Here is a 72,089-nt window from a genome sequence, read left to right as displayed (position 1 = left end):
GGGAGCCGGACGTGGGACTCAATCCCGGTTCTCCTGGATCACACCTCGGGCCGAAGTCTGCGCCGAACCACTGGGCCACCCAGGGCTGCCCAATGGGACTGACTCTTGCTCAAATCCCCCAGGAAGAGTGCTCCACTGATTATGAGGCACAGTATTTCTCAATCCATGGATTGTTTTCCGTTGCATAAAGTACATCAAACCTGTTACTAAATTGTCTTAGTTTTGTCATTTGACAGAGAGTTGCTAAGGATTTTTGGTCCACACATTTGCAGTTAGGTATATACTTCCCATTTCCTCATAGTGACCTGACTGCACAAGAACGGTAGTAGGTGTCAACATCCAGTAGCAACTGAAGCATTTACCCAAAATGACCATGTTTGTTGGTATCCTGTTGACAATAGAACACTCACTTTTTAGTAATGTAAATAAATACAGCAAGCTCACTTTATGGATCAGAATTATAAGATAATTGAAATTGCGTAGATTTGAGCACTGTGAATATCATTGTGTTAACCCATTTTTATGAGCACACTCTACATCCCCAATGCTATGCTAATAGGAAAAGGTACGGGAATGAATAAAATAGGCCTATGACTGCTGTGCAGGTATTTGAAGTTCAGTGAGGCAAACATTTATATTATTTATATTCATATAATTACATCAATCATCAAAGTAATCAAAAAACTTTTAATGGAGAAATATGGACACAATGGAACTTACTGGGGAAGGTGGACAAAGTAACTAACTTGGGAGAATTCTTGGGAAATTTACTGTTTTTCCATAAACTATCTCTTTGATTTTTAATGAGGGCTTGAAAGAGATATTTTTAGATGTCATTCAACATAATCTTGTATGTACAGAAAAATGAAAGAAACCACAATAAAATCCTGCATATCATACATTTCTTGTTTGTGTCCTTATTTAAGGGAGAATTAAGAATAGAAGTGAAACCTGAAAGTTTTCCCATTAACTTAATCATTTCAGCTCTATGTTGCATTTATCTCAGAGATACCTGCAAGTCCTGTAGAGGTATGTTGGAATATCTGTCCCTATATCAAATGGTTCCAAATCTGTGTAATCAGATTTCCTTGGGTACCCTCTCTTTCCCTTGCTGTTGACTCCTTTATATCATTTTCTTCTCTCACTACTTATCTGACTCGTTTATGTAACAACAAAATCCATGTCTAATTTTCTAATTCTAAACATATCAGAGCCTGGAATCCACACCAAACCTTCATTTATTTGTTCCTTCATTTTAAAAACAAATAGCGAGCACTTTCCTCTGTTGGCCATGATGCTAAATGCTGTTTAGGAGAAATGAAGATACCTGGTGACTTCTGAAGAAATTCGGGGAATCTAAGACACTATAATCAACACTACTAAAACTCAGTAAAATATAGACGGGATTTTTAGCAGATGGATAGGCCAGTGTTATTGAAAACATTAATAATTTTTAAATTAATATTTTGTTCGTTAATACAATCTGAATAGAAAGCATCACAAATCATAGTTGTGTAGCTGAATAAATTTTCATGGACATAGTCATGTAACTGAAAGCCAGATGCACATAGAGAGAGAGAGAGAAAGAGAGACAGAGACAGAGACACAGAGAGAGAGAGACAGAGAGAGAGCATTAGTGGCCTCAGAAAAGCCCCTCAATCTTGCTGTCAATCACATCTCGTCCTTATGACAATTTAGATTAGTATTATCTCTTTATGAATTTCATCTGTCAATGGAATTATGTAGTATTTACTTCTATTGCATGTAACATTAGTTTTTTTTCTTCTATTGCTATGATCAATTCATATACATACTTTTTGGTGCACAAATATGTTGAGGCACGGCTATGGACATCTTCAGCTTTAATATATTTATAGAATGATGTTGCAACATCTTAAATCATTTGGCAGACTGAAGATACTTTTTAAATCCATTTTTATCTATATATAAAAAATCGTGTCTATGCATTACAGGGTCACACAAGTCTCAGAGACCTCCTACATGCTAAAGGAAATTTACCTGAAATTTGGTCTAAGAAGTGTGTGTATATGCATATATGCATATATGTATATATATATGAGACAAAACATGATACAAAGGAAAATACTACATACACAATGCCATTTCCCCCAAAATATGATTAAACCATATAGCATTCCTAGAATCAGAGAAAAGAAACAGAGTCCATCCCCATCTCCTGCTCCTAGCCTTACCTCTCTCTGGAGAGTAAAACAATTTGCTGCCTCACATTATGCATGGGAGCCCTGGCTGTAGTTTTAGAATAGCAATAGAGGGGCATAGCAGCTGTAGTGGGAGCTGGGAAGAAACTGTAAGAAAGCAAAAATGCAATTACCCAATTTGGAGTCTGACCAGGGGAATGGAAGTAATTCTTTTTTGCACTTAAGTTTCAGCCACTTTTAATGAACAAATGCTCGTTGTACTTTAGTTTTCATCTTCTTGCAAAAACAAAACACTAACATAACCAATACTTTTCCACATTTAGTTATCCAAAGCAGTCCTCCTTTAATTTAAAATTGAGAGTGTCTGTATGTACAACATACCAAAATTATACTGGCAGGTTTTGACAAGCAGTATGTTGGGTGATTGCATATATTCTAAAAGGACAAAATACAAACAAAACCCTTTCAAACTAAAGTGATTCACACAATTTTTTCTACATAAAAAAAAAAAAAAACTAAAATGCTGAAAGTGGAATTAAGAGCCTCACATATCCTTTTAGGTATCTCATTCCTGAGTTGTGATTTTTGTTCTGATGTTTTACTATTTTCCTTTAATTATAAATAATTTATGAGTTATAAGCCCATAAGGAGCATGGAACAATTGCAAAAAAAACACTTTTATTGAGTAGGCTCTCAACCATAATAGGCTGCTATAATTTTTTTTTTTGCCTCCAATCAGGTTAAAATGGAAGGGAAAACATTTTTTGTGGTAGTTTCTCTGTTGTTAAAAAAGATTTAAATTGTTAGCAAACTGGTTTTAAGAACATTATTATGTACAATATCATTATCTTTAAAATAAAATTAGAAAAATAACTTTGCATTCCATTGGTGGTATTCTAGGATACTGGGACAATGAAATTCAGGTTTGATACTGGCTCAGCCACTTATCAGTTGAGTGATCTTAGAGAAGGTAGCTCTAGAGATGCTAAAACATTTTTTTACAAACTTACATAAATAACTAAGAAAATGAAGTTGATTTTTCTAGCAAGATTGTTTGGCAGGCAGCAACATCAATTCTCATAACTTGTGAGATGATATGATATTCAGGACCTTACTTACTGGCCTCAATTGTGACCAAACCAGTAAGAAAAATGCTCAGATTCTTCCTCTTGTGTCCCTATCCTTTCATCACAAAATCTGTCCAAAATTCTTTCCAAATCTTCTCACCAAATATTGCACTCCAAATTACTAGTTATTGTATCTGTAGTATTATTCTTTAGCAAGAAATCATTATTATGAGTCTGAAGGCACCTTGCAAGGGAATCAAACTGCCGTATGCTCAGTTTCTCTCTTGCGCTAAACCCCAACTCGGTATTTTTCTCCTATCCCAATGGTGGCCAAAAGAATGCAAACAATCCCATCCCTATGCCACCATTATCTCCTTGTCTGACTTGTGTCTCCTAAGATCTCACCAACACTATTAACTTGACTCCAACTACTAACCACTATCATTGATACATTTATCTTTGTTCATAAAATCCCCTTCTGCATCTCACCTTGAATAATCATTGCCCACTCCACAGATTGGAGTTGAAAAGAAAAATCATGTTTGTTAGAGCTCTCTATTTTAGACAAAATGGGAACAACTATACAATTATTCAAGAGCAAACAGATATCCATTAGCAAATATCTAGGAACAAATGTCTCCCTATTTTGTGGTAAGACATTTTTATGACTTTCATAAAGGGGACTATGCACCCAATTGTTCACGCCAGAAATGTATGTCTCTTGCCACTCCCCCTCATTCACTTCCCAGTTCCAATCAATCAACAAATCTTACTTTAACTTCCTAAATACTTCTCAAAACTAATTTACACTGATCCTCACAGTCAATTTCTAATATAAATTTCAGTTACATCTCACTTGAATTACTACAATAGACATGTAATGAGCCTTCTTGCATCCTTTCTCATTGCAGACTGTACAGTCATTCTTCAGAAGGATTCAAAAAGTGGCCCCATGGTGAGTTCTGTGGTATAAATACCCCCGGTATGGCTGATCTCAAGCTAACAATGTGAATGTGGAATCAGAAAGAGATGTACAGATGTGAGCTCTCTGTGAGCCAGTTCTAGCCCAATCTAATTTCAGCCACCACTGTAAATCTCATATCATACTGACTGAAAAGCTCATCTGTGGTTTTGCCCTGTGATTTTGAGTAAATGCGCCCCTGTGCATATTGCCCTATTTACATGTGTAAATATATGTAATCTTCCCTTCACTGCTCCTTTCTCTCTACTCTCCAGATAACAGTGGATTCATTTCAGTTCTTTCACTGGACTGTGCTTCTCCCAGATTTCCCAACATGTGCTCTTCCATTTGAGTGAACAATGAATGCTCTAGTATTGTCTAATAATTTTAGGTCACAAATCAAAATGTATTTCTCTGGACATCTTTTATCTTCCAGAGTAGGTCATACAATTTCTCTCTACTCCTATAGCACCTTGCAATTCACTATAACATTCATGAGAAAGAGTCACTCTTTTATTTATTATATTTATTTTGGTACACTTTTTTGTTACATGATAGCAGCAATGCCATTTCCTTTTCTTTACCCTTATTTCCTTGCCATGCACTGTAGTTCTCATTTAGTAGATATTCAAGAAATATTTGTAAATTACCAAGTGGATATATATAATTTATATATATAAATAATCATAATTAATTATTATTAATTAATTATTAATAATTATAAATACTTATATGATATATATAATTTCCAAAGTAGATTTTTAAATTTTATGTATCCATTTGAAAGAGAAAGAGAGAGCGAGAAACATTCCCACAAGTATGGGGAAGGGGAATAGGGAGAGGGAAAAGGAGAACTGAGCAAGGAGCCTGACATGGGGCTCAATCCCAGGACCCTGAGACCATGACCTGAACAGAGGGTAGAAGTAGCCAACTAATTCACCCAGGTACTCTGCCAAAATAGATTATTTAAAAAAGCCTCAAGAATAACTAAAAATGTGATAAATAATACCAGTCTTATTTAAGATAATAATGGTTTAAAGATGGAAGAGATTCTCATGATTCAGATCCTTGTTAAGCACTTCTTACTCTATAATGGTGATACCTTTAACAAACTCTCCGAAATGTCTCAATCATAGTCTTACATCAGCTTTCTTATTACAATTAAGATAATAATGTATGTATGTGAGATAATAATGTGAGTATGCTGGGTTAGCTGTGAAGTAATATATATGCTTCTCATCACCATCATTCTTGTCTCAATGTGAAGAATACAGCACAACTAAATGGGAAATTTTACTTCATGTATATCATAACATAACGAAAATGCAAATTATAAAATTAACATTATGTAGCAACATATAATATTCAAATGATTATTATATAATTTTATAATTTTATAGAAGTTTAAATACTACAAGGATTTTTATGTGTGAACAATACCCTTTCTTCATCATCATTATATTTTTAACCAATTCATAGATGTTTATTTTAAAATAGTTATTATCTTAACATAGATTGTTAAGGTCAGTTCAGTGCCAAAGCCAGAAACCACTTACAGCCATCAGTCCTTTTCCTCCCAGGAGAGCTATAGTTTCACTTGATCCTTCTTTGACCTAAATCCAATAAAAGAGGGGGAAAAAGTCCCTGTGTTCCCAACATGCTGTTATACCACAATAGCTCTGTAATTTATTTGGCTTTAGACTTTGCAAGCTGACCCTCTGCAGTTCCAACCTTCTAGATTTTATGTATTCAGTTTGAAAAAGGCCATTTTTTTTTTCCAAAGAAGCTAGCTGTTAACAGGAAGAAGAGAAAAACAAGATTTATCTTATCCAGCTCCATCCAAAACAAGGTGCTATGCTTTCTGTGACTTCAATTTGACAAGTAAAGCCCTGGGCAGGCATGTAGCATCACTGCTTGTCACTATAAAGCAACAGAGTGGAAAAGATAGTGTAGGAATAAGCAAGTGTAGCAGGTAACTAATTAAGATTAGGAGTCAACAGTAAAAGATTTTCTAAATCCAAGACACCCAGTGTTGTCATATCTACCATAATACAAAACACACATAGCAGCCATGCAACAAACAAATCTTGGAAAATATAAACCTTTGTTCAGGAAGTTTTAAAATAAAATGGAAGATTAAATGTAAATCTGCAAGTGAGGTAAAAAAAAAATGTGATAACTCTACCTTTAGTGTACAAGTTTGTCATAATCTGATCAGTATTGATTCATTCCAAATGAGATCAAATATTCCTGTTCCCAGTTCCCCATATTTAAAATGATTCTCTCTCTCTTTCTCTCTCTCTCTCTCATTTATCTCTCCTCCTCCCTCTGATAGCATATATACATATCTTCATGTTCATATGGTTCATATATGACAAACAAGGTATTACCTGGAATGACATGTAGTCTAAGCTCTTCACTGTTAATTTTTTCCTTATTTTTTTCTCAGTGGAACTTTCTCTGATGTTTTCTTACAGCTGTTTCTATCAGTTTCCTCTTTTCTTTTCATCCTCTCTTTTCTTGTATTTATCCTGTGGTCTAAAATTATTTGTAAGATTCTCTTCTGTATCAGGATCTTTAAATGGGATATATTGTGTGGGAAAGCATCATACAAGACTAATTATCAGCAATGGTATTTTTGAAATCAGCTGCTAAATTTGTGCTAAGAGATACAGACTAGGAGCATCCAGTATCTTGCTTTTCTTCCTATCTCTCCATGTTTTCTCCCAAATCCAGTCATTTCCTGACCTCTAGCCCTAATCTCCTGTTATGGAAATTGACAGATGTTGAAAAGTAAGTCTTTTATATTACTTGTTGTATTTCCCATTTTTTTCAATAAAGTATAATATTATTACAATAGGCCAGCTGACAAGTGCTCAGAAATGAACATAATATAAACAACATAATCCCTGTCCTCCAGAAAATAATGAGGAGGAAAAACTTACAACTGCTTTACTATGTTTTTTTCTGACTTTCTTATATGTTACTCATCAGTACTTCATGAACTTCCTGGCCACGTTGCTGAGAATTGAAAGTAAAGTTATGCTCCTAACATTTACAAAAACTGAAGTTCAGTGCCAATATATTCGAAATTGAAAAGAAATTACCTGGACAGTGGCAGTGATGTGCAAGAATTCTTTACACATCAATATATACAAGTGACCTGCTAACAAAGAATAGCAGTTCTGAGTAGAATCATCACACTCATTTTCTCTTTTCTGAAATTATAATTTTTTTAAAGATTTTATTTATTTATTTATTTATTTATTTATTTATTTATTTATTCATGAGCGACAGAGAGAGAGAGGCAGAGACACAGGCCAAGTGAGAAGCAGGCTCCATCCCCCGATGTGGGACTCAATCCCGGGTCACCAGGATCACGACCTGGGCCAAAGGCAGGTGCTAAACCACTGAGCCACCCAGGGATCCCCTATATTCCACTTTTGAGTCAGGAAGTTACAGATATTTTAGAGTCCCTTGATGTGACTTTTAAAGTCTTAGAGTCCATTATCACAGGGCAATGTCAACTTGTGTTCATTTATCATGGAGATTCCATTAGTTTGAGTGTATCTTGCTGGTTTGCAACCTGTGAACTAGTGGTAACCATTTGTCACTGTATTTTTGTAATTTCTTTCAATTCCAATAGTCTTGCCAATTTTGTTCTGAAAATTAAACGGTGGAGGCATTAGCACTTTGAATACTGTCTAGGAAATGTAAAAAAAAAAATGACAGTGGATAGTGCTTATAAATTCTAAGTACCACTCACTAGTAACATAAAGAAAACTAACAGAAAGAAAACTAACATAAAATATAAGCACAAACCAGAGTTTTCATAGTGCCAGTGATCTTATTGCTTCTCTCCTCCGTTACTATCTTGACGTTTTTCTTGCCCTTTTCCTGTATTTGGCTATTTCAACTTCCTTTGTCTAATAGAGAAAATTTAGCCTCTACCTTCATAGATTCTGAGGCAGTGCATTATGCATATAACTGAAATACTCTTCCATTAATTTTCCTTATGGGAATGGCAGCAGAATGAGTGACAATTATGTTATAGATCATCTGTTTTACATAATAGACCTCTACCCATAAATCCTATGAATTCAGAGTATACTATAATTCTTTTCTTTCTATTCTTCTAACAACATAAGAAGCCTGAACCATCCAGCTGATGGTATTCTTATCAACAATCATAAAACGTCCAGATGATCAGAGCTCATGATCCTAAAGATCAAGTGACCCATTTTGGAAGTGGGCCATCATATGTGACTCAGAGTCACTAACTCCAACCCTTCATAATAAGATCAGTATTTGGACTCCAACAGAGCATCACTCAGATCATGTTATCCTTCAAAAGAATGCCTATAATTAAACTGTAGATAAATAAAAAGAAATTGGACCATCCATCATATCAGCAAGCTCTGGATAAGAATAGCAGATGGCAGGACATATCACTTTTAACTATAATCTTTACCCTAGCATGTTTTTTTTTTTTCTCTCTCCTCACTTTCCAGCATGTTCTCCAAAGCTATCACAGTTCAATTCCAACTAGTGCCATGATATCATGTGAAACCACATGTAAAGTGAGATCAAGTATTTCTTTGCATATTCATTAGCTGAAAGAATAAAAAAGATACTCAAAAACATTGAGTGTGTTAGAAATTTGAAAAATCTGATCATGGATCTTACTTGTGCCTGTTGAGATTCCTACAGCTTGTTTGTTTCTGTATCATAAACATTTAGTGATATTGGATTTTTGCCAGGAAATAGAAGTGCATTCCCATGTCTAAGAGTATGGTGTTCCGCTAAAGTTATCAAATGGACAAACGAGACTACTTGCTGTAGTTTTTCTGTTAGGATCTGCTGTAGTTCCTCACTACCTTAAGCCAGTCTATTACACAGATTTCAGTAATTGTCATTTCTGAGGTAAGAGAGAAAGGGACATCGAGGAACCTGGGTTTGCTTAAAAAAAAAATCCTTTAAGAGTGAGCAATTTTTCTAGGTACATGGTAAATAGCTTATAAATATTGCTTCCATAATTGAAAGAGTACCACAGTACATGAATCTCTTCATTAGTGATATATGGTGAGTATCACAAACTACTCCCAGTGAATTCCCAGAATATCAGGCCTCTCTGTCCCTGATAATTATTTCCAAGTCCCTGCTATGCAAGTGTCCCTTCAGTGGGTCTGAGATGTGCTTCTAAACTATTATTCTTGTCATTATCATAATCTTTATTATTATTAATTATATTTATTATACTATTATCTTCCATTATATATTATTATTCATTCTAATATATTATGAAATGATATTTTGTATGTACTATAAATAAATGAATTATTAGAAGACTGCCAAATACATGCAAACATGAGCCCTAGTTTTTATCAATAAATTCAACAAACATTGCCATTCTACAATTATAGCTAGAGTTTACAACTAAAATAGCAATTCCTCATACGAAATGACATACTCTGAATAGAAATATCCTTGCTAAAAAAAAAGAAATATCCTTCTTAACATTTCTTATCATCAGTCTTGTTTCTTTTTTTTAAGATTTTTATTTATTATTCATGAGAGACACACAGAGAGAGAGAAGCAGAGACACAGGCAGAGGGAGAAGCAGGCTCCATGCTGGCAGCCCAGCGTGGGACTCGATTCTGGGTCTCCAGGATCAGGCCCTGGGCTGAAGGCAGCGCTAAACTGCTGAGCCACCAGTCTTTCTCATTTTAACGCATGAGTATGCTTTAATTTTTTTTGTGGTAGCTTTAATTTTTAATTCATATTGTGTCATTTGTTTAGGAATAGCATATTACTAAGACGGTTATATGCCCTAGCTAAGTAGTAGACATGTACCAAAGTATTCCAATAAAATAGAGACAAATAGATTTTCTAATATAAAAATAAACTATTTTTATGTTCTATAGTGCTCTAATATAAGTTGTTTTCAAAAACAGCATTAGCTGTTCTGTTGGCAGAGGTGGGGGTTATAAATATGCATCCATGCATTTTCCAAACATAGAATTTATAGATGAAATCTAAAAGGATTATAGACCTAGATCATATAATTATTATAAATGAATTATATTTTAATTTCTACAGATAATCTAATAAAGATGTTCACTCCAATTTTATAGCATTACTAAGTGCCTCCAGACTGTTCTAGTTATTATGAGAAATAGAAGAAGATTAAGGCATTTCTTGCTGTTCTTTATAAGCCACGTATTAATAGAGAATTCATAAACATTTCAATTACTACAGTATAAGGCACACCATGATAGTGCTATAAAGCAGGAACCCAATTCTGTAGGAGGTTAGGAAGAGATTGCTTTCTATTGGATGAAATTAACTTTCTAGAGTGCATTGCTGACAGGAAGTTTATTTATTTTCAGATATGGTTGGAGGGAGGAAATTGAAAAAAAAAATCAAAGTTCCATGATCTTATTCTCACACTTTTTGAGCCTAGAATTACCCGTGTTCATCAAATAGGGAAATAACACTGTGTGTCTAGAACATAGAATAGGAAGATGAGAGTTTGGAAATAGGACTTGGGGCTCTATTGGGAAAGACAAGTATTAAAAAGTGTGTGTGGTACGTGTTTGTGCATATACATATTTTTAAAACTTTATTCTGTACACAATGGGAATTGTAAGTGTAAGCCTCAGCTGAACCAATGAAGATGTGTCAAAGAGGAGCATAACTACAAAATAGTAGCACTATGATTTGATAATTTGTAATCAGTTGGCTGAAGAGAACATTTTCAATAATTCATCTAAGAAGAAGTATGATGCCAAGGACCATGAAGGAAAATGTAACCTAGGGAGACACAGTGGGGTAAAATGTTTGGATGTGCTTAGTTTATGACAGATACGAGAAAACATCTCACAGGAAGTTAGAAAAGGAAGTGTGGAGTTCAGAAGAGAGCTCTTGGCTAGATAAATATAGGAATATGATCATAGAAATGTTAGTTGAAGTTATGAAAAGAAATGAGAGCATTAAGAGAATTAAATAATGTGCTAAGGAAAGGGAGAATGTGAAAGCAGTGCTTTAGTGCTGTGTTTTCTGTGGCTGAGTAAGGGCAGATGAGTCACTCAAGGAAATACAGAGCAAATAAAAAGGTTAGGAACCCCAGGAAATTTAAATAATATAGAAGCCAGGTTATCTGGGGAAAGGAGAAATAAAGTAACAACTATTTAATCTCTGTTTTTACAGCAAAGGAATAGTTCAGCGATTAATATTAGCAATTTACAGAAGATACTACTGAGAAGCAAAGACATTAAGTATATTTCCTGGGCTAGTGAATAATAAAACTGAGATTTTACTCAAATCAAATAACAGCAATAATAACAAAAGGATATCACTGGATAGAACAAAAGAAAAAATGGATCACTGGTGTATTAGTCAGGATAAATTACATTATGCTGCATTAACAAGTTAACCTTGCAACTTCAGTTGTTTAATAGTGCAAAGATTTGCCTGTTTTTCCCTAACTACATGTCTAGCATGTATTGGTGATAGGGTTTGGGATGGCAGGCCCTGATCCACAGAGTCACTTCCAAGTCAGCATAGGCTCTATTAAGCAGGGCAGCACCACTGCTGACAAGATACCATTCAGCGGCACACTTCACGGTCTCTTCTATGGGTTGGCCCAAAGGTGACGCATCTCATTCTGGATATGGCCCATTCTGTAGAACTCACTGGCAAGTTCTGATGAACAGAAGGGGGGCTAGGAAATACGGAAGAGCAAATGTTCTTTTTTTTTTTTTTTTTTTTTACAGATTTTATTTATTTATTCAAGATAGACATAGAGAGAGAGAGGCAGAGACACAGGCAGAGGGAGAAGCAGGCTCCATGCAGGAGCCTGACACGGGACTCGATCCCGGGTCCCCAGGATCGCGCCATGGGCCGAAGGCAGGCGCTAAACCGCTGAGCCACCCAGGGATCCCCGGAAGAGCAAATGTTCCATGTGAGTTCTGCTGCTTACCTAGATTGCAAAGAAACAGTGAGAATTGTGACCCAATCAGGATCAAAGAATATTTGAAATTAACTGTGTTTACAGATTCAGGACAAATAATTTAGAGAAAAGATTTTGAGGATACAAAAAAAAAAAAAAAAAAGAGGGACATATTGGTGAAAAAAGATCACAAATAAGACTGCCTTTTGTGTGTGTGTGTAAAACAGAAATTAATGTTTTTAATCACAATATTCAGTCTCTATAAATTATCTTTAGAATTATCTTTAAATCGAAAGTTTCAGGTATTGAAGAGTATCCTTAGCCCATAATAGACACCCAACAGTTTTTTGGTTTTTCTTTTAATATTTTATTTATTTATTCATGAGATGCAGAGACAGGCAGAGACACAGGCAGAGGGGGAAGCAGGCTCCATGCAGGGAGCCGGATGTGGGACTCGATCCGAGGACCCCAGGATCATGCCCTGAGCCAAAGGCAGCTGCTCAACTGCTGAGCCACCCAGGCGTCCCCCAACAGTTATTTTTCAAATTAATGAACCATCTTGTTAAGTTCAAAAGAGTTTTAATGACCTGTTTTCCAGTACTATTGTACACAAGAAATCAGAACGTCTTCAGAACTTGGAAAGATTTTTCAAAGCTTACCAAGAAAAGAAAGAAACAATTTTATGGGTGTTATCATTTATTCCAATGTATCTCAAACCATATTAAAAAAAAAAAAGTACCTAGTGAAATAAGGATCTCTAGGACAACATATACAGTGGCACATGTACTAAAATTTTATACTCTCTCCAACACAAAAGGGATAATTGAAATTCTTTAGAGCATTAATGAACTTTGTTAGTCTTCTAAATAAAAACATACTGTTCATCTTTCATTTAATTAACTTAAAATTATTTTCTGAAAAATAACACCACTTATTTCATCTTAATTTCTATTCCTAAAGGTAATAACTAATAATAATTTTTTGTATCATTCCTGAAAAATGTATGTAATATTTTAGGATACATAAATTGGATCTATCTAAACAGATAGATTCATGCTATTTTTACTTAAGAATATAATTTACATGATTTTCTGTAGCTTCCCTACAAATGTCTTTAAAAATAAAGAAATATGAGTTTAAAATGAGAAATAAAAATGTTTTTCAAATATGGATATACTATATTGATTTTTAAGTCCAACTAATATTAGTTAAGAGCACATGCATTTTTCATATGTTGTGAGATCATCATTTACACAATAATTTAACATTATATACTATGTTTTTGGTAAATATTACCAACCTGTAATATAATGTATGCTTACTAACTTATCTTACTCTTAGTATTAAAGTATTGAATAAATGCAGTATAAATGCATTCACTTAAAATTATCAAGCTATTTATTTCTATTTCAGAAAACTTACACGACAAAGAATAAAATTATTTTGGGGAGTTTACTGAAACTTAAGTAAAATATTTATTATTTTGGGGCGCCTGGGTGGCTCAGTTGGTCAAGTGTCTGACTCATGATTTTGGCTCAGGTCATGATCTCAGGATCCTGATATCAGCCCCTAGTCTGGGTTCCGCATTCAGCCAGGAGTCTACTTGAGATTCTCTCCCAATCTGTCTACCATTCCCTACCTTGCACACACACACACACACTCTCCAAATAAGTAAATAAATAAATCTTTTAAAAATTGTGATTTTCCATACAGGAGTAAATACATACTCATTACTTTAAACTGTTTGCCAACTTTTTTGGTTATACTCCACACCCTTTCACTGAATCACTATCCAAGAAATCTTGATAGCTCATTAAATGATATATATTCAGTAAAGTACCACATTGATGCAATAAACAAAAATAGAGAATGTTTGGTATATGAATCAATATATCACTGTAGAGTATCAACAACTAATAAAATTCACATTAAATATGAGTAACTGAAGAAGCCATACCTCACTCATGCTTGTAGTCATAATGTCTAAATTCATCTCTAAGATCTCTTTGACACTTAAAAGTTTAATGAAAAATTTACAAGGGAATTAATAATTCATTGAGTAAATTACTATTTAATGAACAGTCATATAAATCAATCCTTCATCTATGAATAATAACTTATTTTTGAAGCACTGTGGTTGGGCACTATAGGAATATAGATGACTATACATATTTTCTAATATTATTAATTACATGTTCCCTTTTAGACACTTGTAAAAATATATTTGCATATAAGGATGACTTGTGACATTGGATATATACATGTCCCCCTAAATTATAAGTAAGACTACTTTTCTATACATCATGCATTGTATGCTTTTGAAAAGATTTAGAAGTAATAAAGAATGGAAGATAATTATATTCCTATTGCCACTGGGAAAAATATATTATTAGTGTATGTATCTACAGACATAATGTAGCATTCATATCTAAGAATCATGAGATAACAGTTTTAGGACAGAGTTCAGAAGAATGCTTAATTTTAGAGTGATTGATTTTTAAAATAAAACATTTAAAATTGGGAGAATGTATAAAAAACGTGAAGATATTTAGAAATCTCATTATTAAAAATAAACGATTAACTTCTAGTTGAAAATACTGGTATAAGACAAAGAGAAAATTACCCATATGAAAGTTAATTTAATTTTTATTTAACGTTTAACATTTTTCACATGTCATTGATGAGGTCTATGTTAATATTTCTTCTTTAAAACTTTCAAATATGTACAAGAAATTCACTGGAAATATATTCTAAGTTTTCAATCCGAAACAGTTTCTTTCTTTTTTAATAGAATGCAATAAGATTTTAAAATACATTGCTCTGTTGTGGTAGTGTAAGCTGTTGAAACATACACCTGCCTGTCAAGAATACCCTCATTAATTGATAGGACAACTGCTTTTTGTATTTTAGGTAAGATACAAAAGAAGATAATTTAACAATACTGGCAATTATGTAAAATTAGTAGTTTCCAACTAAACCAAATGTTGCAATATTTCTATATTAATGTTATTAATTATAAATATATAAATTATAAATATATTTGAAGTTTTCTTATTTTGACTTTTTGTAGAGAAAGTGAAGACATCATGCTTATTCTTCTCATTTCAGAGAAATAGACCTACTAGCAATAATCTAACAAGAGGAAGCCTATTAGACCATTTGCAGTTTTAGAAATATCTTTTTGGAAAGATCCTGGAAAAATCTCAGGAGAGTTATCTTCATATATGCCAGAAAACTTCTTAGCAACATTCCCTTTGAATTCTGTGAAAAGCCTCAGAAACGAGGTAATATCTAGGTGAGTCTTTCTATGACACTCTTCACTATTGCCATTGGCCACTTCCTTAAATGCAAGTATCTTCCAATCAACTCTAGTCACATGTTTTCCTCCCTACATTTCTACTTGTCACTATGCCCCAATTTTTTGTATGTCTATCTTCATCCCAACTCTTCTGTGTGATCACACATTGTCTTAAATATTCAACCACTTCACAGAATCCTCCTTTCACCTCCAGACCCTAACTTGAGTTGCTTTACCTTTCTTCCAGCACACCTCTTCCTTTGAAGGGAAGGCCACTCATCCACAGACTTACCTTACAGATCCCCAAGTTAGTGGGTTGAATTGTGTCCCCTTCACCCCCAAAGATATAGCAACTCACAATCACATAATATGACCTTTTTGGAATTAGGGTCTTTGCGATCGTGTTTAAGGTTAAGATTATAAAATGAGATGACCCTGGATTAGAATAAACCCTAAATCAAACAGCAGGTGTCCTTAGAAGAAACAGAAAAGACGAAGACCCAGAGACACAATGATGAAGCCCATGTGAAAATGGAGAGAGAAACTGGAGCCATGCTACAAGCCAAGAACACCAAGAGTCACCAAAAGCTGGAAGACAAAGGATCTCCTACAGTGTGGGCCTGCTGACTTAAATTTTGGACTTCTGGTGTTCAGAAATACAAAAATACATTTCTTTCATTCTGAAGTTTGCCACATTGCCAATTTGTGCCAGTTTATTACAGTAGGTAAGGGAAACTATTACAAAAGGGTAAAACCAGTGTTACTCTAATAATTTTAAAAATAATTTTAAAATATACAATAAGCACCTATTATGAATAGAGTAATTTTTGTGAGTTACATATGATATCTTGGGCCTTCACCTTTGACTTCACTATGACCTTCATATTTTCAGCTTTATGCTACTCATCTATTTCACTCTGTAATCCAAGATGAATCTCTGTAGCCACTTTTTTTGATAGTGTCCTTAATATGTCATCCCTTTCTTCTTTGTTTTTAAGCTACAAACCTCCTGCCTTGGATCAACTACCTGAGTCTCTGCTTTTACTCTCAAGGTCTCTGGAGGGATTCACAAAGTGGTGCAGGAGAAAAACAAAACAAATTCATTTTCCTTAACTGCAATGGTTTGTTTAGTGCTTAATAATAAGTGTACCATTAATCAGATATTCATCTCTCTTTCTGGGCTATACTTTTTTAGCCTATATTTTAGCTTTTTACTTTACAATGAAATTCATTCAATCCCTGTGCTCACTCATATCTCTAGATAAACCTCTACGTTTGCTCTTTGTTTTCCTTCTGCAGTTTCTAAAGACTAGATGTATAAACTATAGGTCAAGATTAATTCTCCCACCTATGTTTTGATCCAATCTCCTATCATCTTTGACATGAAATTACGCATTATTTCATCCTCTCTCTTCCCTGAATTTGCAACATCTACTATTACTTTTTCCAAAAGTTTCTATCCTTTTGTTTAGACTTGTTTTCTTTAGCTTCTCCATGAGAACACAAAAACAAGAAAACAAAAACTTTTGATTCCTGCTTCCCTTTTAGCTCCCCTCTCTAAAACCACTGTACAGCTGATTTCACCACTTTGTCCTTTTATTCCTAAATTTTACTTGTGCTTTTTATTACATTAGAATTATCCTGAAAAAAGGTTTCATTGATATCATTTAAGAAATTCGGGAAACTTTTTAAATTTTAAATATCTCTCTTTGCTTAAAGGCCTAACTCATATTTGACTATCTTTTCCCATTTCTTTCATCACATCTTTGCAAATATCAGAGTATTCACTAAAGGTCCCCCCATCTATTCTCAGCTTACAGATGCCTATATTGTCCAGGGTTCCTTAATCTTCTTTTCTCATTCCATCTGGAATATATTTATGCACTGTCACTAATAATACAGTGGCTCCTAAAATATTACCCCGTTCATTCCTTAAGCTCAAGAATAATACATTCAATTCTTATATCCAACATATAAAAATCCTCAGTGGTCTCTGCTGAATGCCAAAAAATTACCATCAACTCAACAATACACAGCTATAAACATATCATATTTGCCCCTGCTATTAATTTTTTTAAAGATTTTATTTATTTATTCATGAGAGGCACAGAGAGAGGCAGAGACATAGGCAGAGGGAGAAACAGGCTCCCTGCGGGGAGCCTGATGCAGGACTTGACCCTGGGACCTCGGGATCACAATCTGAGCCAAAGGCAGATGCTCAACCACTGAACCACCCAGGTGCTCCTTTCCCTTCTATTAAAATTGGATATTCTGTAAATCTTATTTCAAAGAACAGTGTGAGCATCCCCTGGAATATCCAGACAGACATCTGGAGTGGATCTTGTATCTTCATAGTTCATCCACACTCTGAATCAAACATTACCCATATTCTTTCAGGTTTCACCTCCTAAATATTTTCTAAATCTGTTCTTTTATCTTTATCCACATTTTGGCTTTAATGACAGACTTTGTAATATTTTTTTTCATTATTCAATAACCTCCTATTTTGTTTCTTCACTTCTCTTTTCCTCTCAAAATCTAACATGCATATTACTAACAGATGGATCCTCTTCTAGTGTAATCTTGACTCTAATAATAATCTTTCTAATGACCTTTGAAAAATTTCCTGTGTCTACGCAGTATGTTCAAATTCAATAAGAGGGCAGGCAAGACTCCTCTGTGTGATGTGATCGCTAGCTTCTCTGGTGGTCTTAGCCCATACCACATGCTTCCTGGCATCTTATAATCTAGTTAGGAATATATATTTGTACTGCCCATGCATGCCATGCTTTTGCAATAAATAGGACTCTTCCTCTGTAGGTTGTCTTTTATTTCTCATTTTTTACCAGTTGACATATCACGATTTTCACCTAGTTGATATTTTTAAGACACTTAAAAATATAACTCAACACTATTTTGCAACACACCTTACACAAAAATCCTCATGTTCACTTATTGTTAGTAAGATCTTAGTCTTTAAATGGGATAGACCTTTTTATCATGTTCAATTCTGATTGATATGTAAGAGACTAGAGAATCTGAGATTTACAGCTTTCTTTTCTTCAGGATTTTGAAAATATTATTCCATTATCTTCTGGCCATTATAAGCACAGTTATGAAACCTACTGTCAGTAAAATGGTTGCCTCTCTGTGTTGTGTCTTTTCTCAGATTCTATTTTTTAAATGGAAATTTTTACTTCACATAAAAGCAGTAAGAATTGGATAATGAACCCCATACATGCCTCACCCCACTTTAAGAATTATAAACATCTTTCCAAATATTTTTTTTTTTAAATCTATGTTCCTTCTCTTTGTTTTTATCTGCTTGATTGGTTTTTGTTTTTCTTATTTGGAGTACTTTCCAACACATTCTTGACAGGTTTTCTTTATATTACAAGTTAATACTTCAATATATATTACAATTGCATGACTTTTGGGTTTTGTTTTTATAATAATCTCAATGACATTATCAAACCTAACAAAAAATAATACTTTAACATATTTTAATGCTGAGTCCATATTCAATTTTTAGTTTACTAAAATGTCTTTCTATAGTTGATTCATCCAAATAGGGGAATTCAAACAAGACCCACAAAGTGTATTTGTATGTATCTTATAACTTCTTAATCTGTATCAATTGTCTTTTCTTTTCCATATCATATTTGTTGAAGACATTGAGTCAATATTGCAGATACTTCATGGATATATGTGATTGCTTCATAAAAGAATCCTCAAACTTGTTACTTTTCTCATTAAAAAAATAAAGTTGCAAGTAGCTAGAGACTCTCTTAAATAAAATAATTTATTTATAAAAGTAATTCACAGGTGATTGAATCACTGCATCATATTACTATACACTAAATATACATGGTACAATTTTGAGGATGCTAGGATTGATAAATGATCACCAAGTAAAGATGTCGTCAGTGTGATTCAACCATTATAATATTTCTTCTTTATCTATCACTTAATTGTTGTAGCATCCACTTGTGATGGCTAACTAGCTCTATCAATCCTTTAAAAGATGTATTTTTCTGCATTTAATATGAAGAAGAATGTTTTCCCCACTTGCCACTAGTTTGCAAGAAAGAGAATATAGACTTTATTTCCCCTTGTTGATTTTGAGTGTAAGACATAGGTTCTCTTGAACACCAAATGGATTTTCTATATTTGATATATTTCAGTGAGTCACTATTCATTTTCATGCTCCAAGTGTACCATTCTTTGATAGTGAGAATCTCCTCAAGGTTTTTTTTTTTTTTTTTTAACATAATCCTAATAGCTTCTTTCTATCTGGTACAATACGAGTCCTTGACTCCATGTGGACTTTCCAGCCTGATATCTGAATTTTTCCTTTTTTTTTTTCTTCTAATTTCATGTCCTTTAGGGAGAAATGGCATTTACAAACCACAATCTGGGTGCTTAGGATACAACTTTTTAAATTATTATTATTAGAATACCATTCTCCAGGCATTTCAGTGGGGAGCTAAGAAATACATTTATTTCTAAAAGATAAAATAATTTGAATTTCAAGATTATAGTGATTTACTTAAACTTTGAACACTTTTAACTCTGGTTTTGTTTGTTATGCTAAAAACCACAGCTCTTAAAACATGTTTTCTTGTTTTTGTTTTATGCTATAATATACATAGGATAGTTTCAAATGGAGATAACAATACTAAAATAAGACTCATAAATGATATTTAACATTTATTTGTATATCTATTTGTACTCTGTGCTAATAAGATTTATAGACACTATAAACATGTTTTATTTTTTCTTAAAAGATTTTATTTATTCATGAGAGACACAGAATGAGAGAGGGGCAGAGACACAGGCAGAGGGAGAAGCAGGCTCCATGCAGGAAGCCCAATATGGGACTCAATCCTAGGTCCCCAGGATCATGCCCTGGGCTGACAGCAGGTGCTAAACTGTTGAGCCACCCAGGGATCCCTTATAAACATGTTTTAAAATCATTTGTTATAATTGGTTTTGTTACCAACTTGATATAGATCTACTTTCAGTCCATCTTCAAGTTTTAGAATTTTTTTCTTTTTCCTGTAATATTTCTATTGAAAATATGTGAAACACATACATTCTTTCAAAGTCTAAACAATAAAAACAAGGTACATGTATAGGTCTTGCTTTCCTCTTTGCTCCTTCATTCTATCCTTTTTATTCTCTCCTCAGTGCATAACCACTTCATTATATTATGGGGGTTTATTGGGATTTTTTGGTTCTTTATCAAATATTTTTTTTTTCAAGGTTACCCTTTGTTGATGGCTTTCTGGTTTCATGTAATATCACTTGTTTATTTTTGCTTTTATTACTTTCATTTCTGGTGTCAGATTTAAAAAAATCATCATCCATACCTATATAAAGAACCTTGTGACCCATTTTCTTCTAGGAGTTTTACAGCTTCAGATCTTACTGTTCAGTTTTCCCAATACCATTTATTGAAAAGACCATTTTTTCATCATTGTATATTCTTGACATTTTTGTCCTAAATTAATTGACAATATAGATGTGGGCTTATTATGGGCTCTCTATTCCATTCCATTGATCTATATATACTAAGTATTTAACCCCTTTTAAGTTAATTTTTGTGAGTGCTGTGAGACAGGGGTCCAATTTAATGTTTCTGCATGTAGTTATCAAGTTTTGTCAACATCATCTATTTAAGGTACTATCCTTTCTCCATTTGAGTATTCTTGGATCCTTTGTGAAATATTAGTTAGTCATATATATCCAGGTGTATTTCTGTTTCCTCTATTATGTTTCAGTGGTCTCTGTGTCTATTTTTATGCCAATATCATACTGTTTTAATTACAATCACTCTGTACTGGAGTACTGGAGTTTTAAATTAGGGAGTGTGCTGCCTACACTTTGATTCTTCCTTCTCAAAATTGCTTTGACTATATCAGGGATTTTTGTGGTTCCATAGAAATTTTAGGATTATTTGTCCTAGCTCTGTGACAATGCCATTAAAATTTTGATAGGACTTACACCAAATCTGCAGATTGCTTTGGGTAGTATGGACATTTTAGCAATATCAATGCTTCCAGTCTAAGAGCACAGACTATCTTTCCATTTATTTGTGTCTTTACCAATTTCCATACTTAACGTCTTGTAGTCTTTGGTATTAAGGACTTTAATTTTCTTGACTAAATTGACTCTTAGATTCTTTAATTTTCTTGATGCAATTGTAAATAGGGTTGTATCCTTAATTTATCTTTCTGATAATTCACTATCATTGTATAGAAATGCAACAAATTTTTATGTATTGATTTTGTAACTTGCAACATTATTGAATTTATTAGTCTAGCAGTCTTTTAATGGAATCTTTAGGGTTTTCTGTATACAATATTGTGTCATCTGCAAATAGTGATACTTTTACCTTTATAATTTGGATGCTTTTTCCCCCTACATGCTGTGGCTGACTTTAAATACTATGTTGAATAAATGTGGCAAGAGTGAGCATCCTTATTTTGTTTCTAATCTTACAAAAAAGCTTTCAGTTTTTCATAATCGAGTATGATAGCTGTGAGGGTGTCATATATGGTCTTTATGTTTAGATGTATTCTCTCTATAACTGCTTTGTGGAGGGTTTTTATCACAAATTGATGATGAATTTTGTCAGATTTTTTTCTGCATTCATTGAGGTGATCATATGATTTTTCCTTCATTTTGTTAATATGATGTATCCCAATTACTGATTTGCAGATGAACCAGCCTTGTATCACAAGAATAAACTCCACTTGATCATGGTATATTTTCCTTGTAATATATTGTTGAATTCAGGGTGCCAATTTATTGTTGAGATTTTTGCACTTACGTTCATTAGGGATATTGGCCTGTAATTGTCCTTTCTTTTGGTGCCCTGATCTGGTTTTGTCCTACCCTGGTATCAGGGTAATGCTGGCCTTGTAAAATCAGTTTAGAAGAGTTGCTTTCTCTTCTACTCTTTGGAAGAGTTTAAGAAGGATTGATATTAATTATTTGAATGTTTGGTAGAATTTACCAGTGAAGCTATTTTGTTCTGGACTTTTGTTTATTGGGGAGTTTTTGATTGCTGATTCAGTCTCTTTAAAAGTAATCAATCTTTTCAGATTTTCTATTCCTTCATAATTCAGTCTTGCTAGATTATATGTTTCTAGGAAAATTTATCAATTTCTTCTAGATTGTCCAATTTGTTGGCATATAATTGATCATATTTACTAGTCTCTTCTGATCCTTTGTATTCTGTGGTATGAGTTGTAGCTTCTCTTTCTCTACTTTTCACTTCTTAAATTCTCTCTCTCTTTCTCTCTCTGAGTCTAGGTAAAGATTTGTCCATTTTATGTATCTTTTCAAAGAACCAGTTCTTATTTTCATTGACCTTTTCTATTTTCTTTGTACTCTCTTTCATTTGTTTCTCTTGTAATCCTTGTTATTTACTTCTTTTCGTTAACTTCGGGCTTTTTCTTCTTTTTATAGTTCATTGAGTAAAGTTAGATGATTTAAGTGTTTCTTGTTTCTTTAGGTAGGCATTTATCACTATGAACTTCTCTATTAGAACTGCTATTGCTGCATCCCATAAATTTTGATGTATTTCCATTTTCACTTGTCTCAAGATATATATTTTTTTAATTTCTTTTGATTTTTTCCTTTGACCCATTGGTTGTTCAAGTTACAAGCTATTTAATCTCCATTAACTTTCCAGTTTTCCTCTTGTAATTGATTTTTAGTTTCATACACTTGTAGTCAGAAAACATGCCTGATATCATCTCATGCCTCTTAAATTTATTAAGACTTTTTTGTTTCCAACTATACAATCTGTCCTAGAGAATGTTCCATATGAACTTGAAAAAAAATGTGTATTCTGTTACTTTTGAATGAAATGTTTTACATATATATATATACACCTTTTAAGCCCATCTGATCTAGCATGTTGTTTAATATCCTAGTTTTCTCATTGAAATTCTGAGAATCTATCCATTAATGTAAGTGGGGTATTTAAGTCCTCTACTCTTATTTACCACTACAAATTTATTTCTAGAATTTTTCTATAGTATTTTTCTTTTTTTAAGATTTTATTATATTTATTTAAGATCAAGAGAGAACTAGCAATGAGGACAGGAAGGAGAGAGAGAAAGAGAAAAGCAGACTCTCATTGAGTAGGGAGCTTGATGCAGGGCTTGATCCCAGGACCTGAGTGAAGGCACACGCTTAACAACTGAGCCACCCAGGAATCTCTTCTAAAGTATTTTTCTCAAATATGTGTTTTTCCTTTTAAAACAATTTATTGTTTTATCTAATCGAGTTTAATATTTTACCTCTTAAGATTTTTACACTCATTTTACACTCATTTTTACACTCATTGATTTGGAGATGGAAGTAATGTCTCTTAATAGAATACTCTTTCAATGCAAGGGAGCCCAGATACCTCCCTCAACTCTATTCCTGTGTCTTCATTTTGGCCTTGAGGATAAGTGTACAATTTCACTCATTTGTGTCATCTCTTGTGACGCTATGTGGTAGGCTGAAACTGACTTCCCAAAAGAGGACCTGATTCCTACCTATGAATGTTACTTTATATGGCAAAAAAGGTTTTCTCAGGTCCAATTAAATTAAGGATCTTGAGACAGAGACATTATTCTGGATATATGAGTGGGCCATAAATACAATCACATATATTTTCATAGAAAGGAGATGGGGTGAGATTTTAGACACACAGAGAATGTGATGTGAAGACATAGCTGAGAAAGATTTGAAGGTGTTGGTCTTCAACACTGGAGTAATGCAGCCACAAGACAAGGAAGGACAGCAGCCACCAGAAGCAGCAGAAGGTAAGGAAGAGATTCTTCCCAAATCCTCTGGAAGGAGCATGGCCACACTGACACTTTGATTTTCGCTCAGTTATAATGATTTCAGACTTCTGGCCTTTAGAACTGTGAAAGAGTAAATGTGTATTGTTTTAAGCCACAAAGTTTATGGTAATTTATCACAGCAGCCATTGGAAGCTAATGCACTCCATGTCACAGAAATTTCACTCAGTCTCTTTCAGAATTTATGAGGTAAAAGTCAATTACCAACACATTTTTCTGCCCAAGTTCTAGGAGTCACTTGACAATATCTCCACTCTGATCAGAAACACTCCACCTTTCATTATGTCCAGAAACACAAAACTTCTGCAGCTTAGCAATTAGTTATTTGGGAGCAAGAGGACAGACTTCCCTCTGACAAGCACTGCCATTTTGTTCGGAGGAATTTCTTGAATGACCATAAATGTGTTGACAATGGTTGGAGGAATGAAAGAATTCTGACAATCCCTTCTGAAGGCTCCTCTGTGAGTCTTCCTTACTTCAATTCTTACATCATTGACTTATTTCATTTACTCAGACCCAATATTCAGGTGAGATTCTGTGTATTTCTGGTACCCTATAGCCTTTCAAAAACAAATGTCCTGACCCACTTAGGAAATTACATGAATTCATACTACCTCAAAATATACTTATGTTACAAATAATGTTTGAGAGGAGCAAGCAGATTTCAATTAGAAGATCCACTAATGTAGATAAACATCCTACTACTTTAGACTTGCATTTTGTAACTTTGTTTTTAAAACTATGTTATGCATTTTTAAAAATGAGAAACTTATAAAATACACTTAAACTCCAGAAAAATCTATTCATTTCATTTTAGTGCTATTGGTTTATCAGTTAAAGTTCTTGGTTTGATTTTCTATCTTCTTCTAGATAAGGATACTCATTTCTCTTCATTTGCAAAACAGACTATGATTTATAACTCCCTATTTCCAGCTGCTATATTTTTTATCTAAACACAAATGTGCATCATAGAGTGAATACTTACTCAAGTATATTTTGTATTACAGATAGGCATTTATATACTTAGTAAAGCTCATTCATTTTTAAGCTTTTTTCCACTCTTACATGATATACATTTTAAGTGTTCAGTGTTAGAAGGATTTTTACACTAAAATGCAATCTTTTATGTTATATATCTACCAGGCTCTGCTTAATTAAAGGCTCATTGTCGAGTGCAGTGATGAAATAACAGCAAGCTTCAAGAACATGTCTTGTTTTTTTTTTTTTTTTAAGAACATGTCTTTTTAAGAATTCCATTGATTTCCCTCACTTCATCTCATCAATAGTAGATATATTACTTTCTGAAAAGCAATGATAAAATACTCATAATATTGGGTAACAGCTGTAATGTTAAAATCACTTCTAATCATTAGCATCTGGAAATGGATTGAAGTAAGATTCATTTTGCTCTTTAACTCATAAGAGCAATCTGAAGAAACACTTTAAAATATAATTGTCTTGAGTCTTTTACTAGAAAATAATTCCCTTTCATTACCAATGCCATAAGTCATTGTCCCTATAGTTGGAGGAGAACAATATAGCATCATTATTATGCTTAATTTTCCCCCTGGATATAAGTTTGGTATTGAATGTAAATACATAATTAGGGACTTATAATTTAGAATCAGGATGTGTACTCTTAAAAAACAAGTTTAACGGAATCAAGTAAATTTATTGCCAAAAAAAAGTTGATAATTCAAAAATCACCAGTGTACAATTAACAATAATAACCTGCAACAGCTGCGGCACATGTGGTATCTACACATCAGATCCTGGGGAAAAGATGAGGACAAAGCTAATCCACATTAGATAAAGAGGTATCTGCTTTACCTTTCTATCCTAAATACAACTAGGAAAAAAGACAACGAATAAATACAAATTCACAGCAGTGCTGCAAAGAAAAAAAGGGTGCTATCAAAGGGACTGCCAAAAATATTATTTTTATACTAAAAAGTGTGATTAGTGGTATATGCTAGATTTGGGTGTTAGAGTGGGAACAAGCAAACAAACAAAACCTATGTTGATCTTGAGCACTAACTATTGATGTCAATGTTTGTTTCCAGTCTGGAGCTAAGAATATCAACTCTCTGATGTGGGACACCTTTCAAACAGGTTGTGAGGCTAGAAAAAATCAAACAGGACCTAGAGATGACTTTTGGACCTCAACAAAAAGCTTTCTCTTCCTAGCCCTCCTTCTGAGTACCCATGCAACTACATGGCCAAGACTCCCAACAATTCTTAAATAAATCATCACTTACTTACTTACTTACTTACTTACTTACTACTTACTTTGATGATATGCACTCTAGCAACTAATATTGTGGAGTCTAACATAGTCAGAAAATTAAGAATCACCAAACAATCACAGAATGCCTTTAGCTTGAAAATTTGCAAAGTTTTCCCAACTACAAAATAGTTAACCAAATAAATAATAAAGTTTGAAAACAAGGAAAAAATACATATACAAAAACATTATGAAGATATTTAACCACAATCAAAGAAGAGACTTGGATACAAATTTTTGATAAAAATTAAAAGGTTTTTCAATGTAAAAATAAGCATTCTAAAAATTCATTACTTAAAACTTATTGTAGAAAAACAGCTGGTTTGTCTTTGGGCACCAAGTTTTATGCAAGGATATTGTAAAAGGAAAGTGTCATAGATTATAAAAGCAGAAGGCCTCAAATTTAACTCACAGTAGTCGAAAATGCAGATACAAAGAAAAAAGTAGACATCATTATAATAATGGCATAAAAATGAGATTTGTGGGGAACAAAGCAAAAATCATAAAATATATATCTAGAAACAAAATGATAAAATGTAAGATCCTTATAATAAAGAAAATTATTATAATTTCTCAAGAGAACAAACACCAAACAGGTTATCTGTTAAATGAAAACCTGTCATATCAACCACTGATTTCTCTGTGGAAAAATCTTAGATAATGAAACAAAATATTCATTTCTCTGAAGCAAAAAAAAAAAAAAGAAAAAAAGAAAAAAAGATTTCAAACATAGATTCTGTCCATGTAAATACATGCAAATACTCAAGTTTAAGGACAAAATAAAGAGATTTTCCTAAATATAAAAACTCGAAGTATCGATAAAATAGAAAGTATTCAGGTGAGAAAACACTGACAAATAAACCAATGTAACTGACAGTAAAAATTAAAAATAAAATTTGATAAAACTGTAAACATTACTTTTTCAACAGAGAGAGTATCTCGGAGTATCTCTCTGTTGAAAACATGTTTAGATGATTTCATAGTATATGGAGGATTACAGGAAAAACTAGATACAGTCAATGTCTCTGATGAGTGGAAAGAGATTATAAGAATTAATTTCTCATGTTTAAAAAAGGAAGGAAGGAAGAAATTTTTAGAGGTGATGGCTAGTTTTAGGATATTGTATATAGTGACAGTCTCACAAGTGAGACTCTCACAGTCTCACAATTCATCAAGATGTATGCATTAAATATGTATAACTTTTCGTGTATCAATCATACCTCAATAAAATCTTAAAAAGATTTGTTTTCATCATTGGTAGAAAAAAAACCAGTTAAATATGTCTCTTAAGGTATATGGCTCTTCTTTCTTTCCTTTTTATCTTCCTAGAATTCCAATGAAAATGAAAAATTGCTTAAATCAACAAAATTATTGCTTTTTTCAAGCCCGAGAATACAGAGCATGGAAGAGCCACAATAATTTTGGACACATTTCTGCAAGATGGAGTGTGGAAAGAGTCATACTGAAGAATGAAGAAGCACATCCTCAGACCAAAACCTTAACAACAGAAGACTAGAGCAGAGTGTGAGTGGTTCTTCTCACCATGACTCTGAAAAATTTCCAAGCTCATTGAAAATACAGAAAGCAAATGGGTGTGGGTACAGTGTTCAGAATGTACATGGAACCCATTGGCAGCTTTTCCAACTTTGGCCCTACCTGCATAAAAGACAGGAATCAGAATATTGGGCCCAAGTTAAAATCAGGTATATTTTCTAAAGAAATCAAGTAGTATGAATATTAGGGATTTTAGTGAAGATTGGTGCTTCTGAACTGACTGGATGGAGGGCACTCTCATGGGCTGCTTTCCATCTAAACTAAATGCCCTAAAATGAGAATTGCAAGTTCATATAATCTACCTAACTCTGGGTTAGCTCATTGGAAAAAAACCTGAGTGATAACAAAGGAAACTCATATCAACGACAAATATAAATTGACTTTCCAAAATGTAAATTGATAGCCAAGCATAAAATGGAAGTGATAAATGAATAAGGTAATTCCATAAGCAACAAAAGTCATGTGTTGGAAGAATCAATTAGTTCATAGAGAGGAACAAATATTTAGCAAAGTAATAAAGAAGAATGTTTCAGAGCAGAAGAGAGAATAATTAGAAATAAGACGGCTGATAAAATTTCTTACACTTTAAAAAAGGTACAAAAAAATAATTTGGATAATCTGTGTGAGAAGGTGTAATATTTGGTTATTATTTAAGAAAAGATATGAAATGGGGATCCCTGGGTGGCGCAGCGGTTTGGCGCCTGCCTTTGGCCCAGGGCGCGATCCTGGAGACCCGGGATCGAATCCCACATCAGGCTCCCGGTGCATGGAGCCTGCTTCTCCCTCTGCCTGTGTCTCTGCCTCTCTCTCTCTCTCTCTCTGTGACTATCATAAATAAATAAAAAATTAAAAAAATTAAAAAAAAAGAAAAGATATGAAATGAAATCAATTATAATCTCTGCGACAAAAGCAAACCTATAGAAAATTATTTTTATAGACAAAAATGTTTAATGCAAATATGAAGAAAATGAAAACATGCTGTAATTTTGAGCAACTGATGAAATTAAAGAAGATCTTTTAAACATGAAATTTTAGGGATTCCTGGGTGGCTCAGTAGTTGAGCAGCTGCCTTTGGCTCAGGGCATGATCCTGGAATTCCAGAATAGAGTCCTGCATCAGGCTCCTCACAGGGACTACGTCTCTATCTCTCTCTCCATATCTCTAATGAATAAATAAATAAAATCTTTAAAAATAAATAAACGTGAAATTTTATGATGTTCTCCTTTGACTAGTAATTTTTCATGCAATAGAATCACATTTCTATTTCTATATTTCTATTTCTATTTTTTAAATGGGGTGGGGTTTATTTCATTCTATTTTTATGAAATAGTATCTATTATGATACTATAGATGGTATTATTATGTATAATAAACGCTCTTGCATTGCTCATGGTTGCAAATTATCGACAAGCATAAAATATTTAATAATAATTTGAAAAATTACTGAAAAGACTTTGCAAATATAATAAAAAATAGTTAAAACTTAAAAATTAAAATATGTACTCTATTTATACAAACAATAGTTACAGTAAAAATTATACATAGTGGGGAGCTTGGGTGGCTCAGTTGGTTAGGTGGTCAACTTGATTTTGGGTCAGGTCATGATCTCAGGGTCCTGGGATCAAGTCTCACATCAGGCTCCTCACTCAGTGGGGTGTCTGCTTGAGGACTCTCTCTTTCCCTTTCCTTCTGTCCTTCCCCTGCTTTAGCACACATTCTCTCTCTAAAATAAATAAATAAATCATAAAAAATATATACTTAGTAGTCAAACTTTGGAATCCTTTTCATTTCAATCAAACGAAAATAAGGCTGCCATGACCATTACATTCAACGCTGTTCGGAAGGCCTGAGCTATCATAATAAATAAAAAACATAACAATGGAAGGTATAATCGGTAAAATGAAAGATAAGCAAAAATTATTTTTAAATGATAAATTTCTATGTAGTAAATATAAAACAAGCCACACAAGAAAATCTCTATTAGAACTAATACAATAATCAGCTAATATAGCACTTTTTCATTTGGGAAAGAAGCAGTATTTTTCGTCTGCACAGACTGATCTTATATTGCCTATCAAATATTTTATTTATTTTATTTTTAAAATTAAAAAAATATTGTGAGCTCATAAAAAAGCAGGCTTTGGAAAAAACAATTTCCAGTGTCAAGGTTCACAGTGCTGTTTAATGGAACAATGGAACTCTGTGCTATGATGGACCTGTACTAATTCTGCACTATTCAATATAGCATCCACTAGCCACATGTGGTTATGAAATGCTTGAAATGTGATTCCTACAAAAGAGGAACAGAATATTTAATTGTATTAAATGTGATTAGTTTAAATTAAAAAATATTTTATTTATTTATTCATGAGAGCTACAGAGAGAGAGAGAGAGGTCGAGACATAGGCAGAGGGAGAAGCAGGCTCCACGCAGGTGGCCCGATGCAGGACTTGATCCAGGGATTCCAGGATCATGCCTTGGGCCAAAGACAAGCAATAAACTGCTGAGCCACCCAGGCATCACGATTAGTTTAAATTTAAATTCAAATAGGCATATGTGACTGTGGCTACCATAATAGTATAGGTTTATATAATTTTTAAAATGTATATTTCCCAATAAATATTGCATTATAAGTATTGAAAAAAAAAAGGTTTTTGCACAACATACTGACCAATACCCATATTGTTTCCTATAAGTACAGTAATTTAGATTTTGCTGTGATAAGAGAAAAACCTCTTTATAATTTTTGTTAATAGAAATACAGATAATGGCACATGAAAATGTTGAAACCGTTCATTTTGCCTAGTTTTTCATAGTTTATTTAAGAAAAAACAAAATCAAAAACATCCCAAACAAGATCAGTTAGTTTTGAAAAATCAATGGAGAAAATGTGCAAAAGTTATTAAAGAAGGTAAAGAGATGGACAAGCACATTTTCAATGGCAAAGCCAGAAAATAAGAAACTTCACTTCGAATTTTGAAAGGTCATTTTCTGACTATGGATCCTTCAATAAACAACCATATTTCCTCCTCAGACATATTCTATTTAGGCATAAGTATAAGAAACAGATCAGTCCTCACTTGGGCTAAAACAAAGAACCATGCTTGAATGACAAAGTAAAATTATAACCATGAGCATACCTTTTTCCACAAATAAAAAACCACATGAGATTGAGTATTCATCATTTGAACAGATGTGGACTCTTTCACAGGATGTCAGAAAGTGACCTAACATCTCAAGGGCAAAATTATCTGTCTTAAGAAGGCAAATTCACTGTGAATGGGAGGAGTGACATCTGAATCAAAATATGAAAGTGGCGTCTAAGTAAATAATTTTGCATTTATAAATATCAAGAAAGTTTGAAAGCAGAAACAGGTAAAAGTTTCAATTCTTTACTCATGCATTTTCTTTTAAATGCCTTTCTCATCTGCAAATACACACACACACAAAATTGAAGCTACATAATACCAAAACTTTGGAATGGGAATCTATACATAGCCATAGGGCATAAGCTATACAAATGTGATTATTAAATATTAAATATTTTTCAAGTATTCTTACACTCCAATATGCATGCTTAATAATGGAAAGGGGTTTACAAAAAAAAAAAAATCATCACCGGCTACACATATATGAAGAAAATCATACAAAGACTGTGACAGGAATTAAGACTAAATGATTAAGCCACTATCTATATTGTTAAATGAATCACAGTTGCTCATGATATTGTTTAATCAATAAAATAAACAGAATCTTACTACTGGCTGACTAAAATTTACAATGAGGTCTTATATATAAATGTCTGAAGGAGGACTGTAAACTTACATGGTTTAGTCCTAAAACTTGAGACTTTCCATTAAAGTGCATTGGTTTCCAAAAGCTATGAATGCAACATTGATAGCATTTGTAATTTTTTTATTATCTTACAAAACACAGAAATATGCAGGCATTATATAACCTTAATAATCTATGAACAGAGAGTGTACCATTATAGTTGAGAGAGACAAAAATAAATATTAGAAAATGTGGGAGACTATTAAAAGTTACTAGTTCTGAAAGGCAAAAAGTATATATATAGTAACACCAGAGGGGTGCCTGAGTGGCTCAAGTCAGGTAAGTCTCCAACTCTTGGTTTAAGCTCAGGTCGTGATCTCCTGGGTTGTGAGATCAAGCCCTGCATTGGGTTCCACGCTCAGCTCCCTCTCCCTCTGACCTTTCCTCACTCTAAAATAAATAAATAGATCTTTAAAAAAATAGTAACACCGGAGACCCAAATGTTAACATGATGATGACCTATGGTTCAGTTTAGAAAACTATTTTAATAGGCAATATTGTTATTATTTCACCTTCATGTAGCTGATGAATTCCATAATAATAACAGATAAATATTTTGAGGCAAATAAACATGAGGAACATTGAATGAAAATTATTGTTTAAATTAAGTTGGTAACTCCCAATTCTTAGAAAGGTTGGGGGCTCTGCCATTTTTTTACTAAACTTTACTTTTGAAATACCTAAGCAATCCAAGCATGCCTGCCTATGTCTTTCATAATGTTATCTACCTGCATCCCGGTTTCTATGCAAATCCTACCAAATTTCTGGATCCAATTTTACTTCATGTTGCCCATATCCCTATTATTTTACTAAATATCTATTTCATTTAATTGTACTTCATATTTACCTATATATATATATATATATATTTGCCAATCATTTAATACTTCTTAGTTCTTCAACTGTGCTGTATGTCACTGAAAAAATAATGATATCACAATTATCAGACTAATCAGATTGCAGCTCTAATTCTGCAACCTATAAATTCTGTATTTACAGCAAGTGAAGATTTTCAGTTTCTTGCTTACCATGAGATAAAGATCTTTGTCAAGATGGTTTACTCTATTGACATAACTGTAAAATTCTAAGTGTCTTGTTTCATATACTGCAAACTTCTGAAGAATGAAGAATTTAGATGTGGATGGGGCATTATAATTTGCCTAATTCAACCCCTTTTGTTATAACAATGGCAGAAGTAAAAACTGAATTCATATTACTGACTTACTTATTTGTCCATCAAACACTTGTCGAACACTTTCCATATTACACATTGTGCTAACTTCCAGGAAAATCAAGATGAGTAAGTCTTTAAGAATATACAGAATATATATATACAGCAATGTGGGCAGCCTGGGTGGCTCAGTGGTTTGGTGCCCAGGTGTGATCCTAGAGACCCGGGATCAAGTCCCACGTCGGGCTACCTGCATGGAGTCTGCTTCTCCCTCTGCCTGTGTCTCTGCCTCTCTCTCTCTCTCTGTGTGTGTCTCTCATTAATAAATAAATAAAATCTTTAAAAAAAAGAATATACAGCAATGTGAGAGAAAAGGAAAAATAAGTATTTAATTGTTATGAGCTATGAACAGGGAATTGTTGAAATATAAAAGGGACCCTGAAGAAGTCAGGAAAATATTTCTGGAAATGATACCTCAGATGAATTATAAAGGGTTTGCAAAAAGTAAAGACATTAAAGAAAGGAAATCCAAATTTCTGAGAACCCCCTCCTGCCCTGATTCTACTATGTTCATAGACTCATGTAAGAGAAAATGAGGCTTTAACAATTATTAACTCAATTAAAATTAAGACCTCCAAAGATTAAATAGTTGTATTCATAAGCAATATATCTACATAGAACTCTGAAAAGATAAACATCAAAGAAATTCTCCAAAGGGTGTAAAATTCCAAAAATAGTTCTAGTAAATTCTTTTAGAAACATGTCATGCTGTTGTTTGGGCTGAAACATATTAAGGAAGACCAGTGGAGTAATGAATCTTGTAGAAAGGACTCTGAAAACAGTAGCATTTTAACCAGTCAATAAATCAAATCCCAGGCAAGTGTAATACAGAAAAGAGAATGCGAGTGTTTTAGACACAGGCAGGCAAATGAGTCTAGGGTCTTGATCTGATCAAGGTCAATGGCTTGTAAAGTTAAAGGCAGAACCCTTCAGATTAGAACAAGTAGCTAACATTTACTTAGTTATACTTAAGGAACTCAATGTTGAAAAATGGGTCAAAAGCAGAGAAGAACAATGCTAATGACAAGGCTTTAACCTTTGGTCTTAGAACAGAGGCTACTTCCTCTTAGATTTGATTCTCTTCACTTTGATAGATGTGAATGATTAAAAATCATAGAGATTTTCATCTATGAAGGTCAGAATCCTAGGAAGTCAATGGAAACATTATAGCTAGATCTGCTATATCAGTTCTGACAAGGTTATACAAAACAAACAAACACACACACACCCACACACACCAAACACCACCACCACCACCACCACAACAACAAAATTTATTCTACTTAGATTATGAATTCAAGAACTATCATTGACCTTCTGGCTTCAATAATAAATTTTATACTGGATATGAATGCTCTTGATTCATTTGTTACTACTTCCTTTTCTTCCTCCACCCACAAAACAATATTAGTGAAAAACAAAACCCAAGAGCTCCTTTACCGCCAACAAAAACTAAACAACATGCAGTTTGTGATTCCGTCTGTGCCTTCTGCTTTCTATCCAAAACAATCAGTTTCCACCAATAAAACCAAAGAAAGATAGGAAGTTCAATAGTAACTCATACTTTGAAAGAAGGGCCATAGTGGCATCACTGAAATAATAGTGGAACAAAAATTGTTTTTGCCTGTGAATACAATAGAAATGTCCTCTGTGGAACAGGTGTATTTGTTCTATAGAAAGGCAGTCAGGTAAAGTGGGATAAGCACTGGATTATAAATTGGGAAGTTTGGTCTTCTATCCTAGCACTGCCACTAAGTACTGGGATCCAATTTTCCAATCTGAAAAACAGAGTGGTTCAATTAAATGGCCACTAATGTTCCATTCAGTTATAGTGCTTTATGGAACAAAATTTTTGTTTAAAGACAGTGGAGGGGCAGCCTGGGTGGTTCAGCGGTTGGGTGCCGTCTTCAGCCTAGGCGTGATCCTGGAGACCCGGGATCGGGTCCCATGTAGGACTCCCTGCATGAAGCCTGCTTCTCCCTCTACCTGTGTCTCTGCCTCTGTGTGTGTGTGTGTCTCATGAATAAATAAACAAAATCTTAAAAAAAAAAAAAGAGAGAGACAGTGGAATAGGGACGCCTGGGTGGCTCAGTGGTTGAGCAGTGGTTGCCTCAGTGGTTGTCTTTGGCTCAGGGTGTGATCCTGGAGTCCTGGGATGGAGTCTTGCTTACATCGAGCTCTCTGTATGGAGCCTGCTTCTCCCTCTGCCTGTGTCACTGCCTCTCTGTGTATCTCTCATGAATAAATAAGTAAATAAAATCTTAAAAAAAAATAAAATGGTTATTGATTAATTATAGAAACCAGACAAATGAAATTTAGTGGGTATAACTGGCATTTGCTTAGAATAAAAAAATAGAAGAGAAAAATATTCATCTAGGAGAAGAGATTTTTCTTATAAAGATTTTGTTATAGTGAATGTCTCACTGTGTTTCAGTTAGGGGAAAAGGATGATCCAAGTGAAGGCAGTAAACTTAATCATAAAGATGAAATCAATGTGGGTCTAGGAAAAATAAATGAATCACCTATATGTGGAAAATCAGTTGGGCCTCAGAGTCTCTGTAGCAATATTCACTACCAATGACAGTGGAGTAATTCCAACAGAAATTTGAGAAAAAGAATGGACCAAGAATGTTACAAATATGTAAATGATGTTTTAGTTCTGGTGGTAAAACATAGACATTTGCATCATGTTAGAATCCAGGAAATGGAGTACATATAAAAAATATTAAAATCTTATGTGAAGATCAATCCGTAGGATAGATTATGATTCAAAATTAAGCAAAATAGAGAAAATATGGTAAAAAGATTTCGGTTAAGTATTAAATATATTAAATAAATATATTTAGAAAGGAGCAAAGACTAAAAATCTGAGAAAACAATATAAATACTATAAGCCTTTATATTTCAAAATTAACACTGTAAAATCAGAAGATAGAATATTGGAAAGAAGTCAGTGTTAGCATGCATATACTAATTTCCTCACTTCCTATACCAAGATCTTGATTTTATAGAATCTAATTTAAAATACAAGACTTTAAATACAGTGATATTGATCTTTTTTTTCCTAATATCTTTTTTTACAAAATTTTATTTTCTGGTTTGTAAAGAATATTTCTCATCTCTTATGAAAAAGTATTTACCATAAGTCCCTTAAGACTCAGTATAGTTTTGGGGCGTGTTGGTGGCTCAGTTGGTTAAGCATCTGAATCCTGGTTTCAGCTCAGGTCATGACCTCAGGGTCCTGAGATGAAGCCTTTCACTGGGCTCCCTGCTCAGCAGGGGGGAGACTGTCTCCCTCTGCCCCTCCCCCTGCTCGTACACACTCTCTCTCTCTCTCTCTGTGTCTCTCAAATAAATAAATAAATATTTTAAAAAAGATTCAGTATTGTTTCCTTCTCCTTGGGTGAAAATCAACTTAGATATAATAATATCTATAATAAATTAATTTATTTTTGTTCTTATTTTTTTCTTTACAACTTATCAAATTCCTAGAGAAGTGTCTAAAATGATATTTAGCAAATGTTAGTAATGTTTTTTTCTAGTGTTGTCAGAACTCTAGTCTGTCTTAAGGGTTAACTTGCTTCATGCTAATTTACTCCTGGCCTGCTGACTTAAGGCCCTTGATCTGTAACAGAACTAATTTACTTTCTTTGAGATTCACAGACCACTGGCTTTGGGGAATGAAGGACCAGAACTTTCCCAGGCCAGCAAGTCTGTTTGAAGCTGCCTCAGCTTTCTGATTAGTCCAACAATCTTTTAGCAAAATATTTTCCTTTTATAAGGTCACACATGACTTACTGACCTCGCCTTGCACACCTTAGACCTTGCCCTGAGCCCTCCTTTACAGAAAGAGTACTCTTGCACAAACCCCAGGTACCAAGGAACTAGAGTTTCTTGCATAGCCTCTGAGCACCAGATAACTCTTTAGATGGCATCATTGGTTTACAGAACATCAAGAAATGTCACAAACCACTGCACTCCCTTAAGTAATTAAACCCCTTTAAAAGTCTCTGGGACAGCCAGAAACCTCAGAGTTGGCTTTTGGACTAAAGTCTACCTTTTCTCCAGGTGGTTGGCCTGAATAAAGCTCCCATTCCTTTCCAATTAAAAGACGTCTCTTGGGTATTGGTTTTTCCAGCAACAGGCAGCAAAATTTGGGTTTGGTAACATTTTTTTAAAATTAGTTTTATAGGAGCACTTGTGTAGCTCAGTGGTTGAGTGTCTGCCTTTGGCTCAGGTCATGATCCGGGGGTCCTGGGATTGAATCCCACATCACGCTCCCCACAGGAGCCTGTTTCTCCATCAGCCTGTGTCTCTGTCTCTGTGTCTCTCAAGAATAAAATAAAAATTTTAAAAAATTAGTTTTATATACTTATGTTTTAATCTTATGTTTCATATAAAGCAAATATCACTTTTGAAAGATAGGACTTGGGATCCCTGGGTGGCACAGCGGTTTGGCGCCTGCCTTTGGCCCAGGGCATGATCCTGGAGACCCAGGATCGAATCCCACGTCGGGCTCCCGGTGCATGGAGCCTGCTTCTCCCTCTGCCTGTGCCTCTGCCTCTCTCTCTCTCTCTCTCTCTGTGACTATCATAAATAAATAAAAATTAAAAAAAATAAGTAAAAGATAGGACTTCATAAAAATAAAATAATATTCTAAGACATGATAGCACAAGGTAGTTGTTTAATATAGTTGTGATCACTTGTATCTCCAATGTAAATGTGTTTCTCATGGTAACCATTCAGAGCTTAGGAATATAGAATATTTCTTGCTATTAGTAAGTGAAACTTTATTACAATTTGACAAAAATTCCATTTATATAACTGCAAACAAAACAAGAAAAACTAAATAGTTGATCATACATAGCTAACTAAGATAAATGTAATTAATTGTAAATAGTTAATTATATCACTGTGAATTTCATTTCATCTGGAATCCCAGAAGAATGCTAAATTTTAACCTTCTCTCTCAGTTGTTCTAGTAGGTCAATCAGTATGCTTAAAAAAAAAAGGATATTTAATATCATGTACTACAATTCACACACACACACACACCCCTCCCTACCTTTGAAGCATATGGACTAGTGTAAGTGTGGAAAATAAATAGCTATAATACACAGAAGAGAATTATGTAATCAACTCTTATGGACAATCCCTCTTAAAAGAAGTACCTCATTTAATCACTTTGGGAGAGGAGAAGTTTCTTTCTCCAAAAATTCATAGGATGCTTTTCTTAGTCACAATAGATGTTTGGATATTAGGCCCTTTTCTGAAAATATTACTATGGTAATGAAGTCGATTATACAGCATGGGCTGAATCTAACACAGCCCACCTCAGGAGCAAATGATTACACCACATGGTTGATAATGGGAGTGTGGGTCTTCCAAAGAATGCTGGGGCGATGTATTTCCATAAAGGAAGCAGACACTGGCAGTAAGTAACTGCGTGACTTATAATCTATGGGATCAGCTTCTTCTTAAAAGACTATCAATGAAATAAAATACAAAGTTTGATCTTCACCACTTAGTGTCCTCAGTGAACCAAAATGAAACAAACAAACAAATAAAACCTAACAGCTCTTTCTTTGGGTCTCTTAACCTCCCTGATGCTTGGGGAAGGGTTAACCAAAAGGGATATCCTACAGAAACTGATAGAAAAGCCACTAAATCATTTAACCTGTCTCTAAGAAAAATAGCAAGTGTGAATTAAGTTTTTAACTAGCTAATATAAAAATCTGAATATCATGAACATTTATCATAACAATTATAGTCTTATAATTTTTCTTTAATCTATAGGACTTATAGCTTTTCATTCTCTTCTCCACTCACTCTTCTGAGTAGTTTCTCAAGTAAGTAAATCTTATTATAATTGTTCCTTGCCTAAATTCCTTCAGTGTTGGGGTACCTGAGTGGCTCTGTCATTTAAGCATCAGACTTTTGATTTCAGGGCATGATCTTAGAGTTGTGAGATCCAGCCCCAGGTGAGGCTCCATGCTGGGTGTGGAGCCTGCTTAGAATTCTCTCTCCCCATTTCCCTGTGCTCCTCCCTTCCCACTCACATACACTCTCTCTCTCTCAAAAACACAAACAAAACAAAACAAAAAACACAAAAACACAAAACCTCCTTCAGTATTTTGCACATCTGTTAGTCTTAGACAAGCCAAATCTCCTTAGAGAGGTGTTAGTTATTTTGACAGATAATTAATTAAGATCTGAAACATCATATTTTCAACAGTCACCTGTTGCCATCTTAGGTTCATAGAGATAGGCAGAAGGCATTTCATGTAACACAATATTCCTTAAGCCTTGCTAAAACTCTTGCCTAATCCATAGACCAGCTGGTTTGAATCACTTGAGCTGACAAGTACTAATATTGAATCAGCAACAAGTAGTTCTAAAACACACACACACACACACACACACACGCACACATAAATTAATGCAACTGTCTACTATGGCTTCTCCACTTTAGGTTCTACAGCCAATCTCTCCATTGTGGCCTATTATTTCTCCAATTTTAAGGAATGGCAAATGTAAAGAGAGTTTAAGCAAGGTATAGAACTCCAGCTTAAATATTACCTTTAGCTAAGACAAAAGAAATAAGGGTACGTAGAGTGAGTAGCAGGGAGTCCAGTATGGGAAGATTAACCGGAAGAAACATGGTAAACAAGGCTAAGGTCTGTTATGCAGATTTAAGTCATTGCTTTCTCCATGATCTCCCTCCCGTGAATGGTCTAAAGTATTATCTCCATGATCTCCCTCCCATGAATGGTCTAAAGTATTATAAATCTTACCTTTCTAATGGCTACGCAGATAATTCAGAAATGTATTTAACTTCTGTCCTTCCTGGTAGAGCGAGAAGGAGGAAGACCTTTGTAAATTTATGTCTTGGCAAATTTTAGGCAAATAGAGGGAGGTCAGAGATCTTTACTTGTGTCCCTCTTCTCAAAATTTTGAGCCTGTGGCTCAAAATATTCCTTATGTTAGTGTGGCATATTTGGGGTTTTCATGCATTGAACTCCTACAGTTATATTTTGAGATGGCATATTTTGCTATCCTGTACTATCCACAGTAACGTCAGAAAAATTTTTAAAAATGACCACAATATTGAAGTAGATTATCTCAGTAGGTATCCATATCTAGTCTGATTTAATAACCAGAGTTGATAAGATAAACAAATAGATCTAAAACAAACAAAGCCAATTCATGTGCCCCAGAAATTCCTGATTTCTTATATTTACCCACATTATTGTACTTCAGATTATGTATTTATTAGTAATAAACAGTTAACAAATCACATAAAGTAACTGGCTATGAAAAGAAAATTGAGAACTAACTTTTATTTCACAATCTGTACTTTAAATACTTCTTTGAGAATAAGTTGTAAACTTGCGAAGTAATATGTGGAGTAAGAAGAATTTTATTTTAAAAAATGAGTTTAAAATCAGAAAATTCTGTTCTTAAGTCAAATCTTAACCACTAATTACCTCTAAGATCTTGGGCAATTTATTTAGACTAAAAGCCTAATATCTATCTCAAAGAGTTGTATTGATATATAGTGACCATGCATGCAAAAGACTAAGTAAGGAGATGAGTATTTAGTTTATATCCTAACCATTTGTTATCTTTTGCCATAATATTTATTAATTAAGGAATTATTCTTCACAAAATAAATTGATTGGATAAATCTTACCTTTCTAATGGCTGCACAGATAATTCAGAAATGCATCCTCAAGAAAAATGATGTGTTCTAAAAATTTTTTCCCAATTTTTACCACAATATGGAGTGAGTTATTGGATATCCATTATTCTTTAAATACTTAATTAATAATATTTAAGACGGGGCACCAGAGTGGCTCAGTGGTTGAGCATCTGCCTTTGGCTCAGGTTGTGATCCCAGGACCCTGGGGATCAAGTGCCACATCAGGCTCCCTACAGGGAGCTTGCTTCTCCTTCTGCCTATGTCTATGCCTGTCTCTCTGTGTCTCTCATGAATAAATAAATAAAATCTTTAAAAAAATAAAATAATATTTAAGATGCTCAAACCTGGCCTTAAAACTTCAGGAAGTCCCTCCCATGAGTTAATTATGCTATATAAATCTTGCTCCTTTAAAAAAAAACAATACATTTTTAATACTAAGTTTCTCAGTAGTCTAGAAGTTAGTAACACAAATGAAAATTTACTACCTCAAGCAGTAGTATAATGAATATATAGAAGTATATTTAATATATACCTCTATACAAATAGAAGTATAATTAATATATAAAAATTATAAAGGCTTCCTAAGTAGTACATATTACAGTACTAAGTGATGAGAAAAAAAAGAAAATATATTTAGATAATTTTCAGCTTTAATTTTGGTGATCATCATATGCTTAAAAGTAAAAATCATATGTATAATTGGAACAAGAGGGTGTCTCTTTACGTATAAATAACAGAAGTACTTCTTATAGCTATGTCAACTTAGCTTGTATCAGACAAATTTACCAACCCCAAACTAGAAAACAGATAATTAAAAACAACAAACAAAGTTACTTCAAGGCTGCCAAGATATGAAAGAAGTAGATCCTGGACAAAAGGGAAGTAAAGAAGTGAGTCTAGATTTCCTAGGTGCTTCTTCCTATTGGCGTTTAACAATCCACATATGTTGGTGCAAAAGCCAAGATACTGAACCAATATTTTTGCAATCTTTCAAAGGTAAAATAACAGAATTAAATTTGAGACCCACCAAGGGGAAGGAGAACTTGTAAATATTTCAGTTTTTCATTTGTGATACTTGAAGAAACATTCTCTAAGAGTAATGGCAAGCTTAGAAAGAGATTAGCTCTCACAAAGTTTGAAACCACACCAAAGATGAGGTCAATTACTGATTGAATTATGATTATATATGCTTAGCCTACATTGAGACCCAAGGGTTAGACTGAAGAAAGCTATTAATAATTTTACTAGGCATGGAAGCAATATTGGAGTTCATGACTTGTAGAGGTGGAGCATTTCTGATTAATATACTATACTGTCACTCACACTGGAATTCAAGGTCAATGAGATGTAAGTCAGCTATCCAAAAGTGTCATACTCAGCTTTAAGTAAGCTTACTTTTATACTATACTAAAGCATATGGACCTAATTGAATGGTCTATGAAAAAACAAAGTAAAATATCTATGAAGAAACAGGATCCAGTATATTACCTTATTTCTAGAATTTTTCTTCCACAATGTTCAGAATTCAACTTTTAAAAAACGGCCTAATAAGAGACAAGAATGAATATGATGATGATGAATATGATGATGATGATGATGATGATGATAATGATGATGATAAAAAAAAAATACATTTCCATTTCCAGAGGAAAGCCACAGTTTGGAGTTTTGAGACAGATTTTAAGACATGTGAAATTAGATTTTTCAAGAAAATATAGATATACTGGAAGTTTTTATAAGGGACCTGAATTCTAGGAAATGGTCATGAAAAATTAAAAGAATGAAAGCCATCCCATAGGCGAAATTGAGAAGTAAAGAGCTAGATTTAAAACCAGATAAGATAGCAGAAGACAAGATTAAACATTTGAAGAATACAACAAATGAAAATATCCAAAGGAAAGAAAACAGAAAGCAAAGGATACTATGAACATGTCTACATATGTGTAAGTGGAGTCCCACAAGAAATAAAATAGAATGATGCAGAAAATATATTTGAAATTTAATATGAAGATTTCCAAACTGATCCAATGCCATCAAGTCAAAGATTTAAGGAGCTTTTCAAACTCAACTAAAACACATATATAAAGAAAGTGATTTATAGTCAAATAGCTAAAATGTCAAAGGGAAAAAAGAATATTTAAACAATCTAGATATCTTCAAAAATGATAGGACTAATAGTGGCCTGATGACAGAAGGGAGCAAAAATGACCATGAAATTATTTATTTTCAAGTGCTGAGGTAGAAACAAAAATCGACCAACAAAGAATTCTACATCTAGTACGAATAACCTGAAAAATTTAAGGCAAAATGGAGAAAAAATTTTAGTCAAAAAAAATTGAGAAGTTTCATCAAAAGTAATTTTTTACTAAAGGTATTTTTCAAGCAAAAGTGTAATACTATTGGTAAACTGGACTTATGAAAATAAAAAAAAAAAACCTTCCACTCTGCAAAATATGGTATCAAGAGAATTAAAAGACACGTCAATAAGTGGGAGAAAATATTTACAAAAAAAACCCTCATCTAATAAAGGACAGTTATACAAAATAGGCGAAGAACATTTAAAACTCAACAATAAGAAAACAAACAACCCAATTTAAAAAATGAGCCAAAGATCTAACAGACATCTTACTGAAGAAGATCTACAGTTGGAAAATAGGCACATGAAAAGATGCTTCACATCATATGTCACCAGGGAAATGCAAATTCAACCAACAATGAATAACAGTACACATCCATTAGAATGGCTAAAATCCACTGACAACACCAAATCCTGGCGGAGTATGAAGCAAAAGGAACTCTCATGCATCGCTTGTAGGAATGCAAGATAGTACAGCCAGTCAGGAAGACAGTCCAGCAGTTTCTTACAAAATTAAGCATATCCTTACTATATGATCCAGCAATCACATTCCTTGGTATTGTACTGTCCTTTGTTAACAATTATACCTCACTAAAACTGTTAAAAATACTAAATTAATATGCAAGAAAAAAAAAAAACTTTCTCCAGAAAGTCTTTTTTTGCCCTATGTCATTGTTCTCCAAAAAATTAGAATAAATAAAATGTGAGTGTGTGTACATGTGTGTGTAGTGAAAAAGACAGAATGGGAAAGAGAGATTTAGAGGTATAAGATTAATTGTGCAGGTACAAGTCCAAAATTTACAGGGTAGTCTAGCAGTCTAGACACAATTCTTCTAAGGGAAGAATTGCAGGTCAGGTCCATAGGTAGCCTGATGATAGAAAACTCCCTTCTTTGGGGAAGTCTACCTTTGTCTTAAGGCTTTCAACTGATTATGTGAAACCCACCCATATCATCAAGGGCAATATGCTTTATTCAATGTCAACTTATTTAAATGCTAATCCCATACCAAGCAAAACAAAACAAAAACTCTTCACAGAAACCTCTAGAATAGTGTTTGGCCTAATATCTGACTACCACAACCCAGCAAAATTGATGTGAAATTAACCATTGGGATGCCAGGGTGGCTCAGTGGTTAAGCATGCGCCTTCTGGCTCAGGGAGTGATCCCAGGGTCTGGAATCAAGTCCCACATCAGGCTCCCTGCTTCTCCCTCTGCCGTGTCTCTGCCTCTCTCTCTCTGTCTCTCATGAATAAATAAATAAAATCTTTAAAATTTATTTTTTAAATTAAATTAAATTAACCATCATACCCAATTTCCCAGAATATAATAATTTTCATGTTTGTCATTCCTTGTCATCCTACACTTTTTTTATTATGGTATTTCCCACATGTAAATGACTATCTTCACTGCTAGAGTATAAACCACATAAGAGAATGTAATTAATCTACCTCACCATTGCTACCTCGATGAGCAGGAAACCCACAGCACTTGGTAGACATTTAATATTTATGTCTAAAGTGAAAGAATGGAAGACTGTATATAAGAGATACTATGAAGGTAGATTTGACAAGGTGTGGTCATTGAGGCATGTCACATTAATACAAAGATTAATTCCAGTTATCAAGCCATGTGACTCCAAGGTACTAATAACAATTAGGATAAAAAGCTGATGGAGGGGTGGACATGTTAAAATTGAGGTTTTAGTGGGATACTGGAAATGAAAAATTCTGGGAGATTTGAAAGTATTGAAGGTAATCACTCAGAAGAAGATGGGACAAGATACGTAAGAATAAGAGTTACAACAGAGGATGAGATTTCCAAGGAAGCCACACAAAGAAAAATAAAAGGCTGCCCAATAAAACTTCTACTATTGTAGAAAGTGTATATTGTGCTTATTTTGATTTTTATCACTTTTATTAATGATGCAGCAGATACACTTCTAAGTCAGACTCATAAAAAGCGAGATACAGCGGGAAGTGAATGAAGAATTGCAACTCCTCAGAGTCTAAGTAATTTTATTCAAGTGTCAGGGTCTCCGTATCACGAGGTGGTTTGGGATTAGTGTCTGTGCTCTCAGCGAGCTGTCTCTTTTGACACATTGGAAATTGATAAGACAGAGATGGACAGCACTTGGACAAATGCTCATAGTTCCTGGATGAATTTAAAGAAAAATCACTTAAAGAGACTGAGAAATTATAACATACGTAGGCAGGCTGGGCGAGCATAGATTTGCAGAAAGGTACAGTTTTCAAGGGAAGTTTGCAATGCCACAGAGAGGTGAGGGAAGAGAAGGACTGGACAAGAAAATGTGCCATTCCTTCTCTTTTTAAGTTTTAACATCTACAGTTTAATAAAAAGCTGATATTAAGTACCTTAAATTTAGAAAAGGTATCTGCTAAGATATTAATTATCCTTCTTCTCTGTTCTCTGAACTGGGATAATTAATATTCACTAGCCTTTTTACTGTCTGACATTTTGACTTTTAGACCTCCAGGGCATCATCATCCTGGTCGTTCTTTCAAATAGCTATTATAACGATAACTGTCAACGATTTAGAATTATTTTAATGACATAATACCCTCTTTGCTGCCAATCATTTATAATAAACAAGAAATGAGATTTCATTTTTTCCAGGCTATCAGGATAAATTTATTCTAAACTTTGGCATTTATATCACCCAGAAAATAAAACAAATGAAGAATGCCCACGTCATGCTGAGATCTTTTCTTTTCTAACCTTGGTAAGTGCAGTTTAATATATCCATAAGACATTATTTAAAAATTTGTATTTTGTGTTTATCTCAGGATCTCAGAGACAGTTTGCAATATCAGACAGTGTATGTCAAGCTTTTATCTTTGGAAAAACATTTTGCTTAAATTGATCATTTAAAGGCTCAAGGGTTTATAGGCTCAAGACATATGTGAGAAAAGGGCTGACGGTGAAAGGAAATGTAGCTGGATTGGTCTTCATCCATTTGTTCACAGTTAAGAAATAGTTGGTCTAAAGGTTAGCTGAAAGTATGAAGAGAAACTATAGAATAAAATGCTCTACAGATCAGAGGGCAACATTTGTCACTGTCTAAATGACTGGCCTTCTCTGCTAATAGGCAGCCCATATAATAAGTAATCGGAAATGACACAAGGGAGAGTAAAATCCTAGTAGGTGATAGAGAAGAAGGATCTATGGAACTCAAGAGGAAATCTGAAGATCTTTTCTATTATCTACATTAAATCTCTTGGAGGAGAACAGAAAATCTTATAAAATACCCAAATTGGAATTAGTCTATAACTTCACAGTATTTTTGCCTCTGTTTACATTCCAATTTGAATACCTACAGTCTGATATCTATCTGCACAATTATCCAGGCAGTATTTTATCCAAGGTTTCCGGTGCCCACTTTTGTTTCCAATTCCTCTGGCCTATACTCAGTCCTGGGCTTGTTAACCCCTTGGAAGCACTGAACTCCTCTGACTGCACCCTGCATATATATTTTGTTTTCCTGCACATCATTTTTCTTGAAATCCTTTTCTCATTTGTCTTGCATAATAATGCACTCGTCCTATATCTGCAGTCATTTATGTCAGCACACTTCACTGGCTTTTCTTACTCCTCAAGTTAAAAAGAAAGAAGAAAAAGAGGAAGAAGAAAACCAAGGAAGAAAAAGGCAATCCTCCAGGTATTATCTTCAGCCCTCTTTTCTTGCTTCACACGGTCACTTTCAACTATTTAAATCACAGGATAGCTTTCAAGATCAACTCTCTGACATGACTCTTAAATCTCCAACCTATAACCCATAAACCACTCACACTAAATCTTTCTCTACTACTCCTTTCAGAGGAACTTGTGGTTCTCTTTCCAGATTTTTCACTCTAATAGCAGCTCCATTTACCATATTGAATTCTTACTCTGTCAAAACACGATACAAAATTCTCTATTTAAGTTTCTGCTACTTCCATAGGAAAACATAGTATTCTCAGTTTGTCTCTTCATAAAGTGTGTTACTCTACCTAGCATTTGCTACCCTCTATTGTATTTTTTCTTTTAATTTTCTACCACATTACACTGTGAATGCCCTAAGACAGAAGGGCCTAAGTCTTATTCATTTTTACCTCTTCCATAAGATTTAGTACTGTGCTTTTTGAATATGGAGAGCCCTTAATAAATGCTAGTTGTTTTTCTTTGACAATGAAATCTTATGTCTCCCTAAAACATTATGAGAAGCTATAAATAAACTATGATGTAGTGTCTCTAAACAAGGAAGTGCAAGAATAAATTAGCTTTATTTTTCTTTCCAAAGAAGTATATTATATCTATTTTTAGGCTTCCTTGTGATATCTATATTCAGCGTTTTCCCTGGAACTACTTTATTGCAGATGTTCTTCCTGTTACAGAATAGACTTATTTTAAACAATGTAAGTAAGAAGTGAATTTTGCTCTTTCTTTTGAAAATTAAATATAGTTTTAAATATACTAAAATAATTTATAATTTAGGCCTAAATTGAAGATATATCATTAATTTTAATATAAAATATATGCTTGATATATTGGGTCTTTTGTTAGTATTTTAATCAAAGCGCACACAAACTCTTCTCTATAATATATATATATATTAATTCCTTCAGTTTGTTTGTTTTCTAATGTGGGGCTTGAACTCATGAGCCTGAGACCTGAACTGTTATCAGGAGTCAGATGCTTAACTGGACCACCTAGGCACCCTTGTATTAGAGAGAGTCTTAAATATTTTGTAAGAAAATCCCCAATATTGATCAGTATATTTATAAAAGTTTCCAATGTGCTATATTCTCATATAATTATTCTAGAAGGCCCATAATAGAAGTAGGTTTTGAAACAGATGGGCCCTGGTGACCAACTTATGTGCTTTAGCAGCTTAACTGTTATTGTGTGTGTGTGTGTGTGTGTGTGTGTATTAGCAAATAATTTTTGATACTGCATACTAGAAAAACGAATAAAACATATATATGTATCATTTGGTGCTCAGATATGTAATTTTGTATTAGTCCTTAAATGTTTCTTTTACTTCCATTGGATGTGAAGCTTTGTGAGAAAAATAACATTCTTCACTGCCTTGCATATCAATAGCATGCTATATCATTGTTTGATTCTTTTTTTAAAAGGCTGGTGAGATCCAGATAATTGGCCAAAAATCTAGATGAATAATCTTTGCTCTTTTTTCTCTCATCTCACATTCAACCCATCACAAAATAATTTTGGCTTGCTTTCAAAATGTATCTAAAATCTGACCACTTTTTTTCCATCTCCATTGCTACAACCCTCATCTCACCTTAATCATTTTATACCTAGAAGATTAGAGGAACATTCAAAAGAGTCTTTCTGCTTCTCTCTTTCATTTCACAAACAATTCTTATAATTTACAGCCAGAATAATTCCTTTAAGGCCCAAGTGAACGAGGTCAAACTTATTTTAGTACCTTTCACTAGCTCCCCACTTCACCTTTTTTAAAATATTCTATTTATTTGTTCATGAGAGACACAGAGAGAGATAGAGAGAGGCAGAGACACAGGCAGAGAGAGAAGCAGACTCCATACAGGAAGCCCGATGCAAGACTCAATCCTGGGTCTCCAGGACCAGGCCTTAGGCCAAAGGCAGGTGCTAAACCACTGAGCCACCCAGGCATCCCCTCACTTAAAGTTTAATAGGTCTTAGAATGATCTTCATAGTTGCTTACAAGTTTCTACATTCTGTGCAACACCCTGCACCTCCTTTCCGCTCTATTTTCTACAACTATTCCCTCCCCTACTCCACTCCATCCTTATTGCCCCCTTGCTAATGCAAAAGCATGTGAACACACCTGGCCTCTTGTTCCACCTGGTATCTCTGCTATACAACACAAATGTTTACTTGGACTATTTTTTTCATAGACTTTATAAGCTTCTATAATAATACATAACTTAATAACTTAATAGTTACATTTTTCATTGGCATCTCCAACTAAAACATAAGGTCTAGAAGGGCATATGCAACTTTTAATATTAAATTTATAAATTATATTTATACATTAATATTCCATAAATAATGTAAAAAACATATATTTGCATTATATATTGCTATAGTTTTACAGAAATTTATAGTTATATACCAAAACACTAGACTAGAGCTCAGCAAATATTAGCTTCTCTAAGTCACTTTAGTATGAATGAATTCTGAAATGAATGAATGATTCTAAAACACAAAGTCCCAGAGTTATATTTAGGCTTAATGTAGTTATTTGAATATTCAACTAGAAATCACAATCCTTAAAATTTGAGAATATCTTTCATTCCTACATATTTACTGCATTTATAGGCCAGTTCAATTACTACAGCAGTAACCTTTGAACTAAAAAAATGACATAAAGTTCCTGATTTGTCCTAAGAATTACAAAGTTTTCTCTTGTAACATAAATGAAAATGAAGAAGAGCCAGGGTAGAGTATTATGTACAGACTGATCAAGGAAGGAAGTTATTCAGAGATTCAGAAAGGTAGAAGGTAGTTTTATCATACTGGGCTGGATTTCAAGAACAGACTGAAATCCTGGAAAAAAGACTTGGGGGGGCAGGGAATAAGAAAAAAAAATGCTATGTAGGACATAGGATATAACTACTAATAATGCAAGCTATAAATTATAATTATCTTCTGCATTGCAGTCATCCAATCCCAGTACATAGGAAAGTTAGATAAATGGGAGCCTAGAAATAAGAGTAAAAGCAGGAAGACCATTATAGTAAATGGGAAGAATAGACTAAGGATTTCAACTTGTAAATCCCACCATTATCAGCCCATGAGCACTGTGCAACATGAACATATCACAGTAGAGGCGAAAAATGGCTAACACTTAGTTTGGACTCCTCCATTCCAACAGCATCCATTTCAATACAGTGCCTGTTTTGAACCATGTAGTTTTCATAGCCTATACCCTAGCACTAATTTACTGGTACAAAATAATTAAAGGTATTTTATGATTTCACTTAGATCCATTTCATTAAAAAAGACATTATTTTTGGATGTTTAATGTCTTCACAAGCACACTCCTTCCTGCTGGTCAACATATCACGTAAAAACCTATATAAAGAGTCAGTAATTATGTCTACTTATATTCAGAGCAATGAAAATGTCAGCATGTTAAGCATCCTCATAAGATTACAACCTTCCCTTTACTCCAGAACACGTACAACAGTTAATTTAATACCTGGCATAATGGAAAACTTCAGCAAATCTAACAACTCCCTAATGGCTTCTTGCCACAGCTGCTTGATGGGGGAAGAGAGTGTATCAAATTTTTATTCCTATTTAAGCTCTAGAGAAACAGGCCTGTTTATTTATAGGAAAACAATGCTATAACAGTAGCACTTAAAATATATTGCCTGCCATTTTTAATATTTATTATTTCATAGTGACTGATAAAAACAGAAAGAAATAAAATTTTAAAGGCAGAAAGAGATATGGCTTTGCCAAATTCTTTCTGAGACTCAGGTTAAAAAAGCTATCAATGACAGGTCCTTTGGAGAGAAAATATTATTTAGTCAAATTTTAGATAATGACAAATAATATAACAGATAAAAGGCAACTACTATTTAATTTATTTGCTTTCACACTGAAAATTGAAACTATCATGTAGATGACATAATCACTTCTTTCTACATAACATATATATGTATGATATATATGTATTTTATATATATGTAGATAGATAGATGATAGATGGATAGACGATAGATAGATAGATAGATAGATAGATAGATAGATAGATAGATAGAGATAAATTGAAAGCTAAGTAACCAAATAGATGGAAAGATCTAACTCTTTGCAATAGACCATACACAACTGTCAAGGGGTAATTCTGGGGAAAGAGATTTTAAGAGCAGATTGTGTGCACTGATAACCCTCCTTTTTCCTTGAAGGATATCATCAGACATGAATACATTCCTTTCTTGCTATTATTTCCTCTTATATTTCTGAGTTGGTTTCTCCCTTGAAATCATTTCCCCCACCTTTCCTCAGGGGTAAATAGTACCTCAACTAAAGAAAGTAACCTAATCTAACAAAACCCCTAAACATTTATATTTTGAATCCTTTTCTTTAAAAAAAAGATTTTATTCGTTTGAGAGAGTGAGCGAGAAACCACAAGCAGGGGGAGCAGCAGAAGGAGAAGCAGGCTCCGCACTGAGCAGGGAGCCCCATGAGGCTGGATCTCAGGGTCCCGAGATCATGGCCTGAGCTGAAGGAAGCTGCTTACCCAACTGGGCCACCCAGGTGCCCCTATTTTGAATCCTTTTATAGCCTATACTTGGAAATAAAAAAGATAATTACTGGCTGTAAAATGCACCTTGTTATTACTATTTAATAAAAATTCTATGAAATTAAAAAAAAAAAACTTGAGGGAAAAGGTCAAAGAACAACTGGTTTTAAAAACTGGATGATTGGATGAATAAGTAATAGAAATGGGGCTAAGATATCAGCCAAAAAAATTTCCCTATGAAAGATTTCATAAATGACTAAGAACTCATCTAATACTTGGTTTTTCATTCTCAAGGATTATGTAAACAAAGTCTTTTATAAGTCTTTTGAAAATCATAATCCTGTCTAGAACCTAAACAATTTTAAGAAATGTGTGGCTGTTTCAAGGAAATGTGGAAGAATCAGACAAATGCTCATGAAATCATATTTCAAATGATAACACCCATATCCCTTACCAAAACACAAAGTGCTCTGTGACCAGCGCCCATCCAGCTATCTCCTTGCCCTCACTTATTTATTTTAGTGCAAGTGATGTGGAACAGGTCATAACTCCTGCATGCAATATTCTCCTTTACATCTCTTTGACTTTTTACTAGTGCCCGGAAAAATAAGAATTTTTCCCACCCTATTTCTTTCACAAACAAGAAAACAAAATCTTATTTATTTTCAAAGAATCAAATCAAATATATCCTCTAAAATTATTTTCCTGGACCCCTGAAATGGGTTGAGTTCCCCTCATGTACCATACAATCTAAACAAACCATTATAAAATATCATAGCTTAAACATACTGTGTGGAAATTATCTGTTTTCTGTGGTTTGCTTCTTCTACTAGGTTATAAATTCCTTAATTAGAAAAACCTGGCTTTATTTATCTCTGTCTTTCTAGTGCCTAGCATAATGATTGACACTCCAAAGGTGCTAAAGTGTCTATCATAAAATAATGAGATCATCCTCAGTGCTTGGTAATTGGTAATAGGTCAAACCGCCTTAGTATCTGTGGAATTAGCACATACCACATTCACGTAACTTTTATTGCCGTATGTTGCTGTAATTGTTCCATTTTATTATTAGTTACTGTTGTTAATCTTTTACTGATTTATACTAAACATTATCATAGGTATGTTTGTATAGAAAAAACATAGAATATATGGGATTTGATACTATCCATGGTTCCAGGCATCCACTTCAGGTCTTGGAACATATTCCCAGTGGAAGAGGCAGGGGGCTATTCTACTCTATATTTTAGTGTCAATGGTCTGAACAGCAGTCAGTTTTCCTTAAAACACAAAAGCCAACAAATTATGTTACTGGATAACATCGTGGCCTAAAGTCTAATTTGTAGTTATTTAATTGAATAGGAAAAGTGTAAAACAAGCACATAGAGACTTTAGATGTTGATGAAAACATTTAAATATAAACATTTTAAGCACATTCATATGCAAATATTAGCCTTAATCATTAACACTGAATATAAAATATAAAAATATACATTACAGTTTTATGATACTCAGATACCAACAGTAGCCTTGATCATAACATTGGTAAGCAAATAGCTGATTTCTTAGCACAATTAACAGAACCTACATTCTTATAATCAAGAATTCATGAAATATTAATATTTTTGACATCATCTAAAGAATTATCTTAATTAGGTTTTACTTTCTAAAATGTATGTATGTGCATTTGATGTCAAATTCTGAGTTAAAATAATAACATTGAACCATATTTTCTTTACCTCTGGAATTCTAAACAAAACACTTAAAATAACTCATTAAAGATTGCTTGCTTCTCTAGAAAAAAATTTTCCATAGTGTTGAATATATAAGCAGGTTTATCATCAGTAACTATAAGTCAATACTTAGAATCTTCTTCTTTTTTTCTTTTTTAGAGAGATCTCTGCACTCAGCATGGAGTCCAATGAGCGGCTCCCTCAAACAACCCTGAGATCTTGACCTGAGTGGAAACCAAGAATCAGATGCTTAACCAACTGAGCCACCCAGGTGGTCCTGGTAATGTGAATGACTTTAAGGGGTATTATTTCTTTTTTTTTAAGATTTTATTTATTCATGAGAGATACAGAGAGAGAGAGGCAGAGACACAGGCAGAGAGAGAGAGAAGCAGAGAGAGAGAAGCAGGCTCCATGCAGGGAGCCCGATGTGGGACTCGATCCCGGTCTTCAGGATCACGCCCTGGGCGGAAGGCAGGTGCCAAACCGCTGAGCCACCCAGGTGTCTCATTAAGGGATATTATTTCATCTCTTGATCAATCTATTGGCTAGGTGTTTCATTGAACTTATATTATTATTATTAATTATTATTATTATTAATAAAGATAATACAATAGAAGTCATTAGTACCCAGAAACCATTCTGTTGCAGTGAAGTGGCTAAACATAAATTGTATAGGAAAACCTTTGAAGGCCTATTAACAAGGTGAAAGTATACCTAATACACTCTGAGATATCCTGGTAATGACTAGATAAAGTTAGAGGATTTTTTCCTGTTTTATTAATAGTTATTATTAATACTTACCTGCTTTTCTACACACAAGTAGTCCTTGATACCAGACAATTTCAGGAAACAGTAAGAAATAGTAAAATTTGTGTGTATAATGATTCTATGACCACAAGAAGTTTCAAAGAAGACAGATGACCAGATATTGCAATGAAAAAAAAAAATTTCTAAAATTTACCCACTTTTGATTAATGTTTTCTCCAGTACTTCAGTCACTGTTAAAAATATAGAAGAGGAAAAGACTAACCAAAAATAGATGATCATACTAAAAATTAGTGGTGAAAACCTTAATGAACATCAGAATCACCTGAAGGTGATCAACCCACACCCCCCCTCACCCGCCCGAGCTGAGTTTCTAATCTGAACATTTGGGTTAGAGATAAAGAATTTGAGTTTCCCCATGCTGAGAGGATAGCAACAGATATTTGAGGTTCAACCGTATCTGTACATTATTGGCATCAGGGGAATATTTCCAATATACTCATGCTCAGGCTCACCATTTTCTCTGAGATTGATCGTTGGAGGCAAGACAATACCATACTGCGGAAGCTCTCCAGGTGTTTCCAATAAGTCTAGAGGAAATGTGCAGTTTTCAGGAATGATGTGAAACAGTTGGGCACTGACATATACACTGAATACCCAAAGCTTTAAAACACTAAAGGAGGATATTTAATAACAATTATTTATATCACATTTTCCACTTTACAACATGCTCACCTATGCTTTATCTTGTTTAATTTTGATGTTTACAATAATTCAATACATAAGAAATAATTTCCACTCTTCGGAAAAATAATCAAAAGGTCAGAAACCTTTTTGAAAAAGTGCAATAGGTCGCAACTTTCATATGCAGGCAGCACAACTGAAATCCAAGCATTTGGGCTATAAGTTAGGTTGTTATTGCTGTATACCATATGATTCTTACATCTATAGGACACTGAAGAGAGATCAATGTAGGCAGAGCACATGCACTATTAGGTAGTAGTGAAAAATTATACAGGATATTATACAGGAGGAAAATAGATTATCAATGGGGTAGTGAAAATTATAAAGTAATCTTGAAAAAAAATCAAGTCAAGAATCTGAAGTGTATAGTAATGAATGAAAACAGGATAAAACACTGTCACAGAAATACATGCAAATCATACACGTAATTATATTCTAACATCTTATTATCTGGAATCTCTATGTAAAAAATCTTATGAATCAATCCACTGTAAAAAGCTGTAAAAGAAAATATAATTCCTCATTTTCTCTAATTATAACAATCAACCTCATTACAAACCTCAACCACAGAGTAAGAGGCTATTGGGCAAGATCGGTGATAGAAGAGAGACAATTAACTCCATGTATCCCTGCTCCCGAAAGAAATGGTTTCCACAATGTGGCCATTTTGCTACCTCTAGTCATGCAGTTTTGCTCTCTCAGTCCTCAGACCGATTTCTTGGGTGGTCAAAATGCTTTGGTATTTATCCAGCTGTCTTCAAGAGATAAGGAAAGCTTAGAGTTCTCTTACTCCTCTGCCATCTTAACTCCAAACACACTGCAAATTTTAATTCCAAGACTCTTCATCATCTGCTTCTCATTTCTCTGTTTGGTCTTAAGGAAAGAGTATGGTCCTCTTAGCTGTGGGATGAAATATGCCCTGATCTCACATGGGGGTGGTGGTGCTATCTCCAGCTATCTCCACTGGGCTTTACATGACCTGGCCCATTCGTGAGCACTAAGAGCTATTGTTGAATGCCACTGGGTTAACCTCCCTCTATCAAGGGAATCTTGATAGTATTCTCTGCTGCATGCCCTAGCAAGTGTATCTCCTGGACACTGCCCTCTAACCTTTCTAGCTGCCCTCTAGCCTTCGATAAAATATCATGTCATTCCATGGTGGAATCACCTTATGACAAGTTATGGGCCAGATTCAGGGATGGGAGGAAACTCCTCAAGAATTACAAATTACTCTTTTTGTCCAAGTGGTAAGTGATAGTGGGGTGGCATGTCACAAGTTCATCCCTGAACATTGTACATGCTAATGAACAGGAGTCAAGTCAATGGATAGAATCTGAATGGTGAGAGGTAAGAATGAAATAAGCAGCCCAAATGGTGCCATAATTATTCCTTGTTCTCCAACAAGATAGGAAACAGAGAATAGCCTTGGCCACTATCAGGAAGGGGAATATTAGAAGACTGAGGGGCATTTATTTGATGTATTTGTGCATTGCGGTTGAGTCATTAAAGGACAAATTTTGCCCATGGAGACTGATCTCCCTCTCCTGGGAAAACTGAGAAGCTGAGTTGTTGCCTAAGAACAGATGAGCCTTCTCTATAGTATGACCCTGAACTACCGCATTCTGATTTACCAGAAGGAAAAGTGAACTATTGGAAGATCCAGAGTCCCTTCTTTGAGAAAATAGTGCTCAAGTGTCTCTCTTATCAGGTTCTCTTGAGTGGGGAGACCTGTTACACATTCAGTTTTCCAGATTTGGAAAAGGAGTTAAGTGGGAAGGGAAGTATCTGTATCATCACATTTACTATGCTGCCACAGGGCACCTGAAATCTCTTGTTATTTTGCCAGCAATAAACAGGCCAAGACATGAGACTGGTCTTTCTTTCAGAGATGAATTGATGATATCCTGATAGCCTGAAACCAGTGCTAATGACTTTAGAGCAGAGGCTGATTCACACTGAGGGCCCAGAGATGACTTATTAATTCTAGGTCTTTGGCAATCATATCTCTCTCAGGCTGGGTTGCTACACATGTTCATTCATTTATAAAGGGACAAAGAAAAGCATCCAAGCAAGACAATTTAATTCCACACATATTCTTTCATGCATCATATAAACAAAACAAAACAAAGCAGCCCTACCTTATCCTGATGGTCAAGGCTAATAACCTTGCCAAGATGTTGACTCTTCTTCTTGCATGCTGGTCTCTGGAGACAAGGAGTCAAAATTTCCCTGGTGATCTCCATAGTTTACTTTCATGGGACCTTTCCTATGACTCCTGGCACAAGTATGACACAAGACCTCCATTCCTATAGAATGTAGAAGAATGGGGACAGGAAGAAACAAATTTTGCACTCCCAGTGGGCCACTGGGAGTTTTAGAAGTGCTTCTGGTTCTACTCTTTCCAGAGTGAGGTCTTCTCTCTATTGGGAATAGAACATTATGTGGGAGTGAGGAATATCTTTGACTTGGTGGATATGGCTGAAGGATGGCAGTCTTAGATGTGTTGCCTCTGAGTTGGTGTTTCAGTTGTACCTTTAGAAGGATATACCAGTATTCTATGAAATGCTAACTACTTCTAAATTGTGTGATTTATCTATAACCAATGGATCCCACAGTCATGGGCTAATTCCCAGACTTCAACATGAAATGGTCACCCATTCATATACTATTTTGTGTAGGATTTCAGGTCTGTGGATGAGGTATTCCATAAACCACTGGATAGTCTAGGTGACTAGGGTTCTACAAGAAGAAAAGTCAAATCCATATCAAGGATAGGTATGTATTCCTATGAGGAAAGATTGCTTAATTTCACTTCTAAGACAGAAAGATCCTGATGTAATTACTTGCTGCCAAGTGGCCATTTGGTCTCCTTGAAATTATACTGTCATATTAGCATGGCTGCATTGGTCTCTGTTGTTGACTGATTAGATCTTCAGAAACTGCAAAAGCTAACTAGTTTTTATAAGTGATAATTAATGTTGATGGGCTCATATACAGCCTCCATCACTGCAACCCTAACCAATTTATTCATGCACCATTTTGCCAGTTTCATTGTGACCTCAACAAAGTTAATACCAAGTAACCAAGACATTTTAAATTCAGTTGTTCAATGTCTCTTCTACAGTGAATGCTTTATTCCTATGTGTTAAAATGTGATATAATATTCCACATTTTTTGTCCACTCTCATGTCTATCCGTCCTCATGTGTGATGCTTCAGTTGGCCATACCTTTAGTTTATAGTATATATTCTCATCTTGGGCTACTTCTCTCTCCATACAAGGTAGATGATCATTTTCGCTGGTCATGTACTCAATCTATGGGAAATTTTCCCTCATTACTGTCTTTTAAGGTCACTTCTAACTGAGGCTATTATGGAATAATAGTTCATTTTCAGCTGACACCCACATACAGAGCCAAATCATCTATAATCCAAGCTTATACCATTTATTCATCTTTTATCTGGCAACAACTCCCATATGGTCATAGGTACAAACCAGGGGAGGGACACTGGGGCAACTCTGGTGGGCAACATAAGGGTCTTGGCTTCCTTGTGCCTCTGTGGCTTACTTATGCCTCTGGTCCTGGTCAAGCTTGATGTTATACTATTTAATGATAAACTGTAAATAGGTCTGTCCAATTTCATGATCTGATGTGCCCGAGAGACCCTCATTCATAGTGGGCAGGTCATTTGCTACTTATGAGCAAGTATCCTGTCTCTTCCAGGAACCAATAATATACCTAGAGCCAGTTGTCAAAAGGGGTAAAATTCTCCACATCACTCCAGAATCTCAGAAGCCCACATTGTAATTCTCCCTTCAAAATCCATTGTGAGCTCCACATTGCATTGTTTCCTAGCACTGGCATTTCTGATCATACGTTTTTATGGCCACGTGGTAGGGTTGTTTTCATCAAAACCTAGATCTGCTGCAAACAGATCTTTTACTTTAGAAGAGAGGGATCAGGAAGACTGTTAGGGTGATCATGCAAATCTGACCCTTAAGAAGGAGAAGGAGGAGGAGGAGGAGAAGAAGGAGGAGAAGGAAGAAAGAAGAAAGAAGAAAAAAGAAAGAAAAAAGAAGAAAAAAGAAAAAAGAAGAAAAAGAAGAAGAAGAAAGAGAAGGAGTAGGAGAAGGAGAAAGGAAGGAAGGAAGGAAGGAAGGAAGGAAGGAAGGAAGGAAGGAAGGAAGGAAGGAAGGAAGGAAGGAAGGAAGGAAGGATGATTGTGTGGAAGAGTCTTACATCACAATGCAGTTCTAAGAATTTTGGAGCCATGCCAAAGGGTAGACCTGTTGGATGTGTCTGATATCTCACATGAATGAACCTGCATTAGTATCCCTTTCTATGCTTAGTCATTGTCTAGGAGCAGCCTATGAATGTGTGATCTGGGTAAAAAAGTCAATGGTAGATACAGAGTATCAGCAGATGGGGTATTGTTCAATTATGCTATCAAAAGGAGGAACTAGGAGAGGCACATTTTCATGGCCTCCACAGACATAAACAACCTTCTGATTCTGTATTTTTGCCAAACAGAATGTGGAGAACAGAATCACTGAATCAGATTTACGCCTCTAGATGCGACATTCCATCGTACTACAACTGCTCTGCTATCAGCTCCCATCCTAGAATAAAGACATTGTGCAAAGCAGACTCTTTCAAAGATCTCATACAGAAAATAAGTCAAAATCCCTCTGCTCTAAGATTTCTCTTAAGCCTTTGAACCTACCTCCATTTTCCAGGAGACGGCACAGTATATCCCACTGGTTTGACTTTTCTCCTTTCCCACAGTCTTTTGGAGCTAGAAGCTACTAGGCTTTTATTCTCTTCTCTTATGACAGGGACTTTTAATATTTCATATCCTGAGTTATTATTACCACAGCTTTAGTTTACTAAATTTCTGACCTAATCAACAAGGAAGATTCTTTGTGTCAGTGAAAGGTGAAAGAACCAAGACAATCTGAAAAAAGCTTGATTTTTCATGACTTAAAATATTACTTTAGATATCAAAAGGTGAATACATTGTGTCTTCATCCTTTTTGTATTCCTGCTATAAATCCTACTTATTTCCAAAGCAAATGGATGCTTCTGGCAGACTAATCCTGAATAAGGGAACTTGAAAGAAAAAAGAAAAAAATTTTAATGCATTATCATCATTATGAGTTATGACCTAGCTGAGGAAAGCAATCAGAGAAACAGCCTTATATGGTAGTTTGTAGCTATTAACGCTTGCAAATTTTAGCCCTTCTGTTGCCATTGCTGAAGGAATCCCACTAGCCTGCTGATGATAGGGTGTGTATCAAGGCAGGTGGTGAGCAATGGGAGAATAATATCACAGTAATATACCTGTGATACACAGATCCTGGCTAGCACATCCCTTTGCCTGAATTTTTAGAAGTGATCTTAGCTCAGGTATTTTCAGGTATTTCAGGTATTTTATGGAAGTTTTATTTTCCTGTGGAGTGGGGCCTTTCCTAGGACTTCTCTATTGTCCTTCATTATTGAAAGTCTAGCAATCCAGAACACAAGCTTGGAAAGGATTTCTCACCAAATTTTCTTCCCATTTTTGTCTGTCGAAAATACATTTGAGCCCATACACCATATAAAACATCTTTCAAGTTTCTATGGAGAATACAAGAAAACATCTGGAATGTAAAGCCAAAAAAATATATATATATTTTTTTCTACAGAGCATAAACATGTAGAGCACCCCACCCCCATTCAACATCATTTTTGCCAAGAGAAATAAATAAGAGGTGAGGAAAATATCTTAAATTTACTCTAACATGTATGAAAACTGTCCTTGAAGATCCTTTGTTTGAGAAGTGCTTAAGCACACAGACTACAGAGCCAAATTTCCTGTGTTTAGATTCTGATTCTGCCATTTAAGTGATGACCATGGAAAAATAATTACACCTACTATGCCTCAGTTCCCTCTTCTATCATCTATCAAAATAAGTATATCTTCAAGGAGTTACCCCCGCCCCCCAATAATCAAATTTATATAAGAAAATATGTAGAGCAGTGTCTGGCGAATATCATTACTCAATAACTGTTAGCTATTATTACCATAATTCCTTCTATATCCCTCTTAAAGAAATATTCATTTAAAACCACGTCATACCAAGAGTCTAAGATCACAGATTAAGATCAAGTTGCTTTCCTATCTTTAAGAGAGATGTTGAGGTGGACAGTCTAACAGAGTGAGAGAGAATGCTAGAATAAGGGAGTAAGATTAATATTAATTCAGCACTTCAAATTTGCCAGACTTTTCCATGCACAGATTTTTCCCTCAATCCCTAACCCTAATTTGCTCAGGTTTGGTACAACCAATAGTGGCAGATCAGGAATTAGAACATGCTCTTCTCTTACAAGTGAATGTGATATTCTCTAAAAAAGTAAGGCAGAGAAGGCATAGGTAAATGCATATATTTTAATCAGAAGTTTATGCAGCAAAAACTAACTTGACAAAGTTTATTATGAAATGGCTTAAAGTTTCACTTTACTCATATAGGTACTATTCACCTCTTCTAATTCTCCTGTCAATAATAAGCATATATAGAAAAGAGCCTCTTGTGTTTGACTATTACTCATTGTATAAATATTTTATATGTTTACAAAGTCTTTGGTTATTTTCTGCTGCTAATAGTTCTTAAATCACTATAATTACAGAGTGTGATGTGTAAATATGAAATTTTAAATATATGTTTAATAAACTTGCCTTTGGAAAACAGAGTAAGGTTTTCATTAAGTTGTCTTTTCAGTTTTGTTAAATCTACCAGCACATAACTTGAAATGTTAATAAAATGTGCCCTTTAATTTTAGGTGGTGACCTTTATTAAAATTAATTTATCTCTACAGTGCATTTTCAAAAGTTGAAGGAAATAGATCAAAATGATGTTCTAATTCTGAAACACTAATAAATCTCAAATAAATATCTCTAAATACAGAACATAGTTCTTACTTCACTATCTTCTCACATGTAATGTACCTGGAAGGTATGCTATTGATTTATTATTGTGTTTCTTGATAAGCTTATAAAATATGTGCTTACCTATTTCTCCTCAAATTAGCAAGATAATATAAACATGTAGGTAAGCCATAGGCAAGGACTAAAGGACAGCCATTTAAAATCAGAGAATGTGTATAATTCCATTTCATCATATCTGTCTGATTCTAAAATGAAGTTAGCTTAGACTTGGCATTATATTGATATGATTCAAAAAGCTCTGTCCCCTGCTTATCTCTCCAATCTCATTTGTTCCTATTCTCTTATATAAAGAAACTCTTACAATGTCTTCTTGTTGGATGCTTTTGGCTTTTTATATGCTATATATATATATACATATATATATATATGTATATATATATTTTTTTTGCTTAGAATATCTTTTCTTCCTCCCTTACCATCTGATAAATGCTTATTTATTCTTTATGATCATTTATTCTTTTTTAATTAAAAAGTATTTATTAAGTACTATGTAATAATATTGTTGGGGATATGGCAGGAAACAAGAGACAAAGATGCTTCCCATTGTGGAGCTTATATTTCAGTATGAGAAACAGATAACACATAAATGCTCAAAACATCAGAAGACGGTTAAGTATCATGAGAAAAACAAAACAACAAAAGGAGACAAAAACCACTATGGGTTTTAGATAGGAAGGAATTGACAATTTATAATAATGTGGGTTGGGAACATCTTGATGAGGAAGTGATAACTGAACAAAGATCTAAAAATCTAAAAAGCTGACTCAGCAGAGAGAGCCCCATGGTTATCTTGAAGAAAAGCAACCTAACAGTGAGAATGGCACATTAAATGTCTTGGCAAGGATGTGCATTCATGTTCAAGAAATTGTAAAGGAGACCAGGCTGATGTCAGCAGGGTGCATAAAAAGGGAGTTAGAAAATGAGGTCAAAACACAAAGGAGAAAGGTGCAAGTTACATATAGCCTTGAGGAGACCTTGCCTTTTGTTCTACAATGGAGCAGTTCAATTTCCTGCTTTGGTGAAGAGAAATTGCCATAAACGGAGTTATGCTTTCATAGAATTATTCTAACTGCTGAGTGTAAAACAGTCTCTACAGGGATAAGAGTTAAAACAGTGATATAGGTAATCCAGGAGAAAAATCATGGTGACTCAGAACAAGATTTATTTTATTTTATTTTATTTTATTTTATTTTATTTTATTTTATTTTTTATTTTTTTATTATTTTTTTTAATTTATTTATGATAGTCACACACAGAGAGAGAGAGAGAGAGAGAGAGAGAGGCAGAGACACAGGCAGAGGGAGAAGCAGGCTCCATGCACCGGGAGCCCGATGTGGGATTCGATCCCGGGTCTCCAGGATCGCGCCCTGGGCCAAAGGCAGGCACCAAACTGCTGCGCCACCCAGGGATCCCGATTTTTTTTTTTTTTAGAACAAGATGTTAATAGGAAAATAGTAATAGGTTATCAAATTTGAAGGCAATAGCAACAGGATTTACTAACATATTGGAAGTGGACTATAAAAAAAAGAGAAAAGTGAATGATGACTCCAAGGATTTGGAAGAGAATCATAGAATGGTATTAGTTTTCTCTTACTGTTCCTCCCAGAAAATCACCCTTCTCTGTATAAGCTAGAGCCTTGCACTCACCTTTAATATTAACTGTGAGAACCTTCTCTTAATATGTCCAATACTAAAGTTTTATTTATATGGTCCCATTTATTTGAAGGGAGTACACTATTATTACCCCCATTTTATACTGAGGAGCTTATACTCATCACTCTGTATGGCCATAAATTATCAGGACTTCGTCATTCCCAAAGCACCATTTTTAAGGACAAAAACAAAAATGTATCAATTTCTGAATGCCAAACACCTGGGAAAATTCCTTTCTCACAATTGCTGCCCACTTCTATTTTGAATGAATGGATGAAATGAATTATTGATGAAGTTTTTTAAGTCGAGTGTTTTGAATTATGGCAAATTCCTTATTATGTCATCAAATATGTGTCCTTATGTGACCCACAAATCTATTTGAGGTTCTTCCCATTAGTGTTTTATTAAAGTAATTTTTATAAGACTGTGTAATGTATATGTGTCCTCTTAACATGATAAAAAATAATACATATTTTTTCTTTCTGCACACTTGTCCTTGAAGATTAAGAAAAATTCACAAATTTAATCATTCTCTTACTATAAATTTATATAAATGCAGGCTATTTAAAACATGATCAAGTGAATAATAATCCCATTTGAGCCGTTTTTCATTATGTTACAGATTTCCTTTTACTTTTAAAATTATTAATTTAAATTAATAAAGAATGGCCAAATAGCAGAATGAAATAACTAATAGTATGTGTAGTCCTCTGTAATTAAAAGTTGTTTCTAGTCAATGTTTGTGACAAAGCTTTTAAAAGCAAGGGGAAAAAGATCTAGCTGAGTCAATGGAATATACAGACTAAACTGGTTGCTATTTTTTTTTTGTTAATAAAATCATTACTGATTTCTTGTATGTTGTACTGTATTAAAAACTAATATATCATTAGTATTGGCTCAGTGCCTATGATTCTTTGAAACCTGATATCAGTATTATAAAAATAATCATCATGGCCACTGTAGCATCTCTTTAGCCAAGCCATTTTCAATTATATTTTAACTAAACCTCAAATAAAGAATTTTCTAGGGCCTGTACCTTATATCTGGTTAAGCCTTGTGACACAATTATTCAATACTACTCAGGAATTATTTGGTTTTGCTTGTTCTTACCAATTTAGTCTTACTTAGAAAGATTCTTTTTCCTATAAAATTGAAATGGTGAGATAAGAGGTAATAAACTCAGCTAGAGCTTATTGTCCTTTTAAGTATCTCAGCTCAGATACAACTTTACCAGCTACATCAGCTCTGTCAGGAGCTATGGGCAGACCATAGACCATGGGCAACCAAAGTACCAAGTTTTCTTGCACAGCCAGGGGGTGAAGCTGCAGAGAAAGCAAGTCCACTCTGATGGAAGAGAATATACTAGCATACATACTACCCTACTTCACAAAACTGACAGATTCTTATTATAAAGTAAGAATAGAAATAATTGTAACTGAGGACTTCATGTTACTTTGGCCTTTAAGTTACTTGGCTTATTCCTCAAATCTAACAGCATGAAATGTATTATTTTAAGAATAAGGAAAATGAAGCCTTAGAGAGTTGATAGAAGTACCCCCAGGTAACTGTACAACTGGCATAGTTGGCCTGGAGCCCAGGTCCATCTTCACATCACCTTCCTCCCACTCCACTATGGCCAAACCCTGTATGAAAATTTGAGCATTTAGCTTGTCTCCAAAATTTTATTATTATAATCTGAGTTATCCAAGTTTTATCAGGGGTTTGCTTGGTTAACTACGCATTTCCAAAATATCACATTGTCTTCAGTATATTGAAAAGAGCAGAAGGGTCTCAGGAATGTGTAGAGAGGGCAGCCCCTCAGTGGTTTGGCGCCACCTTCAGCCCAGCATGATCCTGGAGACCCGGTATCGAGTCCCACATCGGGCTCCCTGCTTGGGGCCTGCTTCTCCCTCTGCCTGTATCTCTGCCTCTCTCTCTCTCTCTCTCATAATAAATAAGTAAAATATTTTTTAAAAAGAATGTGTAGAGAAAATATATGAAATATTGTTTAGAGAATTCCAGCCATGATAAGATGCACCCTTAAGAGAGTGAGAGTAGGCCTGAGGAATATTTAAGCCATTAATTAGAAAATGTTTAGCAACTGATAGAAATGGGGGATAAGTGACCAGGAAGAGTCAAAGATTATACTTTAAATTCTGGCCTAAGGTACTGGTTAGGTAGTGGTGTCAATACTGAGAATGGAAAACACTAGAGGAAAAATAAGAGGAGAAAGTAAATGTGTCTATCAGAAATCTAAATAAAGATGCACGTGAAAAATAAAAGAAAAACCTTGGCTGGAGATACAGATTTGGAGGGTCATTGACATACATATAGGCTAAAAAGGAAAGCATTCAGTACTTTTGGACAAAGAGGAATAAAAACTTACTAGGATGGAGATTAGGACTGCTGTGGATTATTGAATAAATAATAAAAATACATTGAAATTAAGACAGTGACATTTTTGAATCAAGGTCTGAGTACTGGAGCAGATTTAGATTCCTGTAAATTCTAGAATATGGTCATATTTTGTTGGGGTAGAATAAATAGTAAAGTCATTTAACGTGAAGAAATCAAGACAAGGAAAAGCCATATATGACTAATGTATGAATGTTGAAATCGAGGAAAGTAATGCCAGTTCTTGAAATATGGATAGATTTATGGTATTAAGCACTTGGAAGGTACTAGAAGAAAGTGATAAATATGAGAAAGTACTGGTAGAGTCAACTAGGATAAGCCACAAAAAATAGGTTCTTTTCTAAAGAGTAGTAAGGATCTCCACTTCTGTGGATGATCTGTTAACCAATACCTTCAGCTTCTGCCTCAATGCTTGTCTCCCTAGGTTTTGTCACTAGCTGATCCTTGGGACTGAATAATGCCTCACTTCTCAGCATAGTGTTTGAACGCAGAATCAACTCCTTGTTAGTGTGTTCTTTGAAATATCTTTCTGTTCAACATGATGAGTTGTTTAGGGCATCACACACACACATACACACACACACACTCACAATGCATGTACAACTTAGTATCTTCCTAATAAGTTATATAAAAATGTGTGGAGAACTTTAATATGCATCACCCTTCTTTTATTCCTACATAATCCCTCTCTTTACATGAATTAAAATAGGAGACTTTATAGTGTATCTTAAAAATAGTGTTACTATATAAAAAGCACAGGGAGTAATAATAGATATGACTAGTACTCAGTAGATGTTAGTCCCATGCTTTGGCAAATTCTTAGAGCTACAAGGGGAAAAGTACCTGGGGGCAACCCAAAATTTCCCCATTGTAGAGATGACCCATGGATCCCAAATCAAATACTGACTCACCACATAAATTTGTAAAGACAGTTTAGTTCTAAAATGATTGTGTGAGACTAGCCGCCATTTTTATATGCTTTTGACCAAAATAGTCCTTTAATATCTGCAGTCTACCCTTCAACCAAAAAGCAGAAATGAAAAAGATAAACAAGAATAGTGATGAACAAACATGAAAACTCTCAGTCAAATCAAGTAGATTACAGCATTAGCATAAGTAGGTAAAACAAAGTAATAAATACATAATATGATCTAAGATAATGACAAGTGTGCTGAATCCTAATAAAGTCAATTAAGTGGTAAGAAAATGTTCCATGACTATTCTATTCTAGAAGGGAGAGCTTCTCTAAGGAGGTGACCTTTGAGCAGATACCCAAATAAAAAAAGCTGAATCACATGAATATGAATAGAAAAACATTCCAAATAGTCACAGCCAGTGTAATACCATGGTTTTGATACATTTGAGGTGGGGAGTAAAAGTTCTCTCGAGTTTGAAAGATTCTAACAATTTTAATCTGTTGGTAGGTATAAGAAAGCTTCCTATTAAATCAATTGGGTTTTCAACACTATCCCTGCTTCTATATCCTCTCCCACTCCCTACCATGGCCTCCTCTATTATCCAGCTGAGACCACAGGGGCTGGTAATATTTCCACTTTAAATGTTCGGTAAATTTGTCACTGAAACCACCTGTCCCTGGAGACCTTGTTTATGGAAGTTTTTAAATTACAGATTCAATTTCTTGAATAGATATGCGGATATTTAGACTATCTCTTCTTGAGTCAGTTTTAACAGTTTGCATCCTTAAGGAATTTGTTCATTTCATCTAAGTATTTGAATTTATGGGCATTTTTATCTTAATGTTTCCTTATACTTTTAATGTCTATAGAGACAGTAGTAATGTCTTCTTAATCACTAATATTTATAATTGATTTTTTCTCTTTACCAATGTAGTTTGGAGGTTTATCAATTTATGGATCTTCTCAAAGAAGCAGCTCTTGTTTCCATTGATTTTCTATAATGTTTTGTGTTTTCAATTTCATTTATTTCTTCTCAATTATATTCCTTTCTTTTCCTTGATTTAGTTATATTTGACTTTTCTTTCTCTATTTTCTTAAGGCAAACCTTATATTCTAATATTAGATCTTTTTCTTTATTAGTATTATTTTTTAATACTATGATATAAATTACTCTCTGAATGCTGTTTTATGTTTATCACATATATTTTGATATGCTATCTTTGATTTATATATCCAGAAGTGCGATTATTGGATCATATGGTAGTTCAATTTTTAATTTTTTGAAGAACATCCATACTGTTTTCCACAGTAGCTGCACCATTTTACATTCCCAACAACAGTATATAAGGGTTCCAATTCCTCCACATCCTCACCAACACTTGTCATTTTTTTTATAATAGGCATCATAACAGGTATGAGATAATAACTATTGTGATTTTGATTTTCATTTCTCTGATAATTAATGAAATTGAGCACCTTTACATTACTTGTTAACTATATGTCTTCTTAATCTCTAAATTTTTTGGCCATTTTTAATCAGGTTGTTTGTGAGGTTTTTTTTTTTTTTTTTCTTTTTTGCTGTTGAGTAGTAAGAGATTCTTATATATTTTTGATGTTAATTCCTTATCAGATAGATGATTTGCAAATATTTTCTACCATTCCACAGGTTGTCTTTCCAATCTGTTGATTACTGTGCAGAAGTTTTTAGTTTGATATAGTCCACTTGTCTAATATTTGGTTTTATTGTCTGTTCTTTTGTGTGTTAACTTCATGAAATCATTGTCAAGAACACCATCAAGAAACTTTTCCCCTATGGTTTCTTCCAGGAATTTTAGAGTTTCAGGTCTTATGTTTAAGTCTTTAATCCATTTTCAGTTGATTTTTGTGTGCAAGAAGGTTTTTTTTGTTTTTGTTTTTGTTTTTACCATTTTTAAAATAAACTTTAAGACACTTTGGATTAGCAATATTTTATTTACTTACTATCTTCAGCAATTAAATTGTTCTTTTTGTAGCTATTCAAGATCATATTTTTAAAATGACTGCTTTAATATTTATGGAGGTCTTTAAATTATTGATTACTTCAGAATTTTATCTGGTTAAAAGCTAAAAATGTCAGGAGTTTACACGTGACACCACTGTGAACTCCTTTGGGCCTTGACACCCCTAACAGAGATAGGAACTCCTTACTCTATGCCACCAGATGATCTGATGCCTGAAGGGATTATATTTATAGCAGAGCACTGTTACTGATTGTTGGCATGCTTAATTTGTCCATGCATGAAAGAGTTTTGAGCTCTTTGTATCTCAATAGTGATATAGTTCTTGGCACAGCATATATATTTAATCAATGTTTGTTGAATATGTGTCAAAAAAATACTTTGCAAATAATTTAAGCACTCAACTTCATTTTTGACATTGTTAAATGATACAATTCTACAAAAATCACTAAAGATCTGTTTGTTTTGTTTCAATTTTCTCTTCCACTGCAATTACTAAGTTGAAACTATAACTATCTTGCAAATTCAAATCAATTCAGCAAATAGGTACTAAGTACCTCTTATTTTGGTAAATACAATGATGAAAAGATGATCTTAAGTAGTTACAATCTAAGAGCAGAGATAAGTACAAATAACATTGAAATGTAGGCAGAATGTGAAAAATATAATAAAATATCTAATGCAAAATAATGTATTAACACAAAGAAAGAATATTCCTTCTATAAATCTTCCTGAAGAAATTTAAATGGGTGTGATTCATATACTTTATGTCAGAGAATATGAAAAAGGATATTTCAAGAATATAAAATAAGGAGGGACGCCTAAGTGGCTGAGTGGTTGAGTGTCTTCCTTTGGCTCAGTGATCTTGGGGTCCTGGGATCAAGTCCCACATCAGACTCACCATGAGGAGCTTGCCTTTCCCTCTGCCTCTGTCTTATAAACACATAAATAAAATATTTTTTAAAAAAAGAATATAAAATAATGAGATAAAGTGATCAAAAATTGGTAAAGAAGTTTTATTCAGATAAAATATAGATATCTTAATCTTTAATCAGAGAAGGAAAGAAAATGTGTGTGCATCTGTGTGCACACACATGCTCAACCTCATTAAAAACAGTGAAAATCCAACCTAGAGTAGTGGCAGTGGAAACATACATTACCATAAATGTAAGAAATGTCATGGAAATGAAACTCAAAGGCACACTATCTGCACATAGCCTGATGCTTGAGAATAAATACAGTAATCAAGAAAGAACAGAAAAAAAGAATGAGAGCTCTGAGGATGGAATACTGTATAAAAATATCTATTTGGGAGACAAGATAGTATTTAAATTTTGTAAACTGATTTAAATTACAGTTGGCACAAGGTTTTACACTATAAATTTTAATGTTTAATAATGTTATGAGCTAAAGGATGTTTTTTCTAATTTCCTCTTTATTGTGGATTTTTAAATGGAATTTAGGGTACTAAAGTTTTTAAGGGTTTGTGGTTGTTAATTACTATATCCGCTTCCTTTGTAATTTTGTAATTTATATAAAATACTCTTGCACCTGCCAATAAAGTGATTATAATTGCCTCATCTTACCTTTTCTTATTTCATGTTATACGCAAAAATCTCCAGGTATTAATAAAATTTTTTAAGTCATGGAATCAATGACTTTTCTGAAAGCCACGGGAAATATATAACCCCTAGCAATTCTGTACTTTGTGAGCACACTACACCTTGCATCAGGACACTCATAAAAGTGCATAATCTTCTATTGCTTTATTGCCTCTTTGTGTTGTAGCCATTAAAAAACCAACTTAAAATGTTTCTGGAGAATTAAAGTATGATGCTATGCCTTAGATCCTATTTTATAACTTTTTAGTAATGTGTCCCATAAGTTCCATTGCTATAGCTTCATAATAACATTTAGGAGGGTTTGTGCCAGTACCTTTTCATATTAAAATTTCAGTTTACACATAAGTGCTTAACTGTTTGATTTGTAAAGAGAAAATTGAGCAAGTTAATCCAACAGTACCTTCAATTTCTTTATGTGAAAATCAAGCATCAAAGTAAAAGGGACTTGGCAGATAATTCAGTTTATTTCTCTGCCTATAGGTAAATCTCTACCTAAGCTGACATATATGTTAAAGATCCAAGGACCTACAGGTTATTTAGCTCTCCAGTAACAGATTTTCAAGTCCTTCAAGTACTTGACCTTCTTCTAACGATTCCAATGACTTTCAGTTACTAGTAAACTATAATCATTGCACTCCCCCCACCCTCTACATTGAAATACTCATATATCTGAAGAGCAGCAGCAAGAATCTATCAGGTATCTCTTCTCCTGCTTAAATTTTATATATATATATATATATATATATATATATATATATATATTCCTCTTTTTTAATTTTTTAAAAAGATTTTATTTATTCATGAGAAACACAGAGAGAGAGGCAGAGACATAGGCAGAGAGAGAAGCAGACTCCATGCAGGGAACCCAACGTCGAACTCGATCCTGGGACTCCAGGATCATGTTCTGGGCTGAAGGCAGACGTTCAACTGCTTAGCCACCCAGGTGTCCCTATATATTTTGTCCTTTATTGCAAACTTTCAAATTGTATTTTTTTAAGGTATCATCCAAGAAAAATAGTTTCATGAAAAGGTGTCATACTAAAACTAATGACTTTATGAAAGACTTCTCAATATTTTTAACTGGATGAAGTAGACATTATAAAATATCTTGTGAATATAATAAGCAGATATGTTTCACTTTAAAGTATAATGATATATCTTTAAATGTGCATATTCTTTTTGCTTTTTGATATAAAACACAAATTTTCTTTCTAGTTTATGATTAACATCTCTCTGCCTTCTGGGCAGTTATTGTAATTCTTAAAAATACTAGTAGGGATTTTTAATCAGTAATAGGCCACTACTGGACCCATCATATTGCTTCCACAATTCAATTTTTCTCATTAGTATTTATTAGTAGATATTCTTCTTTGATGCTTTCATCATAGTTTCCTTTGCACTCAAGCATATCCTTGTACATTTTCCCAAGTTTGCAAAGTTCTAGCTACTACAATTTTGTTTTCTAACTGGTTTGAGCTGTGCAATTACAATTGTAAACATAAGCCTTTCCATGTTTCAATATTTGTTGTTATTTTAATCAGAAAAGTATACATGATAGACTATGTAATGAATATATGTTACTTTTTTAGTTTTTCATTGAAAATAGCCAATTTTAATGAAGCATGTAATTAAAAACTCCTATACATTTAGTGTCTCTGTCTTTGTTCCCATTTGTAGTATGACTTAAAAAACTTCTTAGGAAAGCCAAAAAAAACAA

General features: G+C 34.0%; 1 long non-coding RNA gene across 1 annotated transcript; it reads right to left on the bottom strand.

Moving 5' to 3' along the window:
• Positions 1 to 23,983: 23,983 nt before the first annotated feature.
• Positions 23,984 to 58,787, bottom strand: LOC140626729 (uncharacterized). The gene is made up of 3 exons (XR_012025777.1): positions 58,522 to 58,787; positions 56,921 to 57,088; positions 23,984 to 24,387 (listed from the first exon to the last, which is right to left on the bottom strand). It is a non-coding gene; the product is annotated as an uncharacterized lncRNA (long non-coding RNA).
• Positions 58,788 to 72,089: the final 13,302 nt, after the last annotated feature.

The sequence above is a fragment of the Canis lupus genome, chromosome 38 (genome assembly GCF_048164855.1).
Source record: "Canis lupus baileyi chromosome 38, mCanLup2.hap1, whole genome shotgun sequence".
NCBI lineage: Eukaryota > Metazoa > Chordata > Mammalia > Carnivora > Canidae > Canis > Canis lupus.
This window is presented reverse-complemented; position numbering and strand designations above follow the sequence as displayed.